General features: G+C 49.3%; 1 long non-coding RNA gene across 3 annotated transcripts; it reads left to right on the forward strand.

The window, feature by feature from the left end:
* The first annotated feature begins 28,917 nt into the window (after positions 1-28,917).
* On the forward strand, positions 28,918-57,746 carry LOC146338243 (uncharacterized). Of its 3 annotated transcripts, XR_014785205.1 has the most exons (4): positions 28,918-29,119; positions 41,315-43,194; positions 46,115-46,189; positions 48,393-57,746. It is a non-coding gene; the product is annotated as an uncharacterized LOC146338243 (long non-coding RNA). The 3 variants fall into 3 exon arrangements; XR_014785203.1 differs by having other exon boundaries at positions 41,315-46,189; XR_014785204.1 differs by having other exon boundaries at positions 41,325-46,189.
* Positions 57,747-71,798: the final 14,052 nt, after the last annotated feature.

A 71,798-nucleotide genomic window follows, 5' to 3' on the forward strand; every position in this document is an offset into this window, starting at 1 on the left:
AGAGCTGCTGCCTAAGCAACCTTGGTCTCCATCTATCACTGAGTATTGCTCAGGGTTGCTGGACCATTCTACAGGCAAAGCTGAGAGACACGTTCAGTGGCTCAAAACCTGGACACGTGCTAGCCAACGTATGGCAGGCAAGCAGGCCAGCCAGGTGCTGGAGGAAATGGAGCAGCCGTTCCAGAAATCTCTCCGGTGGGGGTGGGGATTCTAAGGGCCCTCTGGCGATGGCTGCCAGCCTCCGGACGTGGAGCCTGGCGGCCATCCGATGCAGAGCGGGGGGCGTAGCAGAGGTGCTCTTCGTCTCCGCACTCCTCCTGCTTTGCATTGTACCTAGACGGGCTTTTTCACCCATCTAGCTGGGCCCTGCGGAGCAGGAGGGAAGGAAGTTGGAGAGGCCACAGGATTCTTTGTGAGCCGGCCTCCCCAGTCCCCTCCCACAGAACCACCCCCTGCCCCCCCAAGTCGCCTCTGCGACCTCAGAGAGGCAGCCGGTGCAGTTCTCTCCATGCCGGCTGCGAGGGGGAGGGGGGCTCAGGCTCCTGGGTCTGAGGGCGGCGTGCTGCCTCCGACCTCAGGTCCAGGAATCTGAACTATCCTGTGGCCCCCCCAGACTCTGTCCAGGGGCCGTAGGATTGCTCTCCCGGGATCTTTCAGGCCATGGGGGCGTAGCGGGTGTGACGTCTCTTCTTTTGCCACCACTTGCCATTGCCACTCGCGCTCCTGCACACGTCTTTTTCTCCTCATGATGCACCACTGAGATGCTGCTATGTTTTTTTGAACCAACTGTTTCTAGAATGAATCTGTGTCATACTGGGGGGAATATGCTACGTTTAACCTAGGTCCAGGACAGAAACTCCCCTCCCCTGAGGAAGATTCCAAGACCCCGTGAGACCCCAGACCTCACCATTTCCTGGACTTAGACGCTCCACAGAAGCTACAGTTTTCCTTGAGGCACCCCTGGACACGGCTCCTGATGGAACTACCTCAACCGTGGAGCCGGGGAATTGGTCAGGGACCACCCAGCCCCAGAAAACACACACCTCAGGAGTAAGAGGGTCCTTGGAAGTAGGAGGGCTCCTCAAGAGTATGGGATGCCACAGTAGCAGAGGGCTGGGCTAACTCTTTGTGGCTGGCCTGGGCAGGGCTCTGGCTACAGAAGCTTCCATTTCTGCTCTAGCCGCTGCTGGATCTATACAGGTCTATGCTCTGCCTCGCCCAGCTGCCTGGTCCTCCCTTGTGTCTGTCTCCTGGCTACCAGCTTTCCCGCGGCCCTGAGACCACACTTCTCTTGTGGCTTTCTCCTTGGTGCTTGTCCTTGGCATTGCTCAGTGAACCTGCCAGCAGGCCATGGATCACGTTCTCTGTTGGACTGCCCTTCCAGGTTTGATCTCAGCCACTCTTTGGAACGCTGCATTTTGGGCTTGCACCCACTGCAGCCTGTGATCCCCAGGCCCTGCCCAGCCTGTGCTGTACTGTGACTCAGCTTCCCTACTGTATATAAGTGGGCGGCTAGGCTTGGACCAAGCCCAGACAGTGCACAGTACTGGTGGTGGCACCGGCAGGGGCAAAATGGGATTTTTAAAAAGAGAGAAAGCTGCTCCTGTCAGGGTGGAAACTGAGCCCATAGAGCCCCAGAGCAGTTCTGGTTCTGAGGAGGAACAGCAACCCGTGGGAGAGGAGCCCGCTCATCGCTCACAGGCACAGCACAGGGGGAGATTCCTCTTGCCTGCATTCCTGGGATAGATAGTGACCCTGGCAGCAAGAGAGTGGGGGAGGGGGCCTTGATGGACGCTCGGTGCAGACACAGGGAGCGGCGCCAGATGGAGGGCGCCGAGAGGAGGCGCTCTGCCCGCTTGGCGCTAGGACCCAAGGGTAAGAGGGAGAACCTCTCCATAGCCCATAGGTTCAGGGTCTTCCCGCCCTCCTCCTTCAAACGGGGACCAACTGCCTTACCCGGAGCTTAGGCTACTCTGCTAACTACCCCAGTGCAGTTCCTTGCTTAGTCGCTGGTGATTAGCATCTGAAAGAGTCATTAAGTTGTAAAGGAATAAAGCCTTGGAAAGCATCCTCTTCGTCTGTGTCTTGAGTTGGCTATTGGAGGGGACTGTAAGAGGCAGCTAGGGCACTCCTGACAGCTCCTGCTGCTGCTCCAGGTAAGCCCCCACTCCCAAATGTTTCCTAGAATTCCCCCTTCCCAAATTGGGCAGTGGTTTTTAAGCCTCCCCTCCTCCCCCCACCCCCAGTTCAGAGAAAACTTACTCTGGGCAATGGCTAGAGTGCGTGTGTGTGAGTGTGATATACCTCCTCTGGAGCTCACTGTTATACTGCTTGCTTTTATCTTATTTTGCGCCTTGAAAGCGCAACATTTATGAGAACTTGTTGCATGCAGCAGCCAGGTGCCTCACCTGACCGCCATGTCATTGCAGAGGATGGCAGGTGGCGAGTCCCTGGAATCGAAAGATGGTGGAGCGGGGCCGATCCTGACTCAGCCCCGGCCCGGACTCCTCCTGGAGGAGGGTGGGAGGAGCAGTGCAATTCGTTGCTCCTCCCACTCTGCTGCCTGATGTGGGCACCTCACCCTGCTTCATGGGAGGGGCGGCCCTGGGCTTCCTGTTCAAGGTCCACCCAGGTAGGAAAAGACTTCTTGCCAAGCAGGGAAAGGGAGGGATCATGATAGGCTCCTAGGGCAGCCAAAAACCTCACTTAGAGAGAAGCACCTTCCAGGTCGAGGGCTGGGAGGCAGGAGTTTGAGCCTCACCGGAGGGAACCGGGGCTGGGCGGGTGGGGGAAGGCCTGACAAAAAACAGTCATGTCAGGGCAAACGGGGGAGTGCACAGGACTCAAACTCAAACTGAAGGCACCACAAAGCAGCTGCCTGGGCACATGGCCACAGCAGGAGGAAGGAAAAAGAGACATTATAGAATTTTAAACTTGAAAGATACCTTGGAGGTCATCTAGTCCAGCCTCCTGCTCAGTGGAGGAATCATACAGCTACAGCATCCCTGACCAATGGGAGCCACTCGGAGCTGGGAGATCCAGGGTCTAGTCCCCACTCGGCCATGGAAGCTCGCTGGGTAACTTTGGGCCAGACACAGACTCTTAACGCAACCTACCTCACAGGGTTGTTGTCGTGAGGATAAAATGGCAAGGAGGAGGATAATGTAAGCCACCTTGGATTCTTTGCAAGAGGAAAAAAGGTGGATATAAATGCAATACAATAAATAAAATGGCTGTGATCTGCCATTCTTCTTCCCACAGCTGCCAGCCTCAAGACCCAGTCACACATGCCAGAAGAGGCCCTACACTGGTGTAGCTACAGGGGAACCAAGAAGCGTTGCCTGCTTCCATGGGTCTACGCATTGCCTGCAAAAGTGGCGGGGAGCGGGGTTCCTGCTGTTTCTTGGGGGGGGTGTACCGAAATTTGGGGGAATGGGGGGTTTCACATTATGAGATTTTTTTTCTTGCTTTAATAATTGTTTAAGACTTGCACATACTGGTAGTGGCATGAGGTTTACGGGCTGGCATGACTGACTGTACCATGCTCGCCTTTGCCCTGCATCTGTCTCTGCCATCACCTTCCTTCTAGCTTTGCTTGAGCAAAAGAATGTTTCAGAGCCATTAAGGTTTATGGTGTACAGTATTTGTCAATAAATGCAAGTGAATGACAATGCTCCACCAATGAAATGTGATCTGTGCAGCGCAAGAAGGGGGCTTGCACTTAACGAAAGAGGACAGTTAGTCAATAAAGGAATTACACAGAGGGAAACATTCATCTGACAAAGGGAGACCGAATTGGCCTCCTTAGATCCAGAGCCATTCACTGTCCGTTCTGGGGATTTGCTTCTCGGCAGCAGTGCTTGGGAACACTCATGCGCTCAGCTCTGTGGCCAGGCCACTAGGAGACTTCCCTGCACTAGAGATGTCAGGGAATTTTGCTCCTGTTTGCAAATCATGCGAACATATCACATGCACAGCCCTGAACACAAACACTAGCAGGAGTGCAATTCTTGGGAAATTCTCACAATTTCCTGAACTTATGTTTGGAAGTGCACACTTCTGAAAGTGTGCATATCTGCAAATGCGCATTTCCTCCCCATATCCACATTTTTATGCTTTCACCTCTGGGGGAAAATGTGTGCATTTGGGGTGTGCACTTAAAAAAAAAAGAGATGCTTGCATTTTGGAATGTGAATGAGGTGAAACGAGCTTGGAAGAGGAATTTGGGGAACCTCAGTGAGCTGGAACATGGCATGTTTGCCCATCTCTAGCTGGCATGCTCTTCCAGTGAGATCCCAACTAAGACGATGGTGGGGGGGGCAGTGCCTGAAGGCTCTCCAGTGATTTTGAACACATGGCTTCAAGGAAGGGCTCTGGCCTGTCCATTCTGGAATAACATTTCACTTTTAAATGTTGAATTTAAAATTTGACAGAGTCTTAAGCTTTGGTGATACATTTTAATTAACAGTATTAGACATTAACTTGTTAAATGTAATACTTTACATCTTAGATTTCTAAGGGAGCAATCCTATGGCCTCTAGTCAGCAGCTAGCTTATCTGGTTTTCCAGGAACCAGCCTCGGAGCCTGCACTCTGTGGTTGGTTCCCAGAGACTGACCTCCCCCCACTTCTGCACTGGCTGGCAAGAGGAGCATGGAGCGGCTGAAATGGTGAGATCCCAGAAGGCATTCTGGGGCAGGGAGGAGGGAAATGCCTGTATGACACATCCACTGTGTCCTACGGCAGCCTCCTTCCCCACTCTGTCCTCCCATGGCTAGACAGCCGCTATCAGCTGTCTAGCCAAAAATCAGGGCAGGAGAAGCATGGAGGGAATGATCCCCTCCATGCTTCTTCTGCCCTGTGTTGGATAGGTGGTCGCCTCTGAGTTAGGAGGTGGCCGCCTATCTGCATAGGATTGCACCCTAAAACTTTTACATACAATGTTTGCATAACTGGGAATATTTTAAAATGTCTGAACTAGATGAATGCATGTTGTATTTTTGTAAGGTAGTTCTGCACTTTCACCCCAAATTAATTTCAGCTCTAAATTGTTGCAGCGTTATGTATGGTGGTTAAAACGTATGTTTGGGTGATGTCTTGAACACTGAAAGCCACCTTGTACGAGGTCAGACTGTCGCTCCATCAAGCCCAGTCTTGCCTGCTCTGGCTGGCCAGCAGCTCTCAAAGGTCATTTGTACAGCAGTCCTCCCAACTGTGGTCCTTTAACTGAAGATGCCAGGGATTAATCATGTGCATTTGTTTAGTCTCTGAACAATGGCCCCTTCCAGTACAAGGTCTGTGAATGATCAACTGGAGCTGCCTTGAACAGAGTCAGGCTACCTGGCCCAGCATTGCCTTCTAACTGGAAGTGGTTTTCTTGAAGGTCATTATTAACTGGCCATAAGAAAAACCCCAAAATCCCTATTAGGGCAATACCTTTATTAGGCCAATTCAAAGATCACCCAAAATGTGCAAGCTTTTGCAATCTCCAGATCTTGTCGTTAGGTGGAAAGCAGGTTATGGGAGGATGGGGGAGGGAAAGAGGAAAAAGGCTGACCTGATGTTGAACTCATGATGTCTGTATGGCAGTCATAAGGTGAAATTTGGGAGGAAGCTGCAGCCATTCAAATTAGGCTCTGCCAGGTGCTGTGATGGTTTCAGGTTGCACCTAAGACTGTCCATAGAACTGCTGGGATGAAGAAACACACTAACTAGGGTAGAGTCCCCCTTTTCAAAGCAATGAAATCCAGCTGTTAACTGAGATTCTTTGAAGTGGAGATTGAACAGGGACTCTCCCCACTGCATGGGAGCCCCTCTGGCTAAAAGGAGAGGGGCAGAGCTGCAGCACAGAGGATGCTGCTTCATGCTGAGTCGGACTGTCCATCCATCTAGTGCAGCGCTACCTGTACTGGCTGGCAGTGGCTCTTCAACGTCTCTGGCAAAGAAGGGCCTTTCCTGGCTTTCGGAGCTGAGTTCTTTTGAACTGAAGATCCAGGGGCTGATCCTGGGATGACTGCATTGCACGGCATGAGCTCTGCTCCGGAGCTATGGCCTTTCCCCAAGGCAGTCTGTTCCCCATCTTCCCCTAGATGTGTGTGTGTGGGGGGGGGGGGACCACTGCCATCAGTGAAGCTGCACTTGCATTCCTTCAAGATTTTCACCCGCAGAGAGGAGATCGGGCTCCTACCTTGTCAAGGTTCAAATTTAGGCTTCTTCTCTGAACTTCTCTTCATTGCTGAGAAATAAGGATAAAATGGCACGGTGTGTAAGTTCAATGCCCCAGCCCCAGCCTCCCCATCGTGCAAGGCAGCGTTTGGCCCCTTGCTAACCTAAATATTCCTCTCAGGGCTGCTGGGGGCCGGGAAGTGGCTTTGGGGGCTTGTCAGGCTGCAGCCAGCTTCTCAATGTGGCATCATTATTGTCAAAAGATTCTGGGGAAACTTTGTCACTTCAGCACAACACGAAGCACAGCCTTAGCATATCTGCAAGTCAGCAGGAAAAAAAGATGGGGAAGAAAAGAGGAGGAAGGAAGCTTTTGAGGGAAGTCTGTAATGAAAAAGTTAGCAATCTATTGAGAATTGAAGATAGGACGAGACGATATCATGCACAGCTCAATTTTAGCCGAAGTTGCATTTAACAAGGTAACCTGGGGAACCAGCCCCTAAGGAGGTATCTTTTTCTGTGGATGAGCTATTGATTGCAGCAAATGAAGGACAAAAGCAAACGAGGGCCCAATGAATGCTGGAGGTGACTTTGGACCGCAAAGAAGCTGGCCTTGCAAAGAGGAGGTGAAATTGGGCTTGGGGTTTAAGAAATGAAGGAATTATGGTGCCACCTAAGGAATTTCTTACTGGCTTATCGATCAGATTTGTGTATACATTCAGCATATTGTTTGTGAAAATAAGGTGTGGCTTGAAAAATCAGTCAGTGCAATTTGGGTGGCAATATGAAGTTCATGGAGAAACAAAATGAACACATCATCGTCACTACTCTTTACAGGGTGATGATATACAGAAAATGACAGATTCCTGTCCCAAAAAAGCTTGCAATCCAAATTTTGCCAATGGGAGAGGGATTGGTAGAGGCAAGGTTACCAAGAAGGAATGTGAGCAGATGCCCCAACAGAGATGTAGGCTTCGCTTCAGGTGAGTACTGAAAGGTTAAGCTGGGGACGTCACAGAACAGATGAGTTTTGAGAAGGTATCACATACATGTTCTGGAGGGGAGGGCAACAGGAGAGAATGGGTGGAACCATTTAAGAGAACAGGTGGCTTTGGATAGCACAGGGTGGGGTGACTGGACAGGAAAAGGTCACATGCAGGGATAGGATGGGACATAGGAGTAGAAAGAGAGGGTGTGTATGAGCTGGAATCTGGTCAGCATCCTGTTCCTTGACAGTATCCTTTGCTGTGGGCCTTGGCACCTGGTGCTTTAGATTTTCAGTTCATCCAAATGGCAAGGTACAGAGGGGGCTCCTTCTCCTGCGGATAGGGTCACCCCCACGCACTATTCTATCAGCTGGCCCTGGTGCTTTGCCCCCATTTAACTCATGTAATCTGTAAAACCATATAATGGCTCCCCTTTATTGGGTGAAAGGTCTGATGAAAGAATGTTACCAGGAGAAACATGCAGTAAAAGCCAAAGAACGGAGAAAAACAAGTTTGTGTGTGTGTGCAAAGCTGACCAGAGAATATGAACAACAAGGTTAAATTAATCCGTGGACTCTGGGAAAAGGGAACAGCGGACAAAGAGACTCCTGGAGCCTGAGGTAAAGGTCACAGGAATGCCAGCAGGTGACGTGGTGGTCAAGACCTCTGGAGAAAGGTGACGTCCTTTAGTATCGATCAGATGAGCCCAATTATTGTCAACAGGTGTGTTTTCCACATTGTGCAAAGACTTGGGAAAGAAGAGTGTTTAAGATATCCCCAAATGAACAGAACTCCAAGGAAGTCCGGGACACCAATGAAGCAGCTGCATGCACCACACCTCCTATCTGCCCGCCCGCCCCCCGCCCAAGGTTCTGTTGCTCCAACATCTGAATGAATGTGAAAGTGTGAATGGATTATATTGAACTGCATTCTGTCTAAATGAAGATATTATAGAGATTGCATTTGGGTTTTAATCCTTACTCCGTAATCCCAGCTATATATTCCTAATACATGTAAGGACTTTGGACAGTTGTCCTCTCTCTCAACTAGATTTTTTTCTTGTTCCTCCTCCGAAGGGCTCAAGGTGGCATACATGGTCCCTAGCCCTGAGGTAGGCTAGGCTGAGAGATGGTGGCTAAGCTTTGTGACTAAAATGGGATTTGAACCCAAGACTCCAGTCACACCCAGGCCCTCCACAGCTGAAATGTGCGGTGTATGTGCGTGTGGCTGCACTGGTGCAAGACGACGGCTCATGACTCTGCACTCCTGCAAGAGCGCCTCATGCATTAATGTCTTATGAGACCCGCTATAGCCCAGCCTTCCCTAACCCGGTGCCCTCTAGATGTTTTGGACCACAACTCCCAGCATTCCTGACCATGGGCCACGCTGGCAGGGCTGATGGGGGCTGAAGTCCAAAACATCTAGCGAGCATCAGGTTGGGGGAAGCTGCTATAGGCAGAGCTCTCATGGTGACATGCGTGTAAACAGATAAATCATAAACTACAATTCAATACAACCAACAAGCAGCAATAAAATACAATTGACAAAGCAGAAAATAGCTATTAAGGACAGCAAGTGCCCTGCAAAGAGCTGGGACTCCTGGGAGACAAACAGTTCTAAAGCACAACTGGCAGTTAAAAACATAGCCAGTTAAAAGCCTGAGAAAATAAAGTAGCCTGGCACTGAAATGAAACGTCGGCGCCAGTTGGACGTCTCTATGGAGGCCATTCCAGAATTGGGGGCTATGCTACCACAGAGAAGGCCTGCTCATGAGTAGCCACCTGCTGGACCTCAGTATGTCCGGCTCTCTGAGGAAGGCCTGTCATGATGATCGTAGGGCTTGGAGAGGAACAGATGGGGAAAGAAGGTCCTTCAGAAACATGACCCTGTCAACACTGGGCCTCAGGAGAGGGCCGTGGAGGATTTCTGCAATGCTGTATATGTGTGGCTGCCCTGAAAGAGGACTCGGGGCATCAAGTGGTGCAGAATGTGGCGGCTAGGCTTTGGACTAGAATGCCTGGCATCTTGCCCGTTAAGGAACTTCACCGGCTGCCTTCCACCTCCAGGCCCAAGTCAAGGGGCTAGTGCTTAATTTTAACCTCCAAAAGGCTTGGGACCCAAGAACTCAAAGAAGCCCCTTCCATACCAGCGTGCCTGTGCGTTATGATCTTCTTGGGGGCCCCTTGCAGCAGAGCTCCGGCAGGCCCTCCATCAAGAGGCGTTCCTGGTGCCTATGTTAGTCTTGGGGGTGTCAGGGGAAAGAAAGCAGGCATTTTAATTTTCTGTTGCGTTTACAATTGTTTGAGGGCCTTAATGTCATTGTTTTATTGTGAAATAATTTTAAATTGTACATTGCCCTGAAAACTCAATAGGAAAAGGGGCTGTATATAAAGGTTTTAAATAAGTAATGTCTAGTGATGAAGGTGCATTCCTCCTTTTAGTGTCCAATCCTATGCACGTTTAGACAGAAAGAAGTCCTAAAATCCCCAGCATCTCTCAGCCAAGATGGCTGCCTGGGCACACTGGGAGCCCCTAGAGATGGTGATGATCCTAAGTAGGCATTTGTCCTGAGACCATCTTGACTTTCTGGCAGGAGGCGGATTCCCGCCATTCCCCATTCTCCCCATTCGCTAGCAAGCCAGGCAGGCCCTGTTTGCACAGGCACTAAGAAGCAGTTGCATCCCAGCTTGAGCACTCTTGTTCACGTTCCTGCATAAAGGTGGCCTTCCGCTCTTCCTAGGCCTGGTGCCCTGTCCCACAGGAAGGAGCTGGGCTCCCTTCTCTGCAGCCAGTAGAAAACCAGCATACGCGTTCCTGCAAAAACGGGCCTGGGAGCCTCAGCCCCAGCAGGCCAAGAGTTCTCCAAGAGTTTAGGAACTCTGGAGAAAGGCTTGCTTGAGACAAACCTCACAAACACTACAGCTATTTGGCAGTTGGGGCCGCTCGCCTGGTTCACACCAACCCCTCCAGCCGGGCCTCTCGCTGTTCTGATCACAGCTGGGGGAAGCCCGCTGGTTTGCTGCATGCTCCAGTCTGGGGCCCCAGGGGAGTGGATCCCTCCTTCCCAGGGCAGGTCTTCGGCAGCTGCCAAGCTCAGGCAGAGAGGGGTGCCGACTCCATTACCGCCAGTGCATCTCTAATCCTAATAGAAATTCAAGAGGGTTCCAGCAGGGCGGCATTTGCTAATTTGAATGACTGACAGCCAAGTGTGAGCTGGAAATGCACTTCGTTTCAATAGCCTGTCATGCTGAATCTTGAAAGGAAAACAATTGTACCTGTCACATCACCTGTGATAACCTTCAGTGGTGAGAGTGTTCCTCTTTTGTCAGGGCGATAAAGCTGGTGTTGATATGTAATATACTGAGCCTGTCCAATAGCCTCGCAGATTGTCTCTCCATTTGCTAATTAATTTTATCAGTCTCGTCATCTTTTCGCTGAAGCCCAGGCAATCCTAAGCCTTGCAGAATTGATTTTTACAGGCTGAGGAATGGTGGAGCGTCTTCTTTGTGCTAGTCAAGCGGCAGACAAAATTGCTGAGACGTTGCCCTCTGCGTGCAAAGTTGCGGTACGTTGAGACATTCTGCTTCGGTAACCTCTGGAGTATCTGTGAGGCCTCCCAATTCCTGAAAGCTATCAGTGGCTACTAGCCCTGATGGCTATATGCTATGTCCAGAGCATATATCAGAGACCATATGCCGATGTACACCAGTGGCTGGGGAACATGGGTGGGAGGGTGCTGTTGCACTCCATACAAAGGCTGGGAAGAATGTGTTTGGCCACAGCATGAAGAACTTCATCAGGAGGGCTTTAAATTGAATCTTACAGAGGAGGGAGACGTAAAGTTGTGGGTAACAATGGATGAAGGCTCATGCACCACAACAGAGAGAACAGCTCTAATAGCACCCAATAATAGAATCATAGAATAGTAGGGTTGGAAGGGGCCTACAAGGCCATCGAGGCCAACCCCCTGCTCAGTGCAGGAATCCAAGTCAGAGCATCCCTGACAGATGGCTGTCCAGCCTCGTCTTGAAGGCCTCCAGCGTGGGAGAGCCCACCACCTCCCTAGGGAATTGGTTCCATTGTCGTATTGCTGTAACAGTCAGGAAGTTTCTCCTGATGTTCAGCCGGAATCTGGCTTCCTGTCACTTGAGCTTCAGTATAAAACTTTTGCCGGCTTTTCCTATTTGGTCTTTTCTAGTGTACCGTCCACTAGGAAGATTTATGGCTTCCTGGATGTTCCTCCCCCTCCTGTTCTTCCTTTGCTTTTGCATTGAACCAAACATCTGCCTCCAAATCAATCCTGTGTTGGCCTCCCAGGCACATTTCAGTTGCAAAATGGTGTTTGCTGCTTCTCACAAAGCAGCTGGAGGCAAGAACCAGGGGGGATCGCATACCGTAGCTTATTCCTCCAGCCAGGGAGGGAAGCTCTTCCGCTATATAATGAGAAGAGGGAAGAAACCACAAGTTACTACTGTAAGAACTGCTAAACAGTTTACCCAAGTTCTGTTGAATGCCCACCATATCACTGGTATGATGAAGCGTTCCTGCCAGAGGATTAAAAAGTGACGGCAGATGGATGAGGTACAGGTGGGGGAGAGGCAGTGAGTGACTGTCCCACAAGTGGAATGCCTGGCTTAGGGAAAGGTCCGGTGGCACCACGGAGGATGGACAGGTGAGGCTACAATCATCCAGAAAAGGCCTTGAAGGAGCAGAGTGAGTGGGCAGCTTGACCAAGGCCTCCAGCGCTGCCTGTGCTGGATCAGAGCGAGGTGGGCACAACAGTGGCTGGCCAGACATTTCTAGGAAGTGCAGAAGCCAAGCAACAAGGAGACCGCCCTTCCCCGTCACTTGGCCCCAGCATCTGGGAACCAGAAGGAGCTGCAGCTTCTGCCCATGGAGCTTGCATTTTGCTGGCACATGACAAAAAGCTAGATGTAGACGTGAGCAGGAGGGTGCTATCACACCCATGCCCTGCATGTAGGTTTCACACAGGCCGCTGGCTGACCACTGTGTGAAGAGAATGTGTCAGGCCCTCACAAGAGGAATCCTCCTCAGAGGAAGAAGTAGAGCCCCAGAAACCCCGGTCACGCTATATCAGTCGCTGGCCCAGACCAGGCGGAGCCGGAGCCCTCGGGGGAGGCCGCTGCAGGCCCTTCCCTGTCCTTGGGAGGGGACTCTGGCTCCGGAGCAGATGCTGAGCAACCCCCCCTGGCCCCAGGAGCGTCCTTGCCTCAAGCGACAAGCTGGCGGGCCTCCTGTGAGGAGGAGTGCCCGCTTACGCAGATGGTCTCCTCAGGAGAAAGCGACGCCTCTCGAGTAGGGCTCTGGCCAGAGAACGTCAATGGACAGCAGCGGAGTCTTGGTGGGGCTCAGCGGCCCTTGTGGGTAAAAGCCTTCAGTCAGCGCTTGCCAGATGCTGGCAACCGTGTCTCACCAGCTCCTCCTGCCTTGTCTCCCGGTTTCCTGGCCTTGCCTTGTGATTACGCCTCTCTGCTCCAGACCTTGGACTCCTGCTTGACTCTGCCACTGGATTGTGTCGGTATCCGACTGCCTAAGTGTGTTTGACTGCTGCCTGTTTGAGCACTCCGGCTTTGCCTGACTCCGTATGCTGGACCAACTGCCTGTGCTTTGACCCTGGGCCTCTTATCTGGATCACTTCCGCCTTTGCCTCAACTCCCTTGAACTGAAACCTGTCAGCTAGCACCTTGGCCTGGTTTACTTAGCCTTGTGGTCAGCCCTATCACTGAGACTGCTACAGACTACACAGGACAGAAAGCTGATTAGATGGACCCTTGGTCTGATCCAGCATGGCTCCTACGTTCTTCCATCCCAAAGAGATGGGGCAGCAGGGGGTGGGGGGTAGAAAGCCATTCCTGATATGGAGACTGGAGAAGGCAGTGGGAAAAGGGGAGAGGAGGGGGTGCTCTACTTGTGCAGTGCAGACGGAAACAGAAGAAGCACGAGGGAAGAGGAAGGAGGACAGCAAATCAACGGCAATGAGCTGGCAGGCCTGGGACTGCGGCGTCAATGCAGAGGCATTCTGCGCGGGGCGCCACTTCTGCCTAGGCGCTTCCAGTCCAGAGCAGCCAAGCCAGGCAGCACTGGAGGCGCGGTGTGGGCGTGGCCAGTTCCGGCCCAGCACTCCCGGAGGTGTGCCCAGACCCCCTGCTGCTGGAAGACCCTGGAGGGGAACTCTGCATTGAAAACAGCTGCGGTGGGAAGGGGATGCTGGGTTTCTGCCCTTCGGGCAATGGCTCAAGCCACTAGGCAAGGGAGTGGGGGTGAAGGGGGTGGGAAAACATCCCCGTGGAAAAATTTCACTTGTTTGCCCCAACTGGCAGATTCTGATGTGCTGCAGCGGGACGCCTGCCAGGCTTTGCACATACGCATGTCCTGGAAGGTGGAGTTCTACAAGGGGCTTGAGAAGTTAGAGAGGAAGGAATTATTGACAGAAGCTCCTTCTGAAGGCTTGGCGGCCAGCTCTATTTTTGAGGATGTAAAGTCATTGGTGGAACTGTATCAGAGGACTCTTGTCCTGAAAGCGTTGTTTGTTTGTTAACTCTGAATCCCCACTCTTCCACCTAATGGTGCCCAATGTGGCTACAAGCAATATGGTACAGTATGATACGATATGACTGGTGACTCCTGTGTCTTGCCATTCAGGGCCATGGCACCTGTCAGCTTGATAAGGATAATCTTTGGGGCTAATCTAGGTCACCTGGCCAAAATTGTCAGAGCCTGGGAGGGGGTGACACAGGAAACCTACCAAATTTGGGGCCCATTCTTTTTCGATAGGTGCTGCTACATCCGCAGCTGAATGGGGACAGCCAGTTGCATGCATCCAGGCAACAGGAAGATGGAGATCCTCAGCCTACAGGATTTACATTCGTCCTCAGTGGGAGGCTCACCAATAATCTCTGCTTAGGCCATAGGACCCAACATCAAGGTAGTGTGGATCTGTGGGCCCAGCATCAACCCTTCGTGTGGATGACAGAGTGAACATCATATGGCTAGGAAGACAGGGCGTATTCTGGGAAGGACTTGTACCGATGATACTCCAGCATGCAAGGGGGCACACCCTCCAAAGATCTGGGTCACCCAGTTAGGAGAAAATTACTTGGGCAAGCAGGTAGGGTTCAACCTCACCTGTACAGCCAAAGACGAGCTTGAAGGGCTGCTCGGGTAGTTCCTGGGTCTCAGGATCATCTGGTCCAGCCTGTTGGAGAAGGACGACAATAGTCCGAACTGTCAGGCTTGGCATCTGGCCCTAACACACATCTCAGGCGAGTCACATCCTGACCTCTGGTGTGATTACATTGATGGTGACTGCTTCAGAGGACCTTGCAGGTTTCCAGAGGGGAGAGAAAACACACCACAATGACATGACGTTTCTGTCAGAACACTGAAACTTGGTCAATAGTTGATTAATCTGGTGGAGAAATTAATGTATTAAAAGCTGTGACTGATGTCAAATACATTTTCTCTTGCTTATCGATCTCTCCTTACTTTTAGCCTGAACGTGCCAAAATGGGAGGGCCTGGAATCTGACAGAACTGCGAGTGCATTCATCTCCTTAATTCTTATGGGTATAATTCACTAAGCACTGCACTTGTTGTTGTTCAGTCGTTCAGTCGTGTCCGACTCTTCGTGACCCCATGGACCATAGCACGCCAGGCCTTCCTGTCCTGCCCTCTCTCCCGGAGCGTGCTCAAGTTCATATTCATTGCATCGGTGATGCTATCTAGCCATCTCATCCTCTGCCGTCCCCTTCTCCTTTTGCCTTCAGTCTTTCCCAGCATCAGGGTCTTTTCCAGAGAGTTTTCTCTTTGCATTAGGTGGCCAAAATATTTGAGCTTCAGCTTCAGTATCTGTCCTTCCAATGAGCACTCAGGGTTGATTTCCTTTAGGATTGACTGATTTGACCTCCTTGCAGTCCAGGGGACTCGTAAGAGTCTTCTCCAGCACCACAGTTCGAAAGCATCAATTCTTCGGCGCTCAGCCTTCCTTATAGTCCAGCTCTCACAGCCATACATTACTACTGGGAAAACCATAGCTTTGATTAGATGGACCTTTGTCGGCAAGGTGATGTCTCTGCTTCTTACTATGCTGTCTAGGTTTGCCATAGCTTTCCTCCCAAGGAGCAAGCATCTTTTAATTTCATGGCTACAGTCACCATCTGCGGTGATCTTGGAGCCCAAGAAAGTAAAATCTGTCACTGCTTCCATTTCTTCCCCTTCTATATGCCAGGAAGTGATAGGGCCAGATGCCATGATCTTCGTTTTTTTAATGTTGAGTTTCAAACCAGCTTTTGCACTCTCCTCTTTCACCCTCAACAAGAGGCTCTTTAGATCCTCTTCGCTTTCTGCCATTAGGGTGGTATCGTCTGCATATCGGAGGTTGTTGATAATTCTCCCAGCAATCTTAATTCCGACCTCTGATTCATCCAACCCGGCATTTCTCATGATGTACTCTGCATATAAGTTAAATAAGCAGGGTGACAATATGCAGCCTTGTCGTACTCCTTTCCCAATTTTGAACGACTCGGTTGTTCCATATCTGGTTCTTACTGTTGCTTCTTGACCCTCGTACAGGTTTCTCAGGAGACAGGTAAGGTGGTCTGGTACTCCCATCACTTTAAGAATTTGCCACAGTTTGTTGTGATCCACACAATCAAAGGCTTTAGCGTAGTCAATGAAGCAGAAATAGACGTTTTTCTGGAATTCTCTTGCTTTCTCCATGATGCAGCAAATGTTGGCGATTTGATCTCTAGTTCCTCTGCCTCTTCGAAACCCAGCTTGTACTTCCGGTAGTTCTCGGTTCGCATACTGCTGAAGCCTAGCTTGTAGGATTTTGAGCATCACCTTGCTGGCATGTGAAATGAGCGCAATTGTGCGGTAGTTTGAACACTCTTTGGCGTTGCCCTTCTTTGGAATTGGAATGTAAACTGACCTTTTCCAGGCTTGTGGCCACTGTTGAGTGTTCCAAATTTGTTGGCATATTGAGTGCAGCACTTTAACAGCATCATCTTTTAGGATCTTAAATAGCTCAGCTGGAATACTGTCATCTCCGCTAGCTTTGTTGTTAGTAATGCTTGCTAAGGCCCACTTGACTTCACTCTCTAGGATGTCCGGCTCAAGTTCAGTGAGCGCACTATCATGGCTATCAGGGACATTCAGATCTTTCCTGTATAGTTCTTCTGTGTATTCTTTCCACCTCTTCTTAATCTCATCTGCTTCTGTTAGGTCCCTGCTTTCTTTGTCCTTTATCATGCCCGTCTTTGCACAAAACGTTCCCTTGAGATCTCCAATTTTATTGAAGAGATCTCTAGTCTTTCCCATTCTGTTGTTTTCCTCGATTTATTTGCATTGTTCATTTAAGAAGGCCTTCTTGTCTCTCCTTGCTATTCTCTGGAACTCTGCATTCAGTTGGATATATCTTCCCCTTTCTCCCTTGCTTTTCGCTTCCCTTCTTTCCTCAGCTACTTGTAAAGTCTCATCAGACAGCCACTTGGCTTTCTTGCATTTCTTTTTCTTTGGGATGGATTTTGTTGCTGCCTCCTGAACAATGTTACGGACCTCCGTCCATAGTTGCTCAGGCACTCTGTCTATCAGGTCTAATCCCTGAAATCTATTCCTCACCTCCACTGTATATTCATAAGGGATATGATTTAGGTCATACCTGAATCGTTTAGTGGTTTTCCCTGCGTTCTTCAATTTAAGCCGAACTTTTGCAACAAGAAGCTCATGATCTGAGCCACAGTCAGCTCCAGGTCTTGTTTTGACTGACTGTATAGGGCTTCTCCATCTTTGGCTGCAAAGGACATAATCAATCTGATTTCGATATTGATCATCTGATAATGTCCATGTGTAGAGTCGTCTCTTGTGCTGTTGGAAAAGAGTGTTTGCTATGATCAGCGTGTTCTCTTGGCAAAACTCTATTAGCTTTTGTCCTGCTTCATTTTGTACACCAAGGCCATGCTTGCCTGTTATCCCGGTGATTTCTTGACTTCCTACTTTAGCATTCCAATCCCCTATGATGAAGAGGACATCTTTTTTTGGTGTTAGTTCTAGAAGGTGTTGTAGGTCTTCATAGAACCGATCAACCTCAGCTTCTTCGGCATCAGTGGTTGGGGCATAGACTTGAATTACTGTGATGTTGAATGGTTTGACTTGGATTCATACTGAGATCATTCTATCATTTTTAAGATTGTACCCCAGTACTGCTTTTCCCACCCTTTTGTTGACTATGAGTGCTACTCCATTTCTTCTAAGGGATTCTTGCCCACAATAGTAGATATGATGGTCACCTGAATTAAATTCACCCATGCCTGTCCATTTTAGTTCGCTGATTCCCAAGATGTCGATGTTCAATCTTGCCATCTCATGTTTGACCACCTCCAGCTTACCTTGATTCATTGATCTGACATTCCAGGTTCCTAAACAATATTGTTCTTTACAGCATCGGATTTTCTTTTCCCCACCAGACACATCCACAGCTGAGTGTCCTTTCGGCTTTGGCCGAAAGCACTGCACTGCACTGCACTGCACTGCAGAAGCACTGCACTGGGCTGAGTTAAATGTGGTGCCATTGATCCAACTGCTGAATTGTCTGATTTGATTGGCACCATGTCCAGCTCAATAGAAAACACTACTGGGTCAATAAGGAATGCTAGTAATTGGGTAGCTGCTTTCTGAAGAAAGACTGTCCATCTTTAACGAAGGAGATGACTCTGTGTGTCCCCCATTGGTCTTCCTTTCTCTCTTTCTATACAGACTCCAGAGATTTTTGTAAGAGAATAAAACTTACTTGTCTGTCAGGATAAAATGCTGTAGAGGTCACGGAAAACATCAAAAAGCTGTTTGGTCCCACTCCAGGCAGAGAGTGTCCACCCACCAGCTCCACCTGCCCACTCCCACTGATCTGTCTCTGAAGCCGAGCTCATGGTGAGCCACGACAGATGGACAGAAGGTCTATCATTTGCCTTCAGACTCCTCAATGAGGCTTATCATTGGTATGTTCAACAACACTTGCCGTAGTTCAAAGTCAGAATTACGGTAGCACTTGAAAGTGTAAATGGGAAATGTTCAACATGCACAGCTCATCTTCATTGTAATGAAGCTTCCGCAAGAGACAGGCCCAGCGTTTGTGACCCATGGTGCCCCTTCCAGGGATGATGTGTTGGGTTTTCCCTCGAGTGCCAAAGTGCCTCCCAACATCTTGTTTTCTTTTTTGCTGCTTTGAAATCAGTGAGACCCTTTTCTGCATTTTTGCTTCTAGTCCAAATAAAGCGTCCCTTTCATCACAGTTGAAACAAGGTTTGAACAGAAGAAAGTGATCACTTTATTGTGCCACTTTGTCACTGGATGGAAAAACTGGGGACATAAATTTCCTCTCCCAGTCCCATTGGAAGTGGCATATCTGGGAGGTCTTTTTTATTCCATCATACAGTAAAAAGGAATCAGGCGAGGTGTGATGACATCAAAGGTGGTTCTCATTCACAGCAGTGGCACCGACGGCCCCATTGTCACAGATCTGCTACAAAAGGATGGTGACACAGTCCTGAATGTGCTCAAAATGCTTACTGAAGAAAGTGACTATTCCCCTCCCCCCCCATCCCCCACCCCAAAAGCTGCTTGTCTTGGAGCGGCAAGCCCCAGGCAATTAAGCATGTTGCATAAAAGGTAATGAGGAATTCAGAGATTCAAATAAATAATAAGGTAACTGGTACCAGTGGGGAAGATACAAAGTGAGTTCACAATGGACTTTAGGTAACTAACCAAAATGTAATTGGCAAAGCAGTTTGGATAATATCCAAAAAGAAAATGCTGAATTATAGCTCATCACTAAAGATGAAAAGGGTTATGTGAAAGATGGAGAGACATCAAATTGTATTATTCAGGGTCAAAGTAATTGTATCTAACTTGAAGAGTTAAGCTTGAAGAGCGTATCTTTAAGCTTTTGTATGTGTGTTTTGATCATGAAAGTTTCTTTCAGAAGTCAAGATTGTGAGCCGAGATTTATGAAATAGCAATTAGTTTTGACATATTGACAATGAGGGCATATTTGGAAAACTGTATAAATATGGCCAGATTTGGGGGTCAAATAGCTTCTTTGATATGGAAGCTCCTTGCCTCTGAGACTGCCAGATGACTCTGTAGAGAGATCTTGGTAAGCAAAATGGGCCCAGCAATGATCTCTTTTGTAACAGCAAGAAATGCTTAGAAAATATAACTTTAGTTGCTTTTAAATACTTTACTACTTACCTTTTAATTGAAAATTTGTATTTGTATCAATAAAAGAAAAATGGATTCAAAGATTCCTGTACTATAATTACTGTTAGTACAAGACTTGGATTGCAACCCACCAAACAATCCTGTAGCTGCACACTTTGATTAGAAGTGTTTTTATTGCTATAGGGAGTTAGTTAACAGGCAGCCAAAGGATCCCAAAGTACTAAAGTATAAGCAGATAGCTCAAAGTAAAACCATAACATTTTCTAAATGGTGACAAATTGGAACATTCCAATGAGGAAAAACATCACATCTGGGAGGTTTCTGCTCCTTAGCAGAGAAGATGATCCATAGCAGTGGATAAGTGTGTTAATGATGTATTTCACTTTATAGTTCTCATACGCCTGCACAAATATCTTGTTTTTAATCAATAATAATGGTAAGTCAGGGCTCTTCCCCTGCATAATGACGGTCAAGTCATGTGGGGCAAGTTCTGCATGGGAAGGAAAGGATAAATTCAGCTCTGCCCTCCTCCAGTTTGAAGGCCTGGCTTGTAACAGCCCCTGGAAAGGCCGTTCTGTTAAGACGATGCTCACCTCGAAAGATCCGCAGCACACGTTTAACTGGTGCTTAGACAACTGTGAGAACGTGCCTGCTTATGACAGCAGGAAAGGCTCTCGGCAGCGTTGTTCCTCTTCCTGGACTGTGTGTTGCAAAAACTACCAGGCCTTCATTAACCACAAGCAAGTCAGGTTCTTTGTCCAGGCCTGTGGAAATGTCAGCTTGCTGTGTACCTCTCTGAGGAAGGATTTCCCCAGAAAACACAATCCTGAAATCAATTTTCTTCTTTAGCTTTTTGCAGTTCTGTGTAAAGCTGTTAGCTGGGCCCATTTGGGAATTCATCCACCGAGCTTAAGCAACTGTCAATTTGTAGCTTGTTTGGGCACAACGGTCTTGCTCCTTCTTTGGCAGCCCAGATGCTCGTGGTGTGGCTGTCGCCGTTAGTGAATGATAGCAGAGTCAGAGCCCTGATGGTGGTGCGTTAGACAAGCCAGCCTATCGCGGGGGAAAACACAGACGCAAATGGCATATTGGACGCCACTCGTGGCTGTGAAGCCCTGTGTTTTACCTAATTGCAGCCATTAACGGCTCTATCTGTGTAAAACTCAGGGCTTTACAGCCACAAGCGGTGTCCACTACGCTATTTGCGGCTGTCTTTCTCCAAGCGAAATGGTAATGGCGGCTGCCATTGCCATATCGGCTGAGGATCCGGGCAGGAGCAGGCTTTGCGGAATCCAGCGGACGCGGAACCGCTCTGGAGGATTCCGGGGGGGAGGAACGGATCGCCTCCCCGCCCTGAGGAACCCTGCCCCCCAGTACGAAAGGTAGGGGTTCCGTACATCCCTAGCTCCACCCCACATCCAGTGTGATCTTGTTGCACAAATTATGCTTAAGTTCGTCCCCTCTAGGAGGGGTATGCCAATATCCCCTTAGAGACACACAGACCTCTGAGATTCAGTCCAACACAGTTTTATTTGGCAGGAGACAAACAGCGCTGTTCGGGTGGATTCTTGTGGCTAACGCCACAAAGGAGAACCACACCCTGGATGTTTTTGGTACAGCTTATATGCATTCAGTATAATGACCTCATTAGCTATGCGGGGTGGGCCACATAATATTCATGAACTTCATTAAGCATGCGTAGTTGACATGTCTCTATGGCTGACCTGTCCTTGCAAGCTGGGCAGGAAGCGATCTAGCTGGAACTGGTTCTAACCAGCTGCAGGAGTGGCGGCTACTCGACGGGGGCGGGGGGGGGGGCTCCTCTGGCTGTACCTGATATGAAACAGACCGTTACTGTTGGTGCCAACAAGGCAGTTGATAGGACTATCTTCCTCTGGGACTTTCCACTGTAGGAGGCTGCCTCAGATAGGGATGTTGGAGAATTTCTCCATGAATCTCCGGGGGACCGAATGCCAACGCATTTGGCCCCCCAAAATTGGTGGAGAAACGGTCCGCCCCCCGCCCCCCCCCCGGGATGGGACTTACCTTGAGCGAATGTCCCTGGCGCTGGCGGCTCCCGGCGGCAGTTCGGCGTCGGCAGCTGCGGCGGCCGGTCTTCTGACCTGCTGCCGCCACCATTTCCAAATTAAAAAACAACAACAACAACAAACGTGATAGGCTACGTAAAGATTTACATAGCCTATCACAGCTAGATTTTCAAAAAACACTGTGATAGGCTACGTAAATCCTTACGTAGCCTATCACAGCTGACTTTGGGGGGGAAAAAAGAAAGCACGTATGCAAATGGCGGCGCCCATGGGCGCCGCCATTTGCGTTCCTTATTTGGGCACGTGTAGTCTACGTAAACATTTACGTAGACTACGGCGAAAATAAGGGCAACGCTATTTGTGTTGCCCTTATTTTTGCCATTGTCTATGTGAATGTTTACGTAGACTACACGTGCCCAAATAAAGAATGCAAATGGCGGCGCCCATGGGCCCTGCCATTTGCATACGTGCTTCCCCCCCCCCCAAGTCAGCTGTGATAGGCTACGTAAGGATTTACGTAGCCTATCACGGCTGACTGCAGGGACACAAATGGCGGCGGCTATGGACGCCGCCATTTGCGTCCAAGCAGGACAGGATTCGCAGTAGGAGGGACGGGGCGCCTCCCCCCCGGCTAGAATTTCAGGGGGAGGGATGGAGTACCTCCCCCCCACCGCGAAACAACTTTCAGGTTCAGGTAAGGGGCTTTCGTACATCCCTAGCCTCAGATGGCTGCCAATACTTTAAGATGGTGCCTCTTTGGTTCTATCAATCCCCCCTTAAAAGCCTTTCATTGAGCATTAAACACGTTAGTCAGCCATCTCAACTTTGTCATAAAGCAAAAGCATTTGTTTTGACAAGGCAGCTTCAATTAATCTTTGGGACAGACCCCTAGCGCAGGGGATGATGCAACAGTAGGGATGGGGGAGAATTTCTCCCTGAAACTTCGGGGGGCCGAGTGCCAGCGCATTCGGTCCTCCGAAGGTTGTTCAGGGAGAAATTCTCCGCCCCCCCGCCCCCCGTTCCCCTCCCGGGATGGGACTTACCTTTCACGAATGTCCCTCCCGGCGGCGGGTCCCGGCGGCGGTTCGGCAGGTCTTCGTCAGGGGCGGGGGCGGCAGCCGGTCTTTCGACCGGCTGCCGCCGCCGCCATTACAAGAAAAGTAAAAAAAAAAAAGACCCGCCCATGTGATAGGCTACGTAACGATTAACGTAGCCTATCACGGCTGACTTTGCAAAGTCAGCCGTGATAGGCTACGTTAATCGTCACGTAGCCTATCACGGGTGACTTAAAAAAAAAAAAGCGCGTACGGCTAATGGCGGCCCCCATAGGGAGCCGCCATTCGCGTTCCTTATTTGGTCCCTGTAGTCTACGTAAAGATTTACGTAGACTATGGCGAAAATAAGGGCAACGCAAATAGCGTTGCCCTTATTTTCGCCGTAGTCTATGTAAATCTTTACGTAGACTACAGGGACCAAATAAGGAACGCGAATGGCGGCTCCCTATGGGGGCCGCTATTTGCGTACGCGCTTTTTTTTTCCAAAGTCACCCGTGATAGGCTACATGACGATTAACGTAGCCTATCCTGGCTGACTTTGCAGATCTAGCCGTGATAGGCTACGTTAATAATTACGTAGCCTATCACAGGGGCGTGTTTTTTTTTTTTTTTTTCTTTTGAAGTTCACGGCCGGGGAGACGGGGCGCTTCTCCCCGGCCTGAATTTCGGCCGGGCAAGGCGGGAAGCCTCCCCCCCGGCCTGAATTTCGGCCGGGCGAGGAGGGAAGCCTCCCCCCCCCGGCCTGAACTTCGGGGGGAGCAGCGAAGCGCCTCCCCCCCACTGCGAAGCAAGCTGCGAGACCAGGTAAGTGACTTTCGTGCATCCCTATGCAACAGTCAAACAGTACCAAAACTCCAACTACCACTACAAGCGAGATAAGGATAGAGGCTGCCAAATGTTTCCATTTACCGAACCATTTTTCCAGCCAGACGGTTAAGGGGTTGTTAACTCCTGAATTCTCGGCTAATTCTTGGATAGGGTGGTGAGGCTTTGCAACGCCTTTGTTACCATGCCATCAGGGGCAGTGTTGTTGGGGATGAAGGTGCAGCATCTCCCGCCTAACACAACGCATACTCCTACTTTTTCTGCTAACATCATGTCAAGAACACGCTGATTTTCCCAGGCCATTTGGCTAGTGGCGTCTTATTCGGCTAATCTGAATATAGCATCTCGGGTATAGTTTATAAACCTTTGCTGATTATAATAGATGTAATTAATCCACTCTACATTTTTGTTAATGGTTGCCCACCAAAACAGAGTAGATTCGAATCCCGCGGCTATCTGCTTTCGCCCTTTAAACTCATCAGGGACCCCTCTTGGCACTCCTACTGAATCTATATATATTCAATTGTCAAAAGGGGTCTCACTTCGCCTTTGGTGGGAACAGACAGGCTGCTGGGGTGGGTGAGAAGCAATGGAAAAGGGGACTGCAAGCTGAACCAGCCCGCAGGTCCCAGACCAATTTGAGGAAAGGGTTTCAAAGAGCTCCAGGCCTCCACAATACCACCAGAGGTCGGCTCAGGGAACGGGCAGAGATTTATTATGGAATGTTGTGGTGTTGAGGCAGGTTGAGAGATTGCCCAGAGGGGTACTATCTTGCTCTAGGGACCGGTAGATGCATCCGGTGTGGTTCCATCGCTCCATGGAAGACACAGGGGGTAGGACGCAACCTTCTATTTTGAGGGGGTGGGTAGAGTTTACCCACTCTAGCCATACATTATCAGTTTCTTTTGTCATTGGGATCCCTAACCGGGCTCTCCAGGGGCGGTCTTTTATTTCTGGGATTTGCACTAAGGGTGGCTTGGGAGGGGCGTTTGTAGTTAATCTGGCCTGTTGTATGACTTGCTTGATGGTTTTATGGACCTGCTGCGGGCTCTGCTGATCTAATCCCCACTGTCCTCCCTTGGTGAGGCAGACCTTGGTCCCTAGTGGTAACTGGCTTTTCTGGCTGCCAGTGTAGTGGGTGTAAGGTTTAATCAGTTGTACCTCAAAAACCCCTTTTCCTAGGCAGGTGAGATGGACTTCATGGATTTATAATATTCTGCCCCTAAAGAAGTTCTGAAAACTGTTTGGCCATTTTCTTGACAACAAGATTGCCCCACTCCCACTGCTCCATTGGAAAGTAGTGCTAGGACCCACAGCCACTTCATTTTTGGAGAAAAAGTCCCTTCAGCCCCTCAAGAGCCTGACAGTCCCACGCCATCTCTAAATCTTGCCCTGTGCCTCCCCGAGCGTCTGGGGTCAGGGAGGGCAGAGGGTTGTTGCTTGTGGACTCCTTGAGGACAGGATGCAGAGGTCTGGTCTGGATACTTTTTTATCTTAGTATGATAAGACCACCTATCCCACCCCAAACGTTTTACTGCTGTGTGGCTAGTCAGGGCCACAATATAGGGTCCGTCCCACCTGGCAGTCAGGGGCTCCTTTTTCCACTTTTTGTCCAGTACTTGGTCTCCGGAGTGGAAAGGGTGGCCGGTCTGGTCAAGCGGCAAAGACTGGAACTCGGTGGTGTGTAACTGAAACAAAACAGACTGCAAACCAGTAACATGGTCCCACAACATTTGCTTTCCCACTTCCCAAGTGGCTCCCTCGTGTTGTCCCAGGGGCAGAACTCAGGGTGGCTGCCCAAACATGAGCTCGAAAGGGGACAGCTTAATCCCTTTGCAGGGTGTTTTCCGGATTTTAGTTAGGGCGAGGGGGAGGGCCTCAACCCATTTGAGGTGAGTTTCAGCACAGATCTTAACTAAAGTTTCCTTTAGGGTCCTATTCATTCGTTGGACTTGGCCAGAGCTTTGGGGCCGCCAGGGCATGTGAAGGTGCCACTGGATCCCCAGAGCCCGGGCGGTTCTCTGAGTAACTTGGGAGACAAAGTGGCTCCCCATATCAGATTCAATGGACTCAGGGAGAGAAAACCGAGGTATTATTTCATTGAGTAGGGCCTTAGCCACAGCTTGGGCTTGGCAGGTACGGGTTGGGAAACATTCAACCCATCCAGTGAGCTGATCAACAAACACAAGCATATACTTAAAACCTTTACATGGGGGCATCTCAGCAAAGTCAACTTGAAGCCTTTGGAATGGATAGTGAGCCCACGGTCTCCCTCCCATCGGGGCGGGAGGCTGTTTCCCTTTGCTGTGTGTTTTTAGGCAAACAGGGCAGTGTGTGACTATTCTTTGTGCCTCCGCGTGCATGGCGGGCCCTAGGATGGTGCGTCTAGCTAAATCTACCATGGGTCCAGCTCCCTTGAGTAATCCTACTGGGTGAAGGGAGGGCCCATGCTCCTGGCAAAGCACACCTGCCACCCCCCCCCCCCTTCGCTCAAGCACAAAGAGGCGGAAGGCCTTGGCAGGATTTGGGATCATCAAGGCCGGGGGAGACATTAGGGACTGTTTAAGCTCTTGAAAGGCTTTTTCCATATCCCTGGTCCAAGCCCAATTGAGCGCCCCTTTTTTTGTCAAGGATTCATAGAGTGGCTTAGCCTTGCCACCATAGCCTGCAATCCATACGTGACAGAATCCAGTGAGGCCCAAGAACGCCCGAAGTTCACGCGGGCAGCTCGGGGAGGAGTAGTCTTGAATGGCCTGTATTCGGCTATGATCAAGGCGGCGCTGGCCCTTTGAGATTTTATAGCCTAAAAAGGTGACTTCAGCTTTTACAAATTGCGCCTTTTTGCCAGAGACTTTGTACCCGCAGGTGGCCAGCAAATTGAGCAATTCGCGGGTATATCGTTCACAGTCTTGCGAGGTCTCTGCGGCAATCAACAGGTTGTCACAATACCGTAAGACCTGGCCTTTTTCGAGGCCCCCCTTCCAGGCGGCCAGGTCTCTTTGCAGTTGGGACCCAAAAATCTCAGGAGCGCATGTGAGCCCCTGAGGCACTACTGTCCACATTAGCTGGGTCTTGTGGTGGGTGTCAGGGTCTTCCCATTCAAAGGCAAACAGGGGCTGGGCCGTTTCATGTAGGGATGTACGAAAGTCCCTTATCTGAACCCGAAAGTTGATTCACGATGGCGGGGATGCGCTCCGTCCCTCCCCCCGGAATTCTGGCTGGGGGGGGGAAGCGCCCCGTCCCTCCCCCCCCCCGAAATTCTGGCCGGGGAGGAGGCGCCCCGTCCCTCCCCCCTGAAATTCTGGCCAGGGGGGAGGCGCCCCGTCCCTCCCGCCGCAAATCCTGTCCTGCCGGGATGCAAATGGCGGCGGCCATAGCCGCCGCCGTTTGCGTCCCTGCAGTCAGCCGTGATAGGCTACATAAATGTTTACGTAGCCTATCATGGCTGAGTGGAAAAAAAAAACCCGCCCGTACGCAAATGGCGGCACCCATGGGCACCGCCATTTGAGTTCCTTATTTTGGCACGTATAGTCTACGTAAACATTTACGTAGACTACAGCGAAAATAAGGGGAACGCAAATAGCGTTCCCCTTATTTTTGCCGTAGTCTACGTAAATGTTTACGTAGACTACACGTGCCCAAATAAAGAACGCAAATGGCGGCGCCAATGGGCGCCGCCATTTGCGTACGCGCAGTTTTTTGTTTTTTGTTTTCACTCAGCCGTGATAGGCTACGTAAACATTTACGTAGCCTATCACGGTGTTTTTTAAAAATCTAGCTGTGATAGGCTACATAAATCTTTACGTAGCCTATCACTTTTTTTTTTTTAAACTTGGAAATGGCGGCCGCGGCGGCAGCCAGTTGGAAGACCGGCCGCCGCCTCCGCCGAACCGCCGCAGCCGAACCGCCGCCCAACCGCCGCCGAACCGCCGCCAGAGCCGCCGCCGCCAGGGACATTCACACAAGGTAAGTCCCATCCCGGGGGGGGGGCAGGGGGGCAGACCGTTTCGCCACTAATTTCGGGGGGCCGAATGCGCTGACATTTGGCATCCCCGAGATTCGTGGCAAAATTCTCTGAAATCCCTAGTTTCATGGAGGGGTATTGAGAAGAACGCATCCTTCAAGTCTAAGACAGAAAAGCAGGTGCTCTTCGGAGGGATCTGGGTCAGGATCGTGTGGGGGTTCGGCACCACAGGATAGGGAGCTATAATTAATTTGTTGATAAAGCGTAAGTCTTGCAGAAGCCTGAAATCTGGGCCCCCCAGTTTGGGGACCCCCCAAATGGGGGTGTTGTACAGGGAAGTTCCTTCACGAAGCCAGCTGCAAGCCTTGAATTTTTCAATGAGGGGTTTCAGGCCTTTCCGGGTTGCCAGTTTCATTGGGTACTGGTGGACCTTGACAGGGCCGTGGCTGGGCTTTAGAGTAAAAACAACAGGGGCTGCAGTCTTTGCCCGGGCCCATCCTCCGTTCTCAGCCCAGATGGAGGGGTCTACACGCCGGAAGTATGACCACTCAGGACTCCCCTCAGGAGCCCTGACCATATAAGTCAACAAGGCCATCTGGTATTTGGACCCCTGTTGTTTGGGAATTCTAACTTCTATTTGGCCATTGCAAAAGCTTATCTCGGCCTGTAGTTTTGTCAAGATGGCTCTTCCCAGGACGGCTACAGGGCACGCGGGGCTGCAAACAAACTGATGAGTAAGGTGGATGTCACCAATTTTAGTGAGGAGGGGTCAGGTCTTTTCGAGGCAAGTTGTACGACCCTCAACACCCTGGATCTGCGCACTCCCCCCTGAGCCCTTGCAAAGGGGACAAGGCTAAGCGTGGCCCCAGTGTCAATTAAGGTGGGCACGGTCTGGCCCCCTACTTCAATGTTTACTACAGGGTCCAGGCGTGCTCGTTGTTGAGCCAAGAGGGGGTACCCGGCACCCTGACGCCCCTATTCCGAGTGATTTTCAGCATAGAACAGGGGAGCTGGGGGGGCGGTGTCTGCGCAGGACCAGCGGGCGCACCATTGGCCTGGTTCTGGGGATATTCGTTCTTCCAGTGGCCGTGCTGTTTGCAGTGGGTGCACTGGTTCCTGTCTAAATGGCGGCCTGTGTTTCTATTACTCTCACCGCACCCTGGTCCACTGCGTGAGGACCCTCCCTGTCCCCCACGGCCCCTTCCTCAGCATCCAGGATTTTCACCCTGGATGGCCATTGCAAGAAGCCTGGCCCCCTCGACTTTCTCTTTTTCTTCCCGCCTATCATAGACTTTCATAGCAATCTCAATAAGCTCTTCAATGCCCTTTCCCATTACTCCTTCTGCCTTTTGCAATTTTCTTCTAATGTCATCATATGACTGGCCAACAAATAGGGACACCAGAACCCATCGATTGTCAGGGTTCTCAGGATCCATATCAGTATACTTCCGACACACCTCACACAACCTTTCATAGAATCCCGCTGGGGATTCTTCTTTTGTCTGCTTTATTTCATACAGTTTGGATAAGTTGACTGTCTTTCTAATACACTTCCTCATTCCCTTTACAAGCAAATTAGCATAGCTGGCGTGCTGCTTGCGCTCCACATCAGTCCCATGTGACCACCCAGGGTTGGTGTCAGGGATGGCCTTGGCTCCGCTAATCTTATCTTCGTCCTCGTCCTGTGCTCGAGCCATCTCAAAAACACATTCCCTTGCGTATCTTCGTCTACGCTCCTCAGCTGTCAATAGGGTGTGCATGACAATCTGCATGTCTTGCCAAGTGGCTTGTGAGTGTCAATGATAGTCTTGAAGACCCCAGCCATGCGGCCCGGATCTTCAGAGAAGGTAGGATTTTGATGTTTCCAATTATAGAGGTTGCTGCTGGTAGTAAAGGGAACATACACATAGACCGTGTGTCCCTCTGAGTCAAGGACTTCCCTTAAGGGAGCTTGGAGAGATGTTTCTGGTACCGCCTCAGGGTCGTTTTTGGCGGGGTCTGATTCGTGGCTCCGGAAAGACTCTAACCGAGCCTTGGCGGCAGCTGCCTCCCTCTCTTCACATTCCTTTTTCCAAAAATCCTACAAAAATTTTTCTCGGCCTCAAACTCAGCTGGAGTTTTCTGGGACACAGGTTGTGGGAGGCTGGGATATAAAGGGGGGGCTAAAAGGTCCTCGGGTGCCAGGGGAATAATGGGGGCTGACGGGGGGCAGAGGCCATCCGAAGCTGCAGCCTTCAGGGGACCACTGCGGACAATCATCAATTTACACTGAGACATTTTACATTTCAATAACCATGACGGCGAAGGTTTCCTTGTAATCACGGATTCCCAGGAATCAATATATGGAAGTTGGTCTAAATAGCCATCTCTGGTGACTACTTGGTAATAGGGTTGGCGGAGAATTTCTCCCCGAAACTTCGGGGGGCCGAGCGCCAACGTGTTCGGCCCCCCAAACAAGTTTCGGGGAGAAATCCTCCGAACCCCCCCCCCGCCCCCCGCACCCCCCCCGGGATGGGACTTACCTTCACCGAATGTCCCTCCCGGTGGCTGGTCCGGCCGGCGGTTCGGCGGGTGTTCGAGCTAGGCGGGAGCGGCAGCCGGTCTTTCGACCGGCTGCCGCCGCCGCCATTGCAATGAAAGAAAGAAAAAAAACGCCCCCTGATAGGCTACGTGATGATTCATGTAGCCTATCACGGCTAGATTTGCAAAGTCAGCCGTGATAGGCTACGTCAATCGTCACGTAGCCTATCATGGGTGACTTAAAAAAAAAAAAAAAAAGTGTGTACGGATAATGGCGGCCCCCATAGGGAGCCGCCATTCCCGTTCCTTATTTGGTCGCTGTAGTCTACGTAAACATTTACGTAGACTACAGCGACCAAATAAGGAACGCGAATGGCGGCTCCCTATGGGGGCCGCCATTAGCGTACGCGCTTTTTTTTTTTTAAAGTCACCCGTAATAGGCTATGTGACGATTGACGTAGCCTATCACGGCTGACTTTGCAGATCTAGCCGTGATAGGCTACGTTAATCGTCACGTAGCCTATCAGGGGGCGTTTTTTTTTTTTAACTTTCGCGTTCGCGGCCGGGCGAGGCGGGAAGCCTCCTCCCCGGCCTGAATTTCGGCCGGGGCGAGGCAGGAAGCCTCCCCCCTCGGCCTGAACTTCGCGGGGTGAGCAGCGAAGCGCCTCCCCCCCACCGCGAACGTCCTTCGAGGACAGGTAAGTGACTTTCGTCCACCCCTACTTGGTAAACAGAAGAGACCAGCGAAGGGTCATAAGAGCCTCCCTTGGGCCATCCAACGCCAAACGTTGGCCACTTGCGGTTACAAAATTTCTCCAAAGTTTCTCTAGACATTTTGACACCATAATCACCTTTAAACTGTTTCCAGTGTTGAAGCATACACCCCAGAGGTGTGCCCTCAGAACATTTACTAGAGGCAGAACCCATGGCTCTCGTGGCCTCTGTTCCAATGTTAATTCCAAAAGAGAAACACACTCTTACCTCGTCTGAGGTGGCCGTGTCCGGCTGCTTCAAACCGTCACCGCTGAGCGGAGGACTGTTTGTTCTGTGTCCAGAAAGTGACTTCCCCTCTAGGGTCCCCAGCGCCGGTCGACACACGTCCATGAAGCAGGGGAATGGCGGATCCTAATTCAGGCTTCCCGTGCGCACTTCATTCCTTGCTGTCGGAGGTCATTTGGCCACGGGGGTCGACTAGAGGAAAAGTCCTGGCGGAGTCACCATTTGTTGCACAAATTATGCTTAAGTTCGTCCCCTCTAGGAGGGGTATGCCAATATCCCCTTAGAGACACACAGAACTCTGAGATTCAGTCCAACACAGTTTTATTTGGCAGGAGACAAACAGCGCTGTTCGGGTGGATTCTTGTGGCTAACGCCACAAAGGAGAACCACACCCTGGATGTTTTTGGTACAGCTTATATGCATTCAGTATAATGACCTCATTAGCTATGCGGGGTGGGCCACATAATATTCATGAACTTCATTAAGCATGCGTAGTTGATATGTCTCTACGGCTGACCTGTCCTTGCAAGCTGGGCAGGAAGTGATCTAACTGGAACTGGTTCTAACCAGCTGCAGGAGTGGCGGCTACTCGACGGGGGTGGCGGGGGCTCCTCTGGCTGTACCTGATATGAAACAGACCGTTACTGTTGGTGCCAACAAGGCAGTTGATAGGACTATCTTCCTCTGGGACTTTCCACTGTAGGAGGCTGCCTCAGATGGCTGCCAGTACTTTAAGATGGTGCCTCTTTGGTTCTATCAATCTGGAGCGCTTGCCCACAGTTTTGTGCATATTTAATTGGCCCAAATGAAGTTACTGCCTGAGCCTGGATTTCGGAATTTTTCCTATGGAGCAGCATGGCTTACTTTGTTTTAATTTACTCGGTAATGTAGTCCCAAGTAGTAGAGGCTTATGTGGGCTCAGGCTGTTGTATTTTTAGTAGCTCTGGACAAAACATGCAAATCTTAACGGAGGAACGTTTACTCAGAGAAGACAGAAAAGAGTACAGGGCCATAGAAGACCTCTTTTCAGTCCCTGGTTTCCTCATAATCTGAAGCCCCCTACAATCCTGTGGCCAATCACCAGGGTCTATGGGGGCTTATAGGGCTTCTGAATTCTTAGTGAAGAGCCCTTGGGATGATATTCAGCTCCCACAGTGTTGAACTGCATACCTCTGGGAAGCCCTAAAGCCAAGCATGAGGGCCACAGCCCTTCCTCGATGGTGTGCCACCCCGACGCCCCACAGACACACTCCACAGCTGCTCTTCAGGGCTCCCCTGTCTCTGCACCATGAGATCACATTGAGCCATCACTAGGGGTGTACGAACCCCACTCACCAGTCTGCCTGGGGGTCAGCGGGGGGGGGGGAGGCGATCCGTTCCTCCCCCGGAATCCTCCCTGGCCGGCTCCGCTCCACGGCGAGTCCGCGGAGCTGCCGGCCGGGTCCATCCGGAGCCAGACTTCCACCCGCTGCTGGTCTGCGGACGCAAATGGCATCCATTACGCTTGATGCCATTTGCGTCTGCAGACCGACTGCGGACTCAGCGGACGGACCCGGACCCAGCCAGCAGCAGGTAGGGTCCGTCCGGGCGAACTTCACGGGGAGGCGGATGGGAGTTGGTCCGTTCTGCCATGGACTCCCAACTCACTGGAGTCCGTGACGGAATTCTCTGCCATCCCTAGCATCACAGCTAACAGGCAAATAAGAACAGTTGCTTTTAATTTCTGGAGCTACTTGCAATGAACACTTTCCTTAAATAAACCTGTTGTGTGTAAAGGAAAAAAAGGAAAGAAAAAGGAAAGATTAATAGATGAGTTTATGCAGGCTATAGAAAAGCCAAGTATAGCAGGCAATTAACTACAGACACATCTTGAACTAAATGACTGGCATATTAGTTATTTCATAAGAATTAAGGATGTCAGCAGTATGCACTTTGGTGATCACTTGAGTAAGCTTGGGGGGGGGGATCACCCCTGCCCCCAGATACTTAAAGAGGGTTTCATAGCACCAACATAGTAGCTTTGGGGGTGGGATTGTTGTCATGACCATGGTGCAGGGCAAAATGTTAACCCATCCCTCCACACGTGCCCTGGTCCCAGTGTCGATTCTTTCCTCCCTGCCTCCCACCTCTCAATGCAAATATTATCCTCAGAGGATGTATTTTCCTCAGGACTGCAGCAGAGAAGGAAAGGCTTAAATCCCTCCATGCCTGCTGCAGTGCCACTAATTATCACCCCCCATTGATGCTATTGATGCTAACCTGCACATCAATTGCAAAGATGCATTTAACATCACCTCTGTTCTGGCCCTGGAGGCTGCATGTAGCCCTTTTGACTAGTAGCTATCGATAACCTTATCCTTATCCCTCCTTTGAAAGGCACAGCCTGGCCAGGGAGAATCCAGGCTCTCTGGACTGAAGTCGCTGTTGGCCCCTTCGGCCTCTGCCGTGCACACAGTCAAGAAGCTAAAAGAGGGTGTTTTTACAACCAGAAGTGTTCTTAAAAGCCTAAAAACCAGCTGTCTTCCTTTAAACGGAAACTGTTGTTCCATAGATGTAAAAAGGTGCCTCTAAAAAACTCTTTTAGATGTGTTTCAGTTACCTCTCTTTTGCTGGACACAATAACTTGCTATGCAGAAATAGATTACAGGTAGGAGCCAGGAAAGAGGAAATGGGTGGATGGACTCCATTACCTTCACATAAGAATTTGTCTGCCAAGAAATACTGAACTGATTGGAACAATGGTCAGAGCACCAGGTGCAGCATCATGAAATACAAATCAGGCATATTCTACTATCTCTTCACCACAGCATCACTCACACATCAAAGCCCCTTGTCCTAGGCGTGGTACACACACGGTCAGTGCTTGACCACTGCGACATGGAGTGTGACTGGGCCATTACAGAGAGACATTTCAGAGTTCAGCCCAAACTTCACATACTTATCGCAGCCACTGAATCAAGGAAAGAGAGGACAATGGATGGACATACCCATGTGGACAGGGGGATTTCTCCACAGCATCAGTTTTAGATCGATTTCTACTTGTTGCGGTTTTTGCAGCACTTGATTCTGCTCCATTGGGAAGCTACATGGAAGGAAGAACTGGATTATCCAGGTGCTAGCCTGGGGGCTCGTGGATGTTTAGACGCAGTTTACTACAAATTGTTGCGCAGGCAACTGTGCAGAGTCTCCTCCCCTCATCATTTAGAGGGGCTGTTCCTTCCCTCCCACTCTCACTTTGTCCCACCCCTTCTGCTCCCTAGTGCCCCCTCCCTCTCTAAGCTATTTACAACCATCACAGTGTATGTGTGTGTTTTAATTGCCTAAACTTGAATTACGCATTGCCACAGTTGCAATTGCACAAACCCCCAGAAACACCATGGTCCTATAAATTGCAATTGTGGAATATCAAGAGCACCTCATCAGCATCACCGTGAATGGGGTTGAGATCCCGCCCTGATTGTGGCTGATGGTGCTTCCCCCATCTGGAGATGGCTCATGAAACAAAGCCCTGTGAGGAGAGACTGAAAGAACTGAGCATGTGTAGCCTTGAGAAGGCTGAGAGGAGATAGGATAGCACTCTTCAAGTACTTGAAAGGTTGTCACAGAGAGGAAGGCCAGGATCTCTTCTCCATCATCCCAGAGTGCAGGACACGGAATCATGGGCTCAAGTGACCGGAAGCCAGATTCCGGCTGAACATCAGGAGAAACTTCCTGTTAGAGCAATACGACAATGGAACCAGTTACCTGGGGAGGTGGTGGGCTCTCCCACACGGGAGGCATTCAAGATGAGGCTGCACAGCCATCTGTCAGGGATGCTCCGACTTGGATTCCTGCACTGAGCAGGGGGTTGGACTCGATGGTCTTATAGGCCCCTTTCAACCCTACTGTTTCATGATTCTATGATATGTCCAGGAGATCCATTGCTTCCTCACGCTTCCAGAAGACCCCATGGGCCTGGCTAGCAGGCTGTGCTGAAGCCGTCTAACTCCGGTCAGAAATAGTACCAGAAATGAGGGGAAATCAAAAAGGGGTTAGCAGCCGCCCGTCCCAAGCGACTCTGGAGGTCAAATGTCTGCACTGACAAGAACGTAGCACTCCCAGCAGGTGCTGCTCATCAGCGGAGCGCGCAAGTCGTACTCCTGATAGGGAGCCAGGGCACTATCTCGGGGCTGCACTTTAACGCATTAATGCTATACGCAGCTATAATGCGACCACCAGCTACTCCCAGGCTCTGAGTCTACTGCTGGGAATGGACGCTTAATTCCTGTTCATGATAGGGCGCTATCTCAGTGATGCTTTAGCGATTCTAGAAATCATAGCCCGAATGGCTGTAGGGTTGATTTTTCGCGCCCTCACCTTTGCCCGTTAAGGGGTGAATTGGCTTCCAGGGAGGTGGCCGCTGGGGCTCACATCAAGGGCATCTAAAGCAGTTAGTTGCCTTGGAGCCAAGGCTGTACTATGCACTTCCCAGTCCCAGGCGCTGTATCTTGCCGGAAGTGCTCGCGTTGTGCTTTAACCCACAGTGTTGTTCTTCAAGGCAGGTGTTCTAGATCACAGCACAGCGCAACTACTCCGGGGGGGGGGGGAGCAGAGATAGGCAATCAGCATGAATGCCCAGAGCTAGCTCAGAAGCCCTTCTACGCCAGCTGAAAAGTGGAGGCAGGACATGGAGGAAACCTCGGGAATCAGGGCGGGGAAGCCTGGGGGGAACACCCCTTGACTGGGGTCAGAGAGGTCACGGCCAGGTGAGAGACACACCCCTGGCAGGGCCGGCATACCAAAGCAAATACGGAGGCTCAGAACACACCCCAACAAAAGTGGAGAGAAGCTGATCTAGGGAAACTAATCAGACTCTAAGCAGTCTCAGGAAATCTGGTTTTTCCACAATCAGCTCCGGGGTGCTTGCGGGATGGCCACGACGTCATGTATCCCTAATAACCCCCACACTCAGCCACATTGGAGTAAATCGCTTGTGGAGACACCCCCCAGGCCTTAGCTCTTCCCCCCTGCCCCCAAAAATGATTTTGGGTTGCCAGCAATAGAAGGCATCTGTGCTCCAGGGTGGCAAGTCAGGCAGACAGCAGGTGGTCCGCCCGCCCTCCTGCCACAGGCCCGCTCTCATGGACTAACAAAGCTATGTACCTTTGAGGCACGCCATCCTGCTCCTGGCCCTGCCCGCGGCCACATTCTCCTCCCCCACTTCCTTCTTTTGTGTCTGCGGCGCTGTTCCCAGCCCAAAGAACCCCACGACTGGCTGTGCAGAGTTTTTCTTCTTATTAAAGAAAAGGGTTCCCCTCTCTCGCTCTTGATGGCGTTCACATTCTAGGAGAAGGTGTCATTCACGTTCAGGAGATTAGCTGCTCTTCATGACATTATATATTGCAAATGAAAGGGGAACAAGCAGCGGCTTGGCAGCAGAAAATTGAATTAGCTTGGCAGTGCCATGACACAAAATAAGACCGATATTGTGCGGAAATATAATTGAAGCTGTATTATTCAGCCATCCTGCTAGGTTATTTGTCAGCATACGAGCTGCACGTTACAAATTAAAATGGCTATTGATTCTAAAGTTGTTTTAAAGTATTTTCTACCTCTAGCTCCTTTGAAACAATTATCTTGAACTGTCACCAAAGAGCTGAATCTCGGTTTTAACCGGGCCCTGGGTAGACAATGCATTTTCACAACATCTCAGTGCTTGGCGGACAACTCAGATTATGCACTTTTAATAGGTTACTTGTTTTACTCGGGACAATGGGGGGAAACAAAGATGAAATGCCACGATGCCGAGATTGCTTGTTGTTGGAGGAAACATGATAAAACGTTGCATATTTTACACCCGAGTCAGAGGGTGTTGGTTTGTGCTGTGCTGTCTACACTGGCTGAATGTTTTGATATTACATGGATCTGAATTTCAGAGAAGGGTTCAGCCTTTCAATAACGTCCCACTGCACATCTCAAGGATGTGCTGGTCTGATAACTTCCCAGGAGGCAGTAAGTTCCTTCTCAGCTCTGCCCCACGTAATCTAGTGCCCAAGCTGAAAAATCCACAGGGTGCCCCAGCCGCCTGGCCTTGCCCAACTTTCGGGGGATTTTGCCCCTCATGGGTGGGAATCTTCATTCAGTTGTTTGTATGTATTGCATTTACATTCTATCCATCCTCCAAGAAGCTCAGGGTGGTCTACATGGTTTTCTCCAGTGCACCCCCACCCCCAGTTGCCATCTTATCCTCACAAGAACCATATGAGGTTGATTAGGCCGAGAGAGAGAGAGGGACTGATCCAAGGTCACCAGCAGCCTTCATGTCCAAGAGAGGAATTGCACCATGATCTCCACATCCTGAGTGCAACACCCCGCCATGAACCACCACGCCACGCAGCCTCTTTGTTTAAAAACCGAGACGGGAAGAATGGTGAGATTTTAATGGGTCGATATGAAAAGGGTTGTCATAATAGCATTGAGAGGCGATGGGGCTGATAATGGGAAGCTGAACATGGGGGGAGGGGGCAGTGAACAAATCTTGGCCTCCCCATGGGGACCAGCTTTAATACATGCTCTTCTCATCAGGCCTTTGATTAGAGTCTTCCCGCTGGTTTATTGCTCCATAATTTACACTCTGGGTTGAGGCAGAAAAGTGCTAACAGACATCATTAAACTTTTACCCACATAATGGCACCTGAGATTTACCGGGCCTGCTCCTGCATGGATTACCTCGGCCTGTAAAAAGGGAGCCGGGGGGGGAGACGACACACACATCACAGGATGCCAAATTAATTCTCAAAAAGCATTCAAGTGGAGGGGTTGGAAGGAAAGATAAAGCTGGTAGCTACCTGCTGTTGGGCTGAAAATAATGGCGTTCCAAACACAGTGTCAAGATCTGAGTGAGTGCATGAGAGACAAGCAGACAGAATGTGTTAGACAGGAACTGGAGGGTGAGAACAGGTCCTTGGCAGCCTCTTTGAAGAAATAAAGGGTATTTCAGTAGACTGACTGCAGGGCTCAAGGAAAGATGGTGAGCTGCCAGGCACCATGAGGCCATCTAGTCCAGCCGCTGGGGGGAAGCACCCACACACCAGGGCCGAACCAAGGTCCTTCATAATCCAGGCCACATCATACCACAGGCAGAGGGTGGGCCCTAGGCAGCCCTGTGCCCTATTTTATAGAGGACCGTCCTCTACTTGAAGGCATCTTCTGTATTGGGGTGGGAAATGTCTGAGGTTCCAGGAGCAAATTTCCTACCCTTGAACCCCACCATGGGCCACACACACCCTTCCGCCAGAATTGCTACTGCCGAATTGCCGCTGAACCTCAGTGGCAATTTGGTGGTGGCAGAAAAGCCCCCTTTTCCCTTTAAAATAAGCATGCTCCTTATTTAAAGTGAGAATGCAGCTTTTCTTGTGCTGTGGCTTTTTATGAAGGGTTGCCCAGTTTAAATATGCAGAATGGTAAGAAGGAAAGCTTGTCCCTACGTTTGGAGCCAGTGTGGGATGCTGGGGTTACTGTGTGATTTTACTCTTCCGTTATTTATTTATATTACTTTCTATGGATCTTATTCTATTTTTGTAAATAACAAAAGAGATTAAGGACTCAACCGCCTTTTAAAATCTGAACAATTAATTACCTTTGTGTAAAGGTGGTTGATTCCGAGAGAGGATCCACCCGTCCCTGGTTATAAGGGCTTCTAGCCCCTCCAAGTTCTGGGAGTCAAGTCATTCAGCCTGCTGATGCATCTCTGCTCAGATGTTCCCCCCCATCCATGATACCATCGACAGGCAGTGCCTGGGCAGCAGACTGAGCAGCAGGCGCACAGCCTTCCCCAGGGAGATGAGGTGTGCTGGATTCCTATTTCTAAATATGCATCTCTCGCTGCAAATTAGCATGTGCAAAGGCTATGCAGACCAGCATCCTCTTCTGTCCTCTTTTTTGGTGATGCACATGGTCACCCTAACTGCAGAAAACATGCAGGAACTCACCTGCTGCTTTGGTCTGCTTACGTTGATGGGGAACATTAACCATGCTACTTGGGGTCGGACTAGATGTGACACGATTCAGATCTTGTGTGGCTGAATAAATAACCAGGGTGGGCAAATCAGATCAGGAGCATGATGTGGGGTTTTAACCCTTTGACCTGCCACAACCCTGTTCAGAAGCACCCCAGTGGCTGCTATTTGGGTTTTTTTGTTTTTGTTTTTCATCATGAAATTTTATTTTATTTTGAAACAAGGTTAACAAAACAAAGGCAACAAGAAGAACGTGCATAATAATAAATCACAGTCACTAAAGAAACAAAGGGATTCACTAATTATAAATCTAAGTAGGAGCTCAATTTCTATTGAAAGTAAAAATGCAAGTTCTACAACATTATTAACTCTGTATTGCAGGTGAGAGGCTGTGGCAGAGAGAGCGAGAGCACACGTTACATAATACCATCTGGAGAGTTCATTGTAGAGCCAAACATCCTAGATGGCTCACAGCTCAGTCTTTTAGCTTCTGTGCTCTACTAGCCCTCTTCAGATGGTCTTCCAGCCATGCACAATTAGTACGGGGAGGGGGAGGGGGATCCCGCCCACTGTCCCCTCTCCAAGCTCCATGCATTGATCCTGCCAGTGTTCACAGAGCATATGCACACACCTGTGGAGGTCAGGGTGGGGATTCATTGCGCATGGCTTTGTTCACCTTACAAAATCAATCCACTGTGCGTTTTTAAAAATTCTTTTCCCCATTTTAACAAAGGAGTTTAAAACAGGGTTCAGTGCGGCTTTATTATATTGTTTCATATTCCTCACTTCCCCAAGCAGAAGGAAGTTCCAGAACAGCTCTGTAAGAGTCAGTTTCTTTGTGTGTGTGTGTGTGGGGGGGAGATTTGTGGTGCTTCTGTAAAAACTATTTAACTGCAAATATGCAGGTTAATCAAGTGGTAGACACAAAAGCAGGTAACATTGTCTCAAAACAAGCATCTGCCCAGCACCTCAAGATCCCTGAAAACCACCCGGGTTCCCATGAACGGTCTTTCCCAAGCAGCTCCATCATCTTTCTCCCTTTCTTGCCAAATATGGGGGAATAGCTGTGGCTCAGGGGTAGCATAGTGGCTTTGTACCCCCAGCATCTCCAGGGAGGCTAGCAAGGAACCCCGGGGAGCTGCTGCCTGTCAGCATAGACCACTGAGCTGGATGGATCTATGACCTGGCTTGCTGTGAGGCTGCTTCCCGTACACACCTGTCAGATGTGTCGGGCTGTAGCTCTGTGGTGGAACCCTGCTTTACAAGCGCAGGAGGTCCCAGATTCAGTCCTTGGCATCTCAGGGTAGGGCTGGGAAAGACTCCTGGCTACCAGTCAGTGCTGGTCAAACATTGGGCCCCATGGGCACAGCTAGACATTCGAGAAACTGTGGTGGGTTTTGTGTAACAGCCACAAAATGGCTGTTATCGGGCATGACTACGCACAAAGGACAAGTAATGTGCCCAAGAAACTGCATTCAAGAAGAGTGTATGAGACATTAGTTTCAGTTCGTTTTTGATCAGGATTTACCCGGTTTTTGATCAGGATTTACCGGCGTGGGGTGATTCATAGAAGCATAGAATAGTAGGGTTGGAAGGGGCCTACAAGGCTATAGTGATTGACACTCTAGACACAGGATTTAACCACACGTTTACTGGTAAATTAAAGCAAGCAAATCACAACTAAAGCTATTTATACAACAGAGCTGAGTGATGCAAAAGACATTAAGAGAAAATACAATTTGCAAAACACACGTTCCTTTATCCTAGCTGTACTTAGACTTCTCCAAGCTGCTTCTTCCTGCTCCCTCTTCAGGCTCTGGTCTCCCCGACTCTGCTCTTACTGGCTCTCCTGCTCTCTTTATATACCCCCCCCAAACCAAAAGTGCTGTTTCAAACCTGAAGAACTGAAACTTAACTGGGGAAGTGAAACTCCTCCTCTCAGGGATACCCCCTCCCAACAAAAAACTCCAGGTCTCTAAGCCTAACCTTTTTTCCTTTTGCCCCTGCAGGCCTCAAACCTTCACAACCCACATAGCACAACTACACACCCATTTTGCAGCTGAAAGATAAGTAACTTGTTGAAGAAACAGAACTACGCAGAGGCTGGGTCTCAGACCCAAACACAAAACAATGCATTTGAACACACATTTTTCTGCTCCAGAAGAACACCCATCTCACAGAAGACAAGCCAATTAATTCTCCCAAATCTGCCCTAAATACATTCCTTTAGAATTAGTTTCCCCACAGGTAAACCACCCCCATATCAATTTCTCCCCATAACAATTCTGGTTCAATTAACACTGAATCCACTCATTTGGAGCATCTCTACACCAGCCTAAAATCCCGTATTTAAAATGGAGCTTTCTGCTTCTGTTTTAAATGCAAGATCATGACGGACTCCCTTTTCATTCACTTCCTTCCCCCACTTTCCCCCCTTATCTGAGTCTTCTATATGATTCATTATACAGCCGCTAGATGGCGCTGTGGTCCAGCTCCACTTATTGTGGCTTTTCCTTTTCTCATGAGGGAACTCAAGCAGAACTCAAGAGCGGTACTTTGATAGCTCCTTATCTCCGATCTTTTAAAACATGGAATAAAGGTCATTGAGTGCAGGAGATGCCCTGGAGGTGGACGACGTCATCTAAAGGACCCGCAAATTCCCGTGAGTAACTGCGCTCAATAGCCGGATAAAAGCTCCATGTGGAGAAGCCCTTGCCCTCTTTCGACCCAACCCCATTCCCCCTTCCTGCCAGTCCGTTCCCCTCCCTGCAACCCCTTTCCCTCTGCCAGGTGCCAGCCAACCCACTCAGGGCTAGCCCCAAACCTTTTGCAGCAAGACTTGGTGGGTAGGGATGTACGAATACCTTACCTTGTTCCGTTCCGGGGTTCCGCGGTGGGGGGGAGGCAATCTGTCCCTCCCCCCGGAATCCTCCCCAGCTGGGTCCACTCTGCGGCAAGGCTGCGGAGCCGCTGGCTGGGGCCAGCTGCAGCTGGACTTCTGGCCGCTGCTGGGCTGCTGCGGCCGCAAATGGCGGCCGTCATAGCGGCTGCCATTTGCGGCCTTGCATTAGGCCATGATAGGCTACGTAAGTATTTACGTAGCCTACCATGGCAAAAGGCAGGGATGCAAATGGCGGCTGCTACGCCATTTGCGTCCCTGCCTTTTGCCGTGATAGGCTACGTAAGTATTTACGTAGCCTATCACGGCAAAGAGCAGGGGCGCAGATGGCGGCCACTACGATGGCTGCCATTTGTGGCCACAGCAGCCCCGCAGCGGCCAGAAGACAAGCCGGAGCTGCCGCCACCGCACCTACCACCGCATCCGCCGCCACTGCAGCTGCATCCGCCGCCAGGTAGGTCCGTCCCAGGGGGCGATTTCGGGGGGTGGCGGGGGGGAGGCCGTTCCGCCATGGACTCCGAGGGGGCGGATTGCAAAGAAGTCGGCCTCACTGGAGTCCGTGGCGGATTTCTCCAACACGCCTATTGGTGGGTGCGATGGCACCCATGGGCACTGTGTTGGGGAAGCCCTCAGCAGACCAGGCTGAATGAGGTGCACCCGTGGTCTGACTTGGTGGAAGGAATATTCGTGCACAAATGGTTCCTTTCTGCTCCCAGCCTGCAGGTAGATTTGGCTGCAGGTCCCTTCCTTGATGGGCTTTTAATTGGGTAAAGCAGTCACCCCCAACCTGGTGCCTTCCAGATGTGTTGGACTGCAAGTCCCAGCAGCCACAGCCAGCATGGAGGGCACCTGATTGGGGAAGGTTGTGGTGACAGGATGTTGCAGAACCACCTCTTGTTCATGCTGGACTGGCAGGGTAGGAAAGCCCGTGTCTAGAGATGGAGGGGGCCACCTCTTGGCTTCGACTGGACAGGGTGCAAATGGATAACATTCTTGAGCAAAGCCACGTGATGACTCCTTCAGGCAGTAGCCTACAGCAGTTCTAACCATGTTCTTCCCATTCAGAGCTTGGAAAGCTGGTTTGACTGTGATTAACTTTGGGTTTTGTTTCAACTGATGTCTAGCAAACTTTTTAGCAAGGAATTCAAACTCTTGTGATCAACCAAGACTTAATTGTGCATTAATCCAACTCTCAACGTGCAGAGAACTAATGAAGTAATTAAAGAGACTTCATTGTCTCTCAGCAAATCCAATCAATACCTTATCATGTTTTTCCAGGGCAGGAGACAAAAAAGAAAACACTTCAGGAGGGAAGAGCATAAAATCCAGAAACCCCTGGGTGGGGAAGTTGCATTTGAAATTTGTTTTTGAAATGGTGGAGAAGCATCTTTTTTTTTTTGCAGAAAGTGAATCACCTATGAATAATTTTATAAGCAGCAATTTCATATTTCTGGGCAATTTACAAAAAAGAATGGTCACCTGCCTTTTCAAGATTAAAATAGATGAGGTATTTAATCCCTTGTTCCCCTTGCTTCCACTAGTCTCTTCTGTCTCTGTTCTTTGTTGCATTGCCCTCTCTTCTCTCTTTTCAACTGTTTAATGTTAAATTTTTATCTGCTTCACCTTCCCAATGGAAAAATAGGCAGAGATTCCCAAGAAGCCAACAAGTGAGTGACATTATGGAATTATTCAATTAGCAAATGGTAACATGCAATAACAATTTATGTGACAAATCCTAAACAGTTGATGTGAAATGTACACCCGAACCAGTATTATCTGCCTCCTTGACACTGGAATGTGTCAGAGAAATCGTGGTCCAAAAGACTGGAGGTCACACGTGTTTGGAGGATTTGGTAAAGCACTTTATTGATGCATGAGGTTGCTCTCCTGAGAGAGGAACAACACCTCCAAAATGGAGGCACCCTCTGGGTGGGGCGGTTCCACCTTCAAGGCGGCCTCCATGCCAGGGTTACACAGCCGACAGCAACATTTGGCAGCAACTTACAACCAAGCATACTAAGGTAACGCAGCAAAGGTCCTGCACATGCTCAGTGATGCCTTGCTCACATGGGCACGATGATCTCATCCTGCCTCTTGGCACAGGCGCAACGGCAACCGCGTCCTTCAAGGCGCTTCCTTGCATGAACACAATAGAACTGCGAATGCGCTTTGCCCGTCTCCAGCTGCTGGAGACAGTCTCTCGCTGTTTGCCCTCAGGGGCTTGTTTGCTTGTGTGGAGTATTTGTATCCTGTCCCTCAGCCAAAAAGGTTTCCAGAGAGGCTTGCATATAATCAGCAAAACAAGATAGTCCCTGCCCACAGGCTGACAATCTGATCTGATCTGATCTTTTGCTAACGTGATCTGGAGAAGTCAGCAAGGTGAAGCTTTCCAGGGCATGGAGATCAGCATTACCACTTGCTGAAAACTATAGAACACCAAGCTGCTTGTAAGGGCAGAGGAGCCAGTTGGGAAATTGGCAACTCCTGATTTTTGAGGCCTTTCTAGTCTTTACTGCTTCCCGCACAATTGCCAAGGGTGGCTCTCACTGTTCCTTCCTTGCCTGCTGTGGGCAGGGCAGGCTGAATGTTCTCCACAGGAAAAGACAAGATACTTTTGCATACATTATGCAAAATGAGCAAAGTCCCCTCTGTGGTGGGTTACAGCTCAGTGGCGGAGCGCCTGCTTGGCCCACAGAAGGTCCCAGGTTCGATCCTCGGCATCTCCAGGTAGGGCTGGGAAAGAATCCTGCCTGAAATGCTGGAGAGCTGCGGCTGCCACTCAGTGTCGACGGATGGACCCGGGTCTGGCTCCAGAGAAGCAGCTTCTTGTCGTCCTCGACTTTATTCTCATTTTGGCAGTTGTGATGAGGAGCGGAAGGGAGCCACTGTGCCCGTGAGCCTGTCCCTCCTCCTGCCCTGCATCTCACAGGGGCTGGCACAGGGGCTCTTCCAGCCATTGATATTTCTTCCCTGCCTTTCTATTCCCTGTCTTAGCCATTCTAAATAGGGATGTCAGAGAAATCTGCTGCAGACGCCAGTGAGTCCGCAGTCTGCAGCGGAACAGGGCACTCACCTCTGCTGCCGCCGCCCCGGAATCTGCTTTGAAGTGAGCTCCTCTCTGTGGCTGGCTCCATATAGCCAGCGATACGGCTGCCATTGCTGTGCCATATCACTGAGGAGGAAGGAATCCGGACGCAAATGGACACTATGCCATTTGCGTCTGGGGTTAGCCCTCACTCAGCCAGCCAGCTGAGTATCACCAGCGTTGTGGAGCCGGCGGCCAGCTCCGTGGGATTGCCACATGGAGGAGCTGACTCAGACCGGATTCCAGAGGGAAGTGGAGGGAAGTGCTCCGTTCTGCCATGGAATCCGGCCTCATTGGGGTCTGTGGCGGAATTCTCCGCCATCCCTAACGGCGACCGTATCACTGGCTATTCGGAACCAGCTGGCAGCTCTGCGGAATCGCCGCAGAGCAGAGCTGGCCCATCAGCATTCCGGGGGGAGGAACGGATCGCCTCCCCCCCTGCGGACCCCCCCCTGGGATGGAAGGTAGGGGTTTTGTAAATCCCTAATTTTAGATGGTGAAGAAGTAATAAACATACAATGTCGTTGTCAAGAATCACAAAATAAAAATAACCAAGCTCTTTAAAGTGCCAGATGAATCTGCTAAAAGTCTAGAAGTGTTATTCATCTGCCATTAAAAAGAAAATACATTTGAAGGCCTGTCTAATGAAAAAAAAGAAAAGCTTCAACAGTCTTTCCACAAAGTCCACACAATAATTTGAATTAATTTCAGGGCGTTTTCACATGTTATGTTTCTTGGCATACACCGAACTGTACACTGCTAAAATGGTAAAGTGCAAATGTGACAAGCCTCTGTTTGCATACAGATGTGCCATGCAGGCGTTCTCATTAGAGAACTGGGGAGGGGGCATGCAGTTCCCTGCTGATGATATTGTACCAGTTTCCAAGCCACCTTGGAATAGTTTCAATTTGTTTCAAATTCCGCCTCTTAAAACAAGTCCCCTCTAATACTTGTGCCAACGGTTGCTAGCAGTTCCTTCCGTGCAGTGCAGAGCAGAAGATCTAGTATAGAAGCTGAGATTCCGGTATGTGTTGAGTGAACCCCTGGGGTGTATTCTGGGGTGGGGGCACCACTTTTGATTTACAAAATAAACTGGCAACAGCTCATGCGATCAAGAGAGAGAGAAAACAAGGACCGACATCCAGACTCTGCCATGTTTCCAACATTCTTTTGTGTCCTCTGAGCCTCTTTTCCTTTGAGTTAAGGTTCCTTGCATAAAGTTTATGAGTCCTGCTGGGGTATTTCAGCAGATTACATTCAACCCAGCGCGTCTGGCGTGTGTAAAGGGAAGTCGGTAAATCAGTGGCTGGCCTTGTAATCTCCTACATGTTTCTCTCAATAGGTCTCTGCGTGGAAGCTGAGCCCCTTCTTAACAGCCGGCGTCTGGTAAACGCAGATTTGGCTGTTCATACATGATGTATGTCTGCAGAGTCACATGTGCTAGTTGGGGGTGGGGATGGGCGGGGAGACCTGTTAACTCTGGGGAAATCCAAAAGAAGAGATGGAGTGTTCTCTCTCGAACCTTGAAAGCCCCCTATTTCTCCAAACCAATAAAACTAGTGAATATATTTCAATATCTTCACATTTTCAAGTGCCAACACTTCATGAATTTAGGACATTGACAGAGAGGAGCTTTTACTGTAATTCTGAATATGTTTTATTTGTATGCCACTTTGAGTAGAGGAGAAGCAGCCTTAAATATGCTTGGGAAGATGCTGCATCAGGGCAGCAAAGTTTATTAATTGATGAATTGTTTAATCATTTTCAATTTTTTTAATCGGCTAAAGTGTTACCTCAATTAAGTGGGCAGCAGATCTTTTAAATATGTGTGTGTATAAGAAAGATAGAAATACTAACGACAGAGTATTCAAAAAATATATTTGAGCTAAACGTTTCAGCTTCCACCCTTATCAGTAGCTCTGCTGTTAAATGGGTATCGATAGGAGTGCTCATAAAAACTGCAGATGGCAGCTACACAGTCTTCCAAGAGGTCTTCTTCTCCCTTCCCTCTCACACAGTGGGAAATGCCTCTTCTAAGGTGGTGCTTGCTATGACATGTGTGTGCATCTTCTAAAAGCACAGAACACAGGATTCTTGCTTCAGAAATATTGGTTGTCCCTATATACAATACTAAAACTAAGGGGTTTATCACACAGAGCTTTTATCCTGCTATTGAGATGGCTCTCTCTTGGAAGTTTGCGGGCTCTTTAGATGACGCCATGACCCTCCAGGATGTCTCCCGCCATTTCCTCCAGCCTATCTTGTGTTTTCCCCAAATGCAAAACGTGGCATTTTTTCAGCTGCCATGACCTCCCCTTGAAATTCTCCAATAGCGGAAGAAACTGCTATGTCTGCCTGCTGTGGGTGTTTGTTTTCAGTTGTTGGGGGAGCAGACAGGATGACGAAGGCATTGAGGATGGGAGCGGGCTTGCACGGAAGGAGACCCGAGCAGATTTGACAGGTGCAAGGGCAAGAATTGCCTGCCGATTGCGTCTCCTGCCTCTGCATTTCTCAACTGGAGGGAGAAGAGGGTAAAATGCTCCCAGCAACGAAGGGAGACACATCTGATCCCCCGCCCCACCCAGCTCGGAAGCAGCGTCCTCTGTTGTTTCAGAGCACCCTATTAAGTTCAATGGGGCTTACTCCCAAGTAAGTGTGCCGAGGGTTGCAGACCTACAGGGCACTCTTATGTCTACTCAGAAGTTAGTCCCACTGAGGTCAATGGGGCATACTCCCACATAAGCATGCCAAGGGTTGCAGACTTACGGCACAATCTTACATTTTATGCTTACTCAGAAGTAAGTCAGAGGTTTCCTGCGGGCTGCGAGAAAAAAGTACAGCAGAAGTTAAGCTACGAAAACAAGCCTCCCCCCCCCCCCGCTTTGCACACATGCCAGGGAGGGAGCGAGGCGCTCCCTCAGATCAAACCACATGGCTGCCATGTAAAGAAGCCCTTCCTCATCCCGCAAAGAAACCGAAAGCAGGAAGCTCCAGAAAGGATGTGAGTTTTTGCGGGGCTTTTGCTTAATGTAGAGACACCCTGAACCTTGAATAAGGGTGCAACCTCAAGTTCCACCAGCTCAGAGGCTATAGGATTTGGTGGAAGCTCTCCTACAGTGGTGGAATATGAGATGCATCAGGACCCTGGCCGATACGCCAGTGGAGTGCTCCGCTAGTGAACATTCAGTGGTGGAATGGCTAAAATGTTGTGGGCAGGACGCGGGGAGGGGCACAGAGGAGGGGCACCCCTGGGCCATATTCTATACTCCTCCAGACTACAACCACTCCCCCATCAATGGCAAACCTTTACAGCAGCCCGAACTTAGCACAAAGAATTTCCCTCCCATTGACTTCAATGAGAGGGGAAATAAAAAAAAAATCCACCCATGTGCCAACATCTTCCCTGCCCTTATTGACCTGATAACCCATAGGATAGGATGTAACTCAACACCCAATCACAGCACATCAGCACCCATACATAAACTCCAGATGGGGAGCCCTATGTGGTGCACACTTGGAGGTCTCAAGGGGAAGCTTTGGAGAAAGGGCAGTTTGTACAAACAACCTGTCTCCAGAACAGGCTAGGAGTCTGAGCACATTGCTAACATTTCTCCGCCTAGAATCCTAACAGATCCAAGGCCTTGGGACTCCAAACACAAGCCTCCAGCTCCAGCCCCAACTCTGCTTCAACACCTGGGCATGCCAGGACAGAGCAACCCACACAGGTAAGCAAGGCAAAAGGGTGGCCATGTTCCTGTCAGAACAGGAGTGGCTGGACCTGTGTGTGGCTGCCCCATGTGGAGAGCCACTGAACCACTGTAAAGTATCTTCAGGGCCTGGATTGGCTCCATCCACCCAGGCTGGCCATTGGGAGTAGAAGAGGGTTTCCTGTTCCAGTTGAGCCTTGCTTGAGGAACAAGGTCTTCTTGTACTCTGGTGGGTTCCTGTACTCTTTCACCCTCACTTCTGGCTTGCAACTTGATCCTGCTTCCTGGTTTGCCCTTCAGTCCAGACTAGTGGCTTGTCCCCATGGCTTCTGGCTTCTGGCTCTCCTCAGACAGTTGCCCACGGCCAACACCGATAGCTATGAAATCTAACTGTTGCCATTGTTTGCCTATGTCTTTGCCCTCTTTTATGCTGTGTCTTGCCTAAACTGTCTTGCTCTAACACTCACCCCTGGTCCGCACAAGAGCAGGGACAGTGTCTCCCACACAGGGGAGGCACTCATCCCCACCCCACACAGGTAAGTTCGCTGTATGTGTGTGTGTGGTGTGTTGCCTGTCCCTGGTTTAGCTGTCGTAAGTTCTGCTGGAGCCACTCAGGGATACAATGGTGGCGGAGAGGCAGCCCGGCTGTGCAACATTCCCTCCCTCACAGCAGCAGCATCTATCATCTGTTTGTATGCCTCCTTCCCAAATAATGCTCAAATAGATCAACATACAGGTACAAGAACATAGAATCACAAACATATCAAACACATTTCATAATATTATACCCACATTACAAGCTAGGAGACATCACAATTGTCCCTAAATATATGAAAACACTTACCACAAAAAAAGCCACATTTCTTTAACAAACCCATCACTAACTAATTCAAATCACTAGGATATCAATACCAAATATATCAATATCCAAGCGTTACAGTTTCTCTCAAAGCAGCAGCACCACAATAATGCAGCAAAAATCAGAGAGGTGCATGCATCTCAATCATTTGAGCAGATATTCACATTTTCAGTCCTCACAACCATCCAAAAATAGAGCGGCCACTTCTGTGTTGCCAAAAAAGAGGAAATGCGTCACCAGAAAAGAGGACTCCAATTTGCATACAATTTACAGATGCACAGAGAGAGAGAGAGAGACTTTAGAAATAAAGACTCCAATTTAAAGTGAAATACAATCATGGGGAATTGGGGAAGGCTGACCAGGTGACCTCTGTGCCTGCTCAGTCTCCCATCCAGCTGCTACGTGTTGATGGGCAATTTCAAGGCCCAGCTGCTCTCCCCCCCCACCCCATTATGGGTCTTTGACTTTAAACCAGACTTGGACAGGACAGCCCATCTAATAGAAGACACCTTAAACAGAGGACTCAGTTCTGACAACCCTTGAAAGAGAGGACTATTCTCTGTAAAGCAGGACACCCAGCCACCCAACACTACATAGCCATGCCAGCGAAGCTCACTGAGACGCATATACAGTAGTTAGCCAGCCCATCTTGCCCCCAGCTCTCTTCTTCGGCATCCGCCCTGGGCTCCTCCTCCCTTGACATTCACACCAAGGCAGCCTTGGCATGAATGTCAAACTCTCAGGCCAGTCATTCTGTGAGATTCCAGCACCACCACAGGTGAGATGAAATGCTCAAACCCCACACTCAGCTGGTCTACTGGAGAGGGAGATGGAACACTTGCAGATGTGTGCTGTTTGGTTTTAATTTTTGTGAACCGCCCAGAGAGCTTCGGCTATTGGGTGGTATAGAAATAAATAAATAAATAAATAAATAAATAAATGACAAAACCCCGCCCTCCCCAGCCGCCATTGATGCTGCACAGCATAGCCAGGTGGACACAGCTGAGAGAGATCAGTGGCTCCCAAATCACCTGCCCAGGTCTCAGTAATACATAGCGGGTCAGCCCCTTCTTTCATGGTTAGGCCACTGATGATAGATGTGTTATTATGAATTGCCTGGGGTGAAGCATCAGCACTACAAGATGGGAGGGCAAGTTGACAAGGTGGCCCTGAAATCGCTGGGCAGGGATCGGAGCAGCTCTGCATTGTCCCATTGCCCCATCCCCGTCCCTGCTGCACTTCTGCATCCCAGCCTCATGGGAACCCAGCTTCTCAGGAGCACTGCGTCGGAGGAGGACACAAACCCCAGATGGTCCAGCAGGGCTCAGTGGCACTCTCTAGTTTCTTGTGTGGAAATATTCCACAAGACAGTTTCCATGTTAGCTCAGGCACTTTCCTCTTCCCTCCATGGCTTTTGCTGAGCCACAGCAAATGTTGTGACGGGAAGCTAGGGATGCCAGAGGAATGCAGTCTTTGTGAATCCTGAAACGAACATGGCTCTGGGCTGATGTGCAGACTGGGATTTAGTCATTCACCAGATTTTGCACCTCCCAGGTGGACTGATGTGCAGCCCTCTGCTAAAAAAAAAAGTATGAAAATAGTTTTTGGAAATGAGGGCAAATACATCCAGAAATACTCATTTTGAGAGAAAATGTGTTGTAAAATATGCATGTTGTACTTAAAATGTGAATTTTCATGGTTTTTTAAAATACAGATTAATGCAGAAATGAACAGAACACATGCAGAAGTGACATAGACTGGAAATGAACTGATTCAAATGCACAAAAACTAATTTTTGTGAACAGCCCAGAGAGCTTTGGCTATTGGGCAATATAGAAATGAAATAAATGAAATAAATAATAAAATAATTTTCCCATACCTCTCGTCAGGCCATGTGTAACATGTGAAGGAGGCACTGAACAGGTTTATCCTTCTTTAATGTCCAAGGATGTTCAGTTGTTTGCACCCTAAATATGTGTGAGACTCAGCTTCTTCCTTCCCCTTTCAAAAGAGATGTCTCCATTTTGGATTTGTCTCAGGAATTAAACACTGGATTGCAGAGATCAATTTATATTTAAGCACCCTCCCCCCATTATCATACAAGAGCAGGCAGAAAAGGAAACCGGCCACCAACTGTATCTACTTTGAAGACAACAAAACCATTCTCCCCATTTGTGGTTACAGTTAGTGTATGATTTGCAAACAGTGTCCTCCATGAATCACCTTTCCACCAACAATTTTATTTAACTCAACTGAACTCTTTGAATTATTTGCTGTGCTTTAATTACCACAGAAAGAAAGCATGAAACTCTGATATTACCACAATCCTTTGATTTATAATTACCACTGTTTGTGTACTTTGCATTTCAGTCCTGTGTGACAGAACTCAGCTTTCCAGCCTCTCGAGCTAAGAACTTCAGCCTTAAATTAAATGTAAATAGGCTGATATCTTGCTTTCTCTCCCCCACCCCTTCTGTCATTTTCCATTTCAGTTCTCACTGCAAAGCCAGCTTAGAGGATGGAAAGGGGAACAGTATAGAACACCTCCTTTGAAAAGATGAAATCCTTTAATGCAAAAAAATCTTTTTTGTAAGGGTGTTTACGTGGCAAACTCAGTCCTTTTTGGATTCCCATGCAGGAGTGAATGTCAGACCTCTGAGGCATATCTTTAAATCGGGGCAGGGAGAGCTGCATGTTGTTGCTCAAGAACTATGCAAGCTGGGGGTGGGGGCTATCCAAAGGTGCAGGCTAGAAAAGCCTCCTGGAGAACATGGACTGCTTTGTGGCACGGTGGGTGTTTGGCATCTGTGGGGCCACACGGTTGTCCCTGGGCATCTCCACAAAGAGGATCTCAGGCAGCAGGTGATGGGAAGGCCTTTCCCTGCTTGGGGCCCTGGGCAGCCACCTGGGGCAGGATTGAGCCAGATGGATCAGTGGGGTGGAGAAGGGTCTTTAACCCAGATGGAGGGCTCTTCACGTTAATGGTCCAAAGACACTGTGCACTATTTTGTCTTTTCTTCCTTAACAAATCTCTTTCTGGTAAGACAAAAGATGGAAGAAGCAGTGGGAAAAAACGGGAGGGCTGTACAAATGGAAGACATCATCATCTCGACTCCCCTGCAGGATTCTGGGAATGAGGCAGGGTGGTTGCCCCAGACAAGGCTTGTCTGGAAGCAACCTGAGCACAAGGCAGCAGCAGCAGCAGGTGATGGGAGAAGCTGGAAGCTGTTGGTGAGGAGGGCTGAATTCCACACATGGATCCAACATAATGTTGACTGCTCCTGGACAGCAGGACTCTCATTGCTAATAATTTACATAAGGCTTCAAACCAATGTGCTTTATCATCTCTGGGTGCCATCCGTCGGGAATTCCTCTTAGAAAGAATTGGGATCTATATGAGAAAAGCACAGCTTTGCTGGCCAACGACCAGCCCCTGCCCTCTCCAGAGCTCGAGCAACTGCACTCAGCGTGGGCTAATTCACAGCCCGGCATCCTCCTGGAGGGAGGTCTCGAGGGGAGTGCCGCGGGGCTCTGTCCTAGGCCCTGAGCTGGTCAACATTTTTAGAAATGACTTGGATGAGGGCGTAGAGGGCTTGCAGGTTTGCTTATCTGAGTTTGCAGGTTTGCTTATCAGATTTGCAGAAGACACAAAGCCAGGAGGGTTAGCCAACACCATGGAAGACAGGATCAAGATGAAAAAGGCTCTAGACAGCCTGGAACACTGGGCCAATCTAACAAAAACCCATCTGTTTGCTGCGGTTTTCACTAGGCAGGCATTTTTGCCTGTCTAGTGATGGCACTTCAAAAGGGGAGGGGATGAGGCTGGAAGAGGCCCAGGATAGCTCGAATCCTGGCCTCTTTGGTCTTCTCCCCTCCCTGCCCACTGGAACACCCCCTTTCCCCCCTCTTTGAGGTCACTTTTCTGACCTCAGAGGCCAACCTGTGCAGTTCTTTCTACACCAGCTGTGAAGGGGCAGGGATCAAATCTCTGATCCCCCCTTCTGAGGTCGGAGTGCTGTCTCTGACCTCAGAGAGGGAAAATCTCCACTATGCTATGGCCCCTCGGATCATGTCTAGGTGCCATAGGATTGTTTCCTCTGTGGCTCACAAACTGAATATGAGCCAGTAGTGTGATGCAGCAGCTAAGAAAGCCAATGCAATCTTGGCTCTATTAACAGAAGCGCAGTGCCCAGATGATCATGGGAAGTAATAGTTATGCTCTATTCTGTGTTAGGCCACAGTTGGAGTAGTGTGTCTAGTTCTGGGCACCCCATTTTAAGAAGAGCATTGACAATTTGGAGCGCATCCAGAGAAGAGCAAACAGGATGGTGACGGGTCTGGACACAGTTGAATAGATTAAACAAAGCTGGGCATGTTTAACTTGGAGAAGAAAAGATTAAGGGGAGACATTATAGTGATCTTCAAATATCTGAAAGGGGTAAAATGGAGCAGACCTGTTCTCTGTTGCTCCAGAGGGCAGGACTAGAACCAGTAGGTGGAAATGGCAGAGAAGTAGATTTTGGATAAACTTCCTAACCATGAGAGTTGTTCAGCAGTGGAACAGATTGCCTCGGGAGTTGGTGGGTTCTCCTTTGCTCGAAGTATTTAAGGAGAGGCTGGATGATCACCTGTCAGGGAAGTTGTAGCTGCATCCTGCAGTGCAGAGCCTGCATTGAGCAGGGGTTGGACTAGGTGATCTCTGAGGTCCTTTCCAGCTCTATGATTTCATAAGGAGAAAGTCTGGGTTCAGAGATTAAATTGGGTTTTCTCTGCTGCATCCAATAAAGTCCAACCAGTTGCAAATGGATGTGACACTCTGGAAGCTGCTTGACAGGAAAACCCTCAAAGTAGAAAATGACTACTCTTCTTTTAAGAAAATCACCTATACTAGTAAAACTTCGACATTTCTGAGCTGTCTGGCTGCAGTGCTTGGAAATGCGAGGCCTGCGCCATCAGGCTTGCACTTCAGGGGGCACATCATGCAGTGGCCTCTCTCTCTCTTGGGGTTGGCAGGCCCAGGCCATGTCACAAAATATTCAGGTCACCCTTCTTGGCCTTATTGTCTGCCAGCCCCTCTCCATGGAACCTGATGGCTACTTCAGGGGTTAGGGCTTGCTCTGTTGACAATTAGTTCTTAGCCAACTTTGGGGCCCTTTTCTTTGCCCCCTAATCAAAAGGGTGGCCTAAAGATGGGTCTCCAGACTCCCCGTGCCCATGCTTTGGGGCCTGCAGTGAAACGTTCCGAGCTAACAGCTGGTGTCACCAGGTGGCTAAGAGGTGGACATCAGGGCTGGCTGGCTTACAGCTCACATCTTGCCTCTGCCATGAACTGACTAGGAAGCTGCAGGGAAGTCACTTTCTCTTGGCTTCAGAAATATGGGGATAATAATACTGGCCTGCCTTTCAGGGTTGTTGTAAGGACTGCTGTATGTCTAGTGCTCTGAACTCTTGACAAGTGCTATAGAAGTGCGAGGTTGTAATATTTTGAAACAAGACGTTTGCTTGTGGTTCTTCTTGTGTTATTGTTGTGGACTATGTGGAACTGGACATCTGGTTCCTGCATGAAGAAGTACACAGGGCTGGATCCAATGATATGTATCGCTTAATCCAGCCCCATGCAAGGAGAGGACTGAATGCATATGACTTTTCCCTGCCCACTTGCATGTGAGACCTGCCTCTGCCAGTCCTGCATGTATACATGGGCATGAATGTGCAAATGCCACCTACATTCATGCAGTTCGACGCTTGTGAGTGAAAAATTATAGGGTTGATTTTCCTATGAAATCAGAACTTCAAGCACATGGATTTCACCTATGTGCATTGAACTGCACATGTGTAGGAGACATTCACGCATTATTTCCCCACATGTACATGCTGGGATGGTGGAGTCAGGGTCAGCGTGGAAGGAGCTCTGCACCTCCTCCGTAGATTGGGCCACATCAGGGGAGACATCTTGTCTGACCCAGCCCAGAGACTTGTATTTTTAGTAGAGGTGTGCATTGACCACAGGATGGGCCCTGGGCCCTGATTTGGCACTTTGGAAAATGGCCCAATTTGGCTCAGACCAATTTGGAGGCCATTTTCTTCAACTTGGGTACCAAACCCAAGTCAAGATTCAGAAATCTAAGGCTATCATGGGAAATTTAAAAATGATGACTCCTCCTGCCCTGCCCTGCAACACACTCATTGTCAGAATTGGATGAAATTTGCAGGCATAGGCGCCTCTTAAGAGGAAATTACACAGGCCAAATATCAGACAAATAGGTGCTGGGGGTGGGGTTGTGCTACATATATCATAGAGGTGTCCTCAGGAAGAAACCTGCAAAGTTTCAGAAGGCTAGGTGCAGGGGCTAGGGAGTTAGGATAACTGAAAATCCAGCTGAGGCTCATTTAAAAAGAATAGCGGAGCCTGGTGGTATTGGAAATACAGATTTTTCACAGCAGGAGAAAGTATGAGGGAAGGATTGAGTTAATATTTGAGAAGGAGAAAGGAAAGGATTCTGAAATCGTGAACAAACCTTACTTGTAGCCACCCCACCCCACCACAGAACCTCTGACTTCCTACTTGCTTGCTACAGAATAACTTAGAGCGCAGTCCTATGGCAGCAGCTAGATGGCCATAGGATTGTTTGGTTTTTGGGAACCGACCTCGGAGCCCGTGCTTTAAGGTCAGTTCCTGGAAAACTGGCTCCTTGCCCCCTCCCCCGCCACCTCGTAGGCGGTGCGGATTGTCCCCGGGCTCCGCACTCGGAAGAGCAGTGCGGAGCGGGGTAAAAAGGGGGCGTTCCCTGGGGCGGGGAGTGTGGAAGTGCCCATATGACATTTCCTATGCATCTTCTGGCCTCCCCCCGCCCCCGCTCCGAAGTCCCGTGGCTAGACAGCCGAAATCAGCCATCTAGATGCAAATGCAGGGTAGCCAGAGCACTGAGAAGATCCCCCCTGCGCTCCGCCTGCCCTGCATTGGATAGGCGGTCACCTCCAAGTTTGGAGGCAACCGTCTATCCGAATAGGATTGCTCCCTTAGTAACCGAGAAACATTTTGATGAAACTCCTGTTCTTCCCTCCACAGTGATTGGAAAGCCCCTGGTAAAATGCGCTCTAGGATTAGAAGGTGGACCCATCACTCAGCCACACTCCCCCCTTCCCCCACCAGTGTTTGGAGAAACATATGCAAAAGTCGCTATTTTGGGAGCCAGAATGTCTCCATTTCTAAAGGCAGAAGCATGCCACGAGGGCTTGTCCAGCTCCAGCTCGGGTCGCTTTGGAAGGAGGCCCGCTTCACCTCGGGAAGCATTAGACATAGTCCAAAGGGGCCTGACGGTTGCCTGAGTGATCAGGGAGCTCACCTGTGAGAGTCCACCGAGGCCAGAGCCTTGCCACTACTTAGCAGAAGTGAGGCGAGACGGTTGGTCACACACACACACACACACACACACACTGCCCTCAAGATGGGGTTGCCAACAGTTCTGCGATGAAACTGGAAGCAGATGCAGCAGATTAACAGCCTCATACAGAAAAGCCCTAAGAGTGGCCCAAAGGCATTCAGAGATGGCAGAATAGAGCACATGCAGCTGACTCCAGCCACTAGCCTGACTACCCCTGTGTTGCCTATTCTAATTGGTGGCAGCTCTCTGTGCGGGGCACCCACTCCGGGGGGGGGGGGATGTCACCATGCGGTGGTTATGCCTGGGACCTTCTTGCATGTACAGCATGATGTGATAGACTCTAAACTATGCAGGTGGTAGGACTGGCAAGGCATTGCTCTCAAGATCAGTGTATATGTTCACAGAAAGGGATCTGGGCCATCAACCCAAACCCTCTGATTTTCTTAAAAAAGGGGAGGGGGGTTGGCTGTCAGTGTCATCTGGGATAAAGTTGTGAAGGCAGAAACCATCTTTATATTTTGCTAATTTCCCCCCTAAACGGTATCCAGAGCAGGTAACAACTAACAGCTAAAACCAACTTTAAAACAAAAATCAAAACACTGAAGCAATAAAAAATAAATAAATAAAAATGGCCTGACTGTAGACAGCTCTAATGTTCTAGAAATGTTCAAAAATCTCTTAGAGCGAAAGGTCTGCAGTGTAAGTTTAAACTGGAATAAGAGATGACAGAATCAACTCTTCACATTATGAAGTTGGAGAAAGTATCTACTTTTTTAAAACCTTAAAAGTAATAAACTCTGTAATTAGTAGTAGCCTAATAAATCATCCATCTTGTTGTGCAAAAAGAAATAATGAACTAATTAAGTAAGTTTCGTCCTCCCCAAATGGGCAATCAATACCTTATCTTAATTCTGGGGGCAATTTCTGTAGAAAGAAATTGGAAACAATTCACAATAGTCAGTCTGAGAGTTTGCCTGTGTGTTGGTGGATTTGTACAGTGGGGATGAATAATTTACCTGGGGGGGGGGGGGAGAGAGAGAGAGAGAGAGAGAGAGAGAGAAGAAAACTAGGGGGAGGTGGAGGGAGGAGCCCAGTAGATGATAGATAGATGGATGGATGGATGGATGGATGGATATCCTAATGATATTCCACTCCCACTGGTTAATCTAGAGCACAGCACACCATACAGTTCTCCTGCACAAGCCCCATGAAATGAATGGAAGCTGTGCTATTCTGCAGGAGAACTTCCATGGATGGATTGTGCACCACGGTGGGAGTGAGCAGGGGTACGTTCTTGGCTTCTCGTTGTCTCCTGTTCTGCCTCCCTTCATGGAGCCCAAACTTGGCTGCCTGAAGAAGCCACCTCAACTTTCCCTGGGGGTAGGACTGACTCTGGAATAAAGGCCTATCTTTGACCCCCCACCCCAATTTTACAGTTGAATCCCCCCTTCCCACCAATAGTTTTAAGAGTAGAGAGAAAGTCATATTTTGTCTTTCCTCCTTTGACATACTGACACTTTTATCAAGCAAATATAAATACTCTCTCCCTCCCGCTGCCCCCAACTCCAATCCAGAAAGTTAAGTCTCTCTCATACATTTGCAATTCCTTCTGAACTGTGCCTGGCTCTTGCTTGTTCTTCCCAGAGAACATGATGTTCTTTCACACACAACAAAGATACCAAGAGTGTTAATATTTCTGTCGCAGTGAATGACAGTTGCTGCAAACATGGCTAATATAAAATAAAATTACTGCACTTCAGAAGCTGTATAAAGCCTCGGAGAGAATGGTGGTGCTCTGTTACATCCTCCAGGGAAAGGCTGGGATTTGAGGGACATCCACCGATTCCACTTAGAGGCTCACTAAGAAGTTCTCAGTCACCAAACAATCACCAAGAGGGAGATTTTTATACATTCTTTATCCTTTACCCTCTTCCCCCTCATTTTCTCTCTAGAAGATGTGAGTATTGCAGCTGGGTTATCTTGCAGGGACAGCCATTTGGTGAATAAATGCAGAGGAACACAGACACTGGCAATCTGGATTAGGTAGGTATGAGCCATCCAGCCCAGGGATTTATCTCATCTCTGCACCTTCTTCTGAGATAATGTCAGTGAACCTTTGTGGAAAGAATGTGATCAGCTTTCCCTCATGATTGGATGCTGTAGAAAAAGAAACCCAAAGCAAGAGATGCTGGACCTTAACTGATTCAACTAACATTTGGAGAGGAGGAAACGGACTTTGGGAGCCCCACAGAAATCTGTATTAGGCACAGAATTGGAAACCTCCAAATCTGTTAGGTGGATGGAACCTAGCTCATCTGCCTCTCATGGACACCTATTCCAAGTAGGCAGGGACTGCATCTCCATGGACTGGAACCAGATTTATTGTTGAAATCTATGGGATTAGAGTTAATCATGATTAATTTAAGTCCCATTTATTTCAGTGGGCCTGCTCTAACTATGACTACATCTGGATCCAACCCCTGGTGAATTTTGTCTATGACTAAATAGGGTTTCTGGGTTGTAACCTAGGGATCCTTGTTCCATCTTTCAAATCCCCAATACCTGGGAGAAAAAGCATCAGTGTCTTCTTTTGCCTAATTCTCCGTCCAGTGCTCCACCCCTCCTGTGTTTGCTGTGTGCCCCTCCCTGCTTGCCCCACTGGAGTCCTGCAAGGGAGAAGGTGAATCATAAGCCTGGGGGAGGAATGGGAAAGAAAGCCTCCATCTCCTCATCTCCCCTGGAACTGGGAAATTCCAAAGTAGTTGTGCAGATCTCTGGTTTGCAACCTGGAATCCTTGTGCCTAAACGTTTTTAACATTTTGGTTGAGAGATAAAAAATGACGCACGTGCGCGCACACGCGCACACACACACACACACGTTAAATCCTCCTCCCACCAAATTTTCTCTTTTAATAAAGTCCACAGTTTTATAGATGCTATTTTCTCTGATCCTTTAGATTTTCCACAGATTTCGTGTCTCTAAGCAGTCCTGGAAAGAGAGGGGATACATTTTGCAATATATTCTAAGCCACAATAATGGGTGAACGTCTTTTGGGAAACTGTAAAAAGGGCAACTACAAACAGATAGAGAGGGTGGAGGACGCTTGCTGGGAAAAAAGTCATATTTTTAATTAAATTGTGGATGTTTTTAACTGATAAGAGGCTTCTTTGGCTGGTGGTTAATGCCATTTAGCTGCATTAATTGGGATGTTTATACTCAGTTTTGCAGAGAGAAGAAGATACTAGAGCTGTGGAAATGGATCAGAGAATTGAAAACTGGCGTTTGCCCAGCTCAGTTGTCCGCATTATGAAATAGAAACCATCTTATCAGCTTGCATAAAACAGCTTGTTTGGGGAAGATTTGCAAGAACCACATTTAATTAACTGAGCTCTGGGAACAGTAGAATCTTATTGTTGAGAAATATGCCTTTGCAGAGAAAATAAAGGTGTTTTCATTTAAGGGAAACAAAAGGGGAGGTTTATCAGAACATTACCTAATTGTCAGGCAAGCTAAAGAGCTTTGCTTCTGCCATAATTTATGAACTCAAATTCATCAATGCACTAAGAAACAGGTGCTTCAGCTTAAGCTGAAGGCAACAAAAACACTGGGAATAGGCAAGAAAGCCACAAACATTCAGATTAAAATATCTCTGTGCTATTTTTCCTCAGCTGCATGCGCACACACACATACGCTGCACATGAGGCTGCCTTATGCTCAGTTGGAACATCCGTCCCTCAGGCTCACCTCTGCCGCCTGCATCTGGCAACGGCTTCTCCAGGGTTTCTTGCATTGTTTGTTGCAATGGTCGCAGTGTCTAGAACAAGGGTGTTGGCCAGAAGTACCAGTACTCTTGATAAATAACCATGTAAGGTATAAAAGATGTTGTGTGCGCAGGACTGGGAAAGTTGGGCTGATGGCCCTCTGGATCTTCTTAAATGACACCATTATGGTCTCATACACACAAGCAGCTGAAGGCAGGCTGGTAGAATCCTGAGATGGTTAGAAAGGACTGTACCATTTCAGATTGCAGGCTGCCCTCTACATAAAATCTCCCTGCCAAAAGAAATCTCCTTTGCGTAGCAGGGAGAAAGGTTATAGTGCACTCCTCTGTTCAGGTTTTCCACTTCCAGGGAGATGTTGTTGTTTTATGTAGAACACCATTAAAAGGATGTGCTCCCCCACCTACAGTCTGAAATGGCATAGTCTATCCTAGTACCTCAAGATTCTACCATTTCGCTCCCATCTCATTATGTTGCATTTTGGGAAAAGTGAAAAAATGACCTGAATGGGACTCAAGATATTCTGTTTCCTTTGTTTTCAAATGATTGCACAGAGGAACAAACGGATACAACTCCCACCTGTTCTCATTTACATCATTCCAGGGTGGAGTGGAAGCTTATATTTATCTGATGGCGGCGGCGGCGGCAGCAGCAGATTCATTTCTGTGGCAATTCCTGACAGCTGCCATTTTATTTACCCACAATGCCACAGATGTTTCATTCTTGGGGTATTGTGGGGGAAATTGGCACCCTCCTCCCAATGATGACACCCAGCTCTATGCTAATGACATTGTTACGTATCCGTGTGTGTGTGTGTATGAGTACTGTAGCTTAGTTTTGAACCCTGGCAGCTCCTGGGGAGCAGCGGCAGTGGGTGGAGTTTCTACTAAGCCCCCACTTCCATGTGTGCTGAATAAAGAACAGTTGTGTTTGGGGCCCACTGATTCCTGCAGTCATTCCTTTTACCAACATTTTCTGGCGATTAAGATGGGATTCCGAGAGCTGTACAGGCAGCAAGGACTATGAATCCATTTACTTAGCTAAGTGGTAAGCAGTCAGCTAGACCCACTTAAGAACTTGAGCAACTCCTGTGTGTGTGTGTTTTAAGAGAATTAAAATCCAAATGGCTGCTCTTGGCCATATAGAAGAGATTGATGTTAGTTAGTTAGTTAGTGAAGGTCACCTTTCTCAATACTGCAACTTTGGGGATTTTCTAGAGGATATTTTGAGGGATCACCTTGTCTGTGGGGTTTATGATGAAGCACTACAGTCTTCAGACTCCTGTCTGAGCCAAACGTGACATTTGCAATGGCTCAAGAAATGGCATTTGCGAGTGAGACTGCATCACTATATGCAACAGAACTCAAGAGAGATGCAGATGAAGTAAATGCCATCCGGAGCAAGCAGGCTGAGAATTCTGGGCAGCAAGGTAAACAGGCACAAGAAATGCACCCTCCATAAAATCTGCAGATAGCCCCTGGTTTACTTGTTCCTGCTCAGGCTGTGGAGGCCACATCAGCGTTTTCTGTGCAGGTTCAAGGATGCTGAGTGCAGGTTTTGCAAGAAGAAGGGTCACCTTGAGCTAGTCTGCCGTTCAAAACCTGTCAGCACAAGGCCAGGAACTATAACAAGGAGTCACTCCACCTAGCGTCTCATGGGGTTGATTATCCACAGGGTGATGAAACTCAACAGCTATATCACATTCAGAAAGTCTGTGGCAAGGAACCTCATGATTCTGTGTTGTATGCAACCGTATTAGTCAATGGCCAGAAGTGCAAAATGGAAGTGGATTCGGGGTCTGGGGTATCCTTAATTAACAGAGACACCTTTAAGCACATATTTTCTAGGACCCTTGCTCCAAAGTTGTCAAGTCCATCATGCATTCTGCATGATTACTATGGAAAGGTCGATATCATTGGAGGCTACACTGTAGATGTAAAGTATGGCTCCTTCCAAGGGAATCTTCCACTTATAATTTTGGAGGGGCAGAGGAAAAACCTCTTGGGGAGAAAGTGGTTCTCATCAATAGGGATGAATTCATATTCTCTGAATATGAGCCAACAATGTGATGTGGCTGCAAAGAAAGCCAATGCTCTTTTGGACTGCATTAATAGAAGCATCACTTCCAAATCCCGGGAAGTACTAGTTCCCCTCTACTCAGCACTGGTTAGGCCTCATCTGGAGTACTGTGTCCAGTGCTGGGCGCCACACTTTAAGAATGATGCAGACTGGATGGATTCCTGCATTGAGCAGGGGGTTGAACTTGATGGTCTTGTAGGCCCCTTCCAACCCTACTATTCTATGATTCTATGATTAGCGTTCAAGGAATTCATGCCCTTACTACAGGTCGGCTTGCAGCAATTTTTAATACATTTCCAAGGGTTTGTCTGAAGAATTGGGAGACTACAACAGGAAGCCAGTGTCACTCCATCTGGATCCATCTATTGCACCAATGTGCATGAAAGTCAAGAATGTGCCTTTTGCATTGTGGGAAAAAATTGAAGAAGAACTTGAGCATCTCATCAAGCAAGGTGTGCTAGAACCAGTTACACAGACCCAGTGGGCTACGCCCATTGTGTCGGTATTAAAGCCTAATGGGAAGTAGCCTATCACGGCTAGGTTTTAAAAAAACACCGTGATAGGCTACATAAATGTTTACGTAGCCTATCACAGCTGACTTAAAAAAAAACACAAAAAACGCACGTACGCAAATGGCGGCGCCCATGGGGGTCCCAGCGGGAGTTCGGCAGCGGTTTATCGGGGGTGGGGGCGGCGGCCAGTCTTCCGACCGTCTGCCGCTGCTGCCATTACAAAATAAAGTAAAAAAAACCCCAAACACCCGTGATAGGCTACATAACGATTTACGTAGCCTATCACGGCTAGATTTCCAAAGTCAGCCGTGATCATTATGTAGCCTATCATGGGTGACTTTGAAAAAAAAAAAAAAGCGCGTACGCAAATTTGCATTCCTTATTTGGTCCCGGTAGTTTACATAAAGATTTACGTAGTCTACTGTGAAAATAAGGGCAACGCAAATAGCGTTGCGCTTATTTTCGCTGTAGTCTACGTAAATCTTTACGTAAACTACCGGGACCAAATAAGGAACGCAAATGGCGGCGCCCATGGGCGCCGCCATTTGCGTACACACCTTTTTTCCCCCCAAAGTCACCTGTGATAGGCTACGTAACGATTTACGTAGCCTATCACGGCTGACTTTGGAAATCTAGCCGTGATAGGCCACGTAAATCGTTACGTGAATTTCGGGGCGCCTCCCCCCCCGGCCTGAACTTCGGGGGGAGAACCGAAGCACCTCCCCCCCACCGCGAAGCAAGCTGCGGGACCAGGTAAGTGCCTTTCGTACATCCCTACAGGATTCAAAAGAATCCCCCCCCCCCCCGAAGTCTGTGGAGGATTGGAAGACTTACCTCTGCCTCCTGGAGGAATCCTTGCTGGCTGGATCCTCCTTGCCGGTTGGCTCTGGAGCGCCAGCAATACGGCCATCATTGCTGTATCGCTGGCAGGGCGGATTGACTGCGGATGCAAATGGCATCGTCATTTGTGGCCATAAAGGCCTTAGTTTAAGGTAAATGCAGCTGTAAATGGCTGCATTTACCTTGAACTAAGGCCTTTACGGCCGCAAATGGCGTCCTGGCTGCCATTTGCATCCGTGCTTTTCATTAACGCAATAGGCTACGCAAATATTTGCGTAGCCTATCATGTAAAAGCAGGGATGTCCTGCTTAATTTTTTTTTTTTTTGCATAGTTCAGGACGCCATTTGCGGCCATAAAGGCCTTAGTTTAAGGTAAATGCAGCCATTTACCGAGGGATGTACGAAAGGTACTTACCTTTCCGCGGATTATGCTGATGCTGGGGGGGAGGCGTTTTGTCCCTCCCCCCGGAATCCTGGCCGGGGGGGGAGGCGCTACATTCCTCTCCCCTGGAATCCTGGCCGCAGGCTGTGCTCTGCAGCGATTCTGCGGAGCCACCGGCCGGCCATCCGGCCACTGGCTAGCAGGGACGCAAATGGCGGCGGCCGTAGCCACCGCCATTTGCGTCCCTGCAGTCAGCCGTGATAGGCTACGTAAATGTTTACGTAGCCTATCATGGCTGATTAAAAAACAAAAAAACAATACGCGCGTATGCAAATGGCGGCGCCCATGGGGGCCGCCCTTTGCGTTCCTTATTTTGGCACGTCTTAGTCTACGTAAACATTTATGTAGACTAAGATGGCGAAAATAAGGGGAACACAAATAGCGTAGCATCTACGCTATTTGCGTTCCCCTTATTTTCGCCGTCTTAGTCTACGTAAATGTTTACGTAGATTAAGACGTGCCAAAATAAGGAATGCAATTGGCGGTAGCTGTGGGCGCAGCCATTTGCGTACACACGTTGTTGTTGTTTTTTTTAATCAGCCATGATAGGCTACATAAACATTTCCGTAGCCTATCACGGTTTTTTGTTTTTGTGTTGTTTTTTTACCTGGAAATGGCAGCGGCGGCAGCCGGTCAGAAGACTGGCCGCTGCAGCCGCCGCCGCCGCCGAACCACCGCCACCAGGAAGATCCGCCTAAGGTAAGTCCAGTCCCGGGGTGGGGGGCCGTTCCGCCACCGATTTCGGGGGGCCAAATGCACTGGCATTCGGCCTCCCCAAGATCCGTGGCGGAACTTTCGTACATCCCTACATTTACCTTAAGTCATTCAGTAGTCCCCTTCAGCCAGCGATATGGCACGACGGCCATATCGCTGGCACTTCGGAGCCGGCCAGCAGCTCCATGGAATTGCCGTGGTGTGGAGCCGGACAAAGAGAATTCCAGGGGGAGGAACGGATCGCTTCCCCCCCCACGGACCCCCTCCCCCTGGACTGGCAGGTAAGGGAGTTGTACATCCCTATTCCTGACCCAGCTGTTCAGGCTGATCAAATTGCTAGGCTGACTGCTCGAAATCCTGGCTCAAGCTTTAAATGGAGGGGATGGTCAGATGAAGAACTGCTAGAGGATGTACACTATTCTAACGCTGTCAGCATGAGATGTCTGCCATAAGGGATGTGTGCTGTGGGGAAACAGTGTTGTTAATCCAGATAAGGGTCATCAAACCATCTTGACCATGCTGTGTGCAGCTCATCCAGGGATTGTTTGCATGAAAGTATTTGAAAAAACTGCAAATGAGTGCAGCACTTGTCAAGCCACTAGGCACAATCCCCTAGGGCACATATCTTTCCATGGGAAGTGATCAAGATGCCTTGGTCAAGAATCCATATTTTTTGCAGGACCATTTCAAGGAAAAATCTTCTTGGTTGTGGTAGATTCTTACTCGAAGTGGCCTGAAGTAGTCTTCGTACCATCACAAACACCTGCTGCAACAATCACAGCATTGAGCCACTTATGCGCAACCCATGGGTTGCCCGATACTATAGTCTCAGACAATGGGACTGCTTTTACATCTGCTGAATTTAAATCATTTGCGGACAAGAACTGTATTCGGGCTGTCACCATTGCACCTCGTCATCCCCGAGCAAATGGCTGAATGGATGGTGCAGACAACAGAAGATGCCCTGAAGCGCATTGTGTGAAGAGACTGGCCAACACGCCTTGCCAGGTTTCTCATTGCTCAACATGTTACTCCTTGTGCAACAATAGGAGTTAGTCCTGCAGAGTTACTAATGGGGCAGCATCTAAACATTTGCCTTGACCATCTCCACCCAGATTTAGCTGAAGACTTACAAAGCAAACCGGAGCAAGCTCTGCCTTCTCAGCTCCTACTCTCCGTTCATTTGCCCCACAAGATCAGGTGTTTGCTAGGAACTATGGTGCTGGACCGAGGTGGTGCCTTTCTCTGTCACTGAGGTCACTGGGCCCATGTCATACAAGGTCCAGTGTGCAGATGGGTCAGTGTGGTTTTGCCATGTTGGCCAGCTGAAAAGGCATTCTGGCAAGAGTGGGTTGTCATTAGGGATGTACGAAAGGCACTTACCTTTCGTGGATTATGTTTATGGTTGGGGGGGAGGTGTTCCGTCCCTCCCCGCCCGGAATCCTGGCTGGCCAGCTGTGCTCCGCAGGGATTCTGCGGAGCCGCCGGCCGGCTCCACCAGCAGCCGGACATCCGGCCACTGGCTAGAAGGGACACAAATGGCGGTGGCTGTAGCCGCCGCCATTTGCATCCCTGCAGTCAGCCATGATAGGCTACGTAAATGTTTACGTAGCCTATCATTTTTTTAAAAAAAACCTAGCCGTGATAGGCTACGTAAATCTTTACATAGCCTTAGGGATGGATGAAAGTCCCTTACCTGGTCCCGCAGCTTTTTTGGGGGGGGGGAGGCGCTCCGGTTCTCCCCCTGAAATTCTGGCCGGGGGGGAGGCGCCCCATCCCTCCCCGCTGAAATTCTGGCCGGGGGGGAGTGCCCCGTCTCCCTGGCCGCGAAAGAAAGAAGTAAAATGTAAAAAAAAAAAAAAAACCAACATGATAGGCTACGTAAAGATTTATGTAGCCTATCACGGCTGACTGAAAAAAAAAAAAGCGCATACGCAAATGGCGGCGCCCATGGACGCTGCCATTTGCGTTCCTTATTTGGGCACGGGTAGTCTACGTAAATCTTTACGTAGACTACCCGTGCCCAAATAAGGAACGCAAATGGCGGCGCCCATGGGCGCCGCCATTTGCGTATGTGCTTCCCCCCCCCCCAAAGTCAGCTGTGATAGGCTACGTAAAGATTTCCGTAGCCTATCACGGCTGACTTTGAAAATCTAGCCATGATAGGCTACGTAAATCTTTACGTACCCTATCACGTTTTTTGGTTTTTTTTACACTTTACTTGGAAATGGCGGTGGCAACAGCCGGTCGGAAGACCGGCCGCCGCTGCCGCAATGCCGCCGAACCGCCACCGGGACCCGCTGCCGCGAGGGACATTCACGCGAGGTAAGTCCCATCCCAGCGGGGGTGCGGGGGGGTGTCGGAGAATTCCCCCCCCAATTTCGGGGGGCCAAATGCGTTGGCATTCGGCCTCCTGGAGATTCATGGAGAAATTCTCCAACATACCTACGTAGCCTATCTCGTTTCCCCCCCCCCTAAACTGGAAATGGCAGCGGCGGCAGCCGGTCAGAAGACCAGCTGCTGCTTCCGCTGCCGCTGCACCGCCGCCGGAGCCACTGCCGCCAGGAAGATCCGCCCAAGGTAAGTCTCGTCCGGGGGGGGGGGTTGGCGGGGTGGTGGCAGGCCGTTCCGCCACCAATTTCGGGGGGCCGAATGCGCTGGCATTCGGCTTCCCTGAGATCCGTGGCGGAATTTTTGTACATCCCTAGTTGTCATCAGCAGAGGTAGCTGCTGAAGATCTATCTGGAACTGATGTGTTTTTCTCATAGGGATGTATGAATCCCTTACCTTGCTCCACTCAGGGGCATCCATGGTGGAGTGGAGGCGATCCGTCCCTCCCCCCGGAATCCTGCCCGGCTGGCTCTGCTCCGTGGCAGCGCCGCAGAGCTGCTGGCCACAGACAGACTTCTGGCCGCTGCTGGGCTGCGGCTGCAAATGGCGGCCACTACACCGGCCACCATTTGCATCCCTGCCAAGCCATGATAGGCTACGTAGATCAGAGCTTTCCAAACTGTGTGCTGCGACACATTAGTGTCTCGGCGGCAGTGTGTAGGTGTGTCGCACAAAATGTAGAAAATTGTGCGGAAGGGCACCGCGGAGCTCCCTTACTCACGTTTGCTTCCCTTGGCCCCTCCCCAGAACTTCCTAAAGCAGCTAATGTTAAAGAAGCTAAGGCTTAGCTGCTTTAACATTAGCTGCTTTAGGATCATGTGGCGTCTTGACGTAGGACGCACATGATTGGCGGTGTTGGAGCAGTAAGGCAAGGTAGAGGCGCGGGGCGAAGAGAGGGGAGGGGAGGCACCGCCCTGGGAGCAGAGCTTCGCCGACACCGGCGCGAAGTGGCAGCAGCCACCAGCCCTACAAGATTTCGAGCACGCCCTTCGCGGACTTCTGCACCGCACTCCTGCGCAGCCAGGCCAGAGTAGCGTGCGGGTGGAAACACCGCCTGGGACTGGGACTGCACCAAGCGGGCCGTCTGCCATCTTGGCCAGTCGGAACGGAGAGCAGTGGAGGCCAGAAGCCTCAGAATCAGCGTGCTCCCAGTCACCCGGGCGAGCGCAGCTGCAGGCTGTCGCCCAGTCAACCCACCTGCTGCTGGCTGAAGGGAGGCCACCCTCCCAAACCCACTGTGGCAAACAGCAGGCCACCCACCACGTGGCACTTATGATTTGATTTCTGCCATTTATTTTTATTTTTACTCTGCTGTAATTGTGGATGAACCACCCACCGGCAGTGTACCACCGGAGAGTGCTGGAACTGGACTCTGGACACAGGCATTGCAAATATGTACAGGAATATAGCCTTGTGGTGAGACATATATATTTACACCATTTTTGTTGGACTTTTGCTTCTCTAATTCATGTGTTTTTGCAGCTGAGCTCCTACCTGGGCCTATGTGTCCTAATATGTACTGTATATACTTTAGTTGATTTTGTTTATTTTTCAAATTTTCTTGCACATATTTACATATTGTTACCCATAAATGACAATTATCTTACAAATCATATATTTTTAAAAATATAAATGAAAGGTTTTCATGAGGTATGTTCTATCCCCATACATTTCGTTATTACAATTTATGTATGTGTCCGTATCTCTTGTAACGGGTTAGTTTAACCTCCGGTTTGCTCGTAAAACTGAATTACTGTGTCACGAAATGATGCATGTCTAAAAAGTGTGTCACCAACATGCAAAGTTTGGAAAGCTCTGCCCTAGAGGAACTCTGCTGCCTGCTATGGCTCCCCCAGACAGCAGCACAAGCAACTGTTAAAAAAGACAAAAGAAGAGGAATGTGCGTCACGAAAAAATGTAATTTCCGCAAATGAATAAAAAAATGGATGTGCTTTGTAAAAATGAAGACACAGTAGTAAGAAAGCAACAGCAGCAACAAAACTTGAACAGCTGTAGTGCTGCGTGGGTCGGTCTAGCTGAAATCCTAGGCTCACCAAAACAACAACTTGGACTTTGTCTGGGGGCTCAATTCAAAGTGTGGGTGCTGACATCTAAAGCTCTAAAAGTCCAGTCTGCCTGGAGGAGTGCCTTCTCCCATATGTTTCTGCCTAAGATCCTCTTCAGAGGGTCTTGTCTGGGTGCTTCCACCCACAGTGGTGTGGTGGGTGGCCACCAGGGTAACAGCCTTCTTTGTAGAGGCCCCCTGTCATTGCAATGCCCTTCCCAGGGAGATCCGCCTGGCGTCTTCGCTGTATTCAGTTAGCTGCCAGGTTTGGATGCCTTCCTCTTCTAGCAGGCACTTAATCTTCAATCAGCTGGATTTGATTATAGGGTGGCACTTATACATTGCCAAAGAAGAGGACATCAGTTTGCATTTGCATATGATAACTGATATACACAAATGCACATTTAGAAATAATTATTATACTTTGAATCAGGGATGGAAGGGGGGGCGTGGCAGCCCTGAATTCATAATAATAATAATAAAGGCCTCTGTAGCACCGATAGAGCTCCAAGAGTCAAACTAATTTTGACCCTTTTAGTACTCTGCAGCTGCTGCAAAGCACCATTTTTAATTATTACACAATTATTTCATTTATTTTTTGTCACCTGGAAGGGTGTGTGTGCAGCCCATGGGGGGAGCAGGGTATGGTTGAGGGTACAAAAACGGCCCCCGGACCTCCCACAGTTGCCCACTGCTGATTTAAATAGAATCACCATAGTGGGGAAGACTGTAGCCAGGCGGCCAGCCTCCCTGACCAGGCTCCTGTCCTGGGGCTCCTTCACATGGAGCTTTTACCCTGCGATTGAGATGGCTCTTTCATGGAAGTTTGTGGGCTCTTTACATGACGCCGTGACCCTGCCATGACCCTCCTGCACTAAATGCCCATTGTTCCATTTTTAAATACATCGCAGATAATGAGATATCAAATTAGTAATTACCCCCTTGCGGTCCGCTTGTGTTCCCTCCGTGAAAAGAGTAAAAGCGGCGAGAAGAGGATCAATGGAAGATAATGGAAGATGGTCTTATAGGTCCCTTCCAACCCTACTATTCTATGATTCTATGGCTCTGCGCTGCACTGGCATTCGGCCTCACCGAGATCTGCGGCGGAATTCTCTGATATCCCTAGTGCCTCATTCCTCCAGAATAAATCTGGCATGATGGGCATGCCCAGGGGTATGTGTTTCACCTGGCAGTGATCTCACTCAAGGGGTGGGGCCATCCCTGTTTCCCCCCACTGTTGTGCTTTCCCACCATTTCACAGTAGCCTGCATAGATACAAGTCAGGTTTCTGTACTTTGCCACTCACTGTAATTCATTCTTCTTTCCTTCTCCACCCCTCCGAAGTAAATGATCTGGGTTTAGCTGCCTAATTTTCTAAAATCGCTAAACCTCTATGTCTCTAAATTGCTAAATCTTCAAAATCCCAAAATCATTTAATCATAAAATCGTTAATTCGCTATAGCACTATATCACTAAGTTGCTATAAAGCTAAATTGCTATTGCACTAAAACACTATACCACTTTACATCCCTTCTGTTTTGAGAAATAAAAAACTAAAATAAAAAATAGACTGTAACTTTACATATAGTCTTTCAGGTGTGCAGGTCTCTTAATAACTCACCTACTTTGAGCATGTTTGGGTTCAGTGATGACATCCTTCAGATATATTCTGCTCCCCTGTAGACTCCAGGTGTGTCCTTGCTGCAGTCTCTCCTGCATTCATCCCCCACTGGACTATCTCTCGGTGTGTCTCTGCCCTGGTCAGCACATGGCAAGGATTCCCTGCTTGTCTCATCCCACTGGATCCTCTGCTGGTTTGTCTGTCATTCAAATCCATGGCATCACCTGATTCTTTGGTTGTTTTCCTTAGAGTCTTCTGTTATGTCTTAGTATTCATCCACTGTTCACCTGCACCTTATGATTGTGGGTTATCATTTTGAATTATGGTTGCATGTGCCAGACTCTGTCCTGTTTTGTTAGGGGTTGGACTCTCACTGTCACTGTGTCTCCTGGCTCTAGGCCTGGAAGATCTCTGGCTGATTGGTTGTAATACAGGGCCTGTCTCTGTTGCTGCTGTCTCCTCAGTTCACCAAGGGATGCTCCCTTGGCTCTAATAGTCTCTCACTTGTTGGTAAAAGTGTCCTTGTTCTTCAACTCATTAACCTTTGTGCTGGACTTGAGTTTAGGCCTTGGGATGGAGTGTTCTGATGATATAGAAGTGCTAGATATGGGATTGCCCCTGACACTTTTGC

The sequence above is a fragment of the Heloderma suspectum genome, chromosome 10 (assembly GCF_057233095.1).
Source record: "Heloderma suspectum isolate Gila_16-S chromosome 10, 16-S_ref, whole genome shotgun sequence".
In the NCBI taxonomy this organism is placed as follows: domain Eukaryota; kingdom Metazoa; phylum Chordata; class Lepidosauria; order Squamata; family Helodermatidae; genus Heloderma; species Heloderma suspectum.